Below are 72,089 nucleotides of genomic sequence, written 5' to 3' on the forward strand. Positions count from 1 at the left end.
TCTCCTAACATGAATAAGATGAGGGCTCTCGAGAGCCTCCATAAGAATGCTAATATCCGTTGCAATTGAGCCCACATAACTAAGATCCTCTGATGGACTTGTGACTGCTTACACTGCAAGAAGAGAGTCCGATGTGATTTGATGAATCTGAAAGTTGTGCTGCCTTGTGACAATCAAGCCGACCTGGATGGCAAAAAGCTCAGCCATTGTAACAGATTGGGCCTTGCCAATCAATTCTCCGAAAGCCAAAATCGGTTGACCCTCATAATCCCGAATCACACCACCAACTGCACAAATGGAAGAACCCTCTTTATAAGCTGCATCCACATCCAACCAAAATTGGTGAGCTAATGGGGTAGAGCAAGTGCTCGGAGAGCTGATCGAAGGTGACTTTGAGCCGCTCATTACTGAATCACATGCAGAGCGGTATTCCCGGAGCAGGTTTTCACACCAATCAGAATCCAAAACTCGAGCCTTGCCATGACAATCATGAAGAAAGCGAAGTCTCTCGTTCCAAGTGGCCCAAGTGCGCATGACAAATAACTCGAAATCAGGTTTACTCATCTTCTCCTTCATCCCTAGAAATATATCAAACACATCCAAGTGGAGAAGCTGCTTAAGAGACGACCAAGCTATTTGATATTAATAAAATTATAAATAAATAAAAATTATATTTTCTGTTGAATTATGTTATGAATTTTTTTTTATAAATAACACAAATTAGATTTTGTGTTGAATTACCTTTTTTTTTTTTAAAGTTCTGTTGAATTACCTTAGATTATCTTTTTAAAATTTTTGTTTTAGAGCAATATTTTTGTTTTCAATTTTAGATATTTTATGATGTGGAGTTGACATAATGCTAGTTTTTACTCTAATAAAAAATAGACTAAAATGTTCAAATATAAAAAAAACATAAAAGTAAAACTGAAATTAAACATATGAGGCCAAATTGTGACTTTCAATTCCCTTTTATGAATCTGAAGTTTGTCTTCCATTTTATCAAGTCTACGATATTGGCACTGTTATTCAAAATGTATATGCGCACAAACCGAAAGGTACACGTAAACAGACAAAATGTAGATGCACAAAAAGAAATGTGCACTAAAACAAGCGATGTAGTATCGTTAAGAAACAGTAGTACAATGAAAAAATAAAGCAAACCGAGGCCTGTATGAAATACAGTGTCCTTAAAACAGATTCGTCCCCTCCGGTGTGTGCTGCGAGGATGAACGTGGACGTCTGTTTCCCAGGATACAACGGAACAACCAGCAATACCGTAGCACAAGGCACCACGACGGCGAACTGAAAAAGTACCTGATCTATATCACGGGAATAGAGCAACGACACGGGAATAGCAGCCGATGAAGTAGCAGCAGCCGAGACAGTTGGAAGCAAAGGTACGAAAATCAGAAAGTAGTGGAGTGTGTTGGTTGTCTGAATGACTTGAGGCTGCCCCTATATATAGGCACTCATATTGACAGTTACGGCTGGCCAGCTGAAAGGCCAAAGGTCAGCAGCTGGAGCACCAAAGGTCCTTTCAGTTTCGAGTCAGCTGAAGCACCAAAGGTTTCAGTTTCCGAAAAATAGCAAAAGCCAGGTGAACCTCGGTGAGAAATTTTGCCTTGATCGGTCTGACATTCGACGCGCCCAGGTCGCGCACGTACGCCTGCACACAAGTCAAGCCTTTTTCCTCTGCAAATCGGGCCCATGATTTGCACCCCTCCCTGCGCCTGTGCGCGCGCGAGAGAGCCTCTTGACCAATCATTGTTACACCTCTACAAAGTGCAACTCAATATAAGCTCACCAATGCTATGTTTATTTTCCTATGTGGGACATTTCCCACTTGCCATTAACTAGGCCTTGCTTGCTTATCCAATTTCTCATTCAAAGATAAGCCCGATAAGCCTCAAACTCCAACAATCCCCCACATGAATGGAAATTGAAAAGATATTCAACGATTTTCCGTGATAAAGTTCAACAGTTGAATCTTGCATAGGATAGGTAGGTATTACCCTTTGAACCTTCCCTTGTGAAAGCATAATAATTCACTGGTTGACAGTAGACATGATGTCTTTGAACTGTACAGCCATTTGTGTGAGTTAAGATATACTCCACACAAGATTCTTCCGAATACTATTCAGTTCTCATGATTGTGTTCGTTTTGGCCATGAACACACTCCTGGTTCTGCAAGAGGGTCTAGAATTGAGCCCTGCAATTCTTTCGAAGCGGCCCCACTTCTCTCTCACATAGGTGATTCTATATTGCTTCTCATCAGAATCATTAAAAGCTGTAAGCTTATCCTCTACTTTCACTGTTTCATAATAGGAATGGAATAGGGATAACCCCCGCAGTGATTCTCCAAATTAATACGATTAGGTTGTCCCATTGAACCTAGTTCTTGGGATCTCCAGTCAGCGTAGGTTGGGTTTTCCTTCGCACCAATTGATTCTATAGGCTTGAGCCCCATTCCCCTTGACGATTTCGGAACTAACTCTCTGTTTAACCCTTTGGTCAGCGGATCCGCTATATTATCTTTTGACTTTACATAGTCAACAGAGATAACTCCAGTTGAGAGTAGTTGTCTAATGGTATTGTGTCTACGACGTATATGCCTAGACTTACCATTGTACATTGTATTTTGTGCCCTTCCAATTGCAGATTGGCTATCACAATGTATGCATATAGCCGGCACTGGTTTTTCCCATCCTGGAACATCTTCTAAAAAGTGACGCAGCCATTCAGCCTCTTCACCACATTTGTCAAGAGCTATAAACTCAGATTCCATCGTGGATCTGGCTATTACAGTTTGTTTAGAAGATTTCCACGCAATTGCTGCACCTCCTAAAGTGAATACAAATCCACTTGTAGATTTTGAGTCTTTCATATCAGATATCCAATTTGCATCACTGTATCCTTCGATAACAGCAGGATATCTGGTATAGTGCAGCCCATGATCACGAGTGTACCTTAAGTATCTTAGCAATCTGATAATTGCTTTCCAGTGTTCAAATCCTGGATTACTCGTGAATCTACTCAATTTGCTCACTGCATAGGCTATGTCCGGTCTTGTACAACTCATTAAGTACATCAGACTTCCAATGACTCGAGAGTATTCTAATTGAGACATACTCTCACCTCGATTCTTTGATAGATGCTGACTAGTGTCAATCGGGGTTCTAGCCAATGTAGAGTCATCATTATTGAATTTCTCAAGTATTTTGTCAACATAATGCGATTGACTTAGGACTATCCCTTCTGATGTTCTATGGATTTTAATTCCAAGGATCACATCGGCTAAGCCCAAATCTTTCATGTCAAATCTTGAGTTCAATAATTTCTTAGTGGATTTGATCATCTTATCATTACTACCAATGATAAGTATGTCATCTACGTAAAGACATAAAATGACATATCCAAATTCAGTGTTCTTTATGTATACACATTTGTCACATTCACTGAATTTAAATCCTCTTTCCATCATGGCTTTATCAAATTTTTTGTGCCATTGCTTTGGTGCTTGTTTTAAGCCATACAGATACTTCATCAGTTTACATACCTTATTTTCTTTCCCAGTCGCAGAAAATCCCTCAGGTTTTTCCATGTAAATTTCCTCTTCTAAATCCCCATTTAGAAAAGCAGTCCTTACGTCCATTTGGTGTACTTCAAGATTCCGCAAGGCGGCAATCGCAAGTATCACTCGAATAGAGGTTATTCTCGATACAGGAGAATATGTGTCAAAGTAATCAAGTCCTTCACGTTGATGGTAACCTTTAATTACCAATCTGGCTTTATACTTATCTATTGTTCCATCTGATTTCATTTTCCTTTTGAAAACCCATTTACAACCTAGTGGTTTGCTTCCCGGAGGAAGATTTACTAATTCCCATGTATGGTTTTGTAAAATTGATTCCATTTCGGAATTGATAGCCTCTTTCCATAGATGTCCCTCAGATGAACTAATTGCTTCCTTGAAGCTTTGAGGTTCATTTTCCATCATGAAAGTGATGAAATCCGGACCAAAGGATTTCTCAGTCCTAGCTCTCTTGCTACGTCTAGGTTCAATATCTTGATCAAGCTCTTGTTCTTCATCAATTGTTTCATATAATCTTTTGGATGAACTTGGTTATTCCTTAGATTTACATGGAAACATGTGTTCAAAGAACGAAGCATTTCTTGATTCCATTATCGTATTCTTGTGAATATCAGGTATTTGAGATTCATATGCAAGAAAACGATACGCACTACTGTTTTGAGCATATCCAATGAAAATGCAATCCACATTTTTTGGTCCTATCTTTTTTTTCTTTGGAGTGGGTACTGCTACCTTGGCAAGGCACCCCCACACTCGCAAATATTGATAGGAAGGACTTCTACCTTTCCATAACTCATATGGACTTTTATCTTGCTTCTTTCGGTGTACCTTATTTAAAAGGTAATTTGCTGTTAGAACAGCTTCCCCCCATATGTTCTGTGGTAAACCAGAACTTAATAACAACGCATTCATCATTTTTTTTAAAGGTCGATTCTTTCTCTCTGCAATGTCATTTTGCTGAGGAGAATAAGGTGCAGTTCTTTCGTGTTTGATACCATGTTGAGCACAAAACTCAGCAAACGGTGATTCATAGTCACCTCCACGATCACTTCTTAGCACCTTAATTTTCTTGCTAAGTTGATTTTCAACTTCACTCTTATATTGGATAAATTTGTCAATAGCTTCATCCTTACTTTTGAGGAGATACACATAACAAAATTTTGTGCTATCGTCAACAAAAGTAATGAAGTATTTATTTCCACCACGATTTTGTACACCTTTTAAATCACATACATCACTGTGAATTATATCAAGTGGTTCACTATTTCTTTCAATAGTTCGAAAAGATGATCTCGTTAGTTTTGCCTCAACACAAGTTTCACATTTGTGTTGTTTATCAATTTGGAATGCAGGAATGCTTTTCATGTTTATTAATCTACGAATTGTATCGTAATTAACGTGTCCAAGTCTACCATGCCATAAACAAGAAGACTCAAGCAAGTAAGCAAAAGTATTAACTTTATTGATCAAGGGCTTAATAGCCATTACATTTAGTTTGAACAAACCATTACAAACATAACCTTTGCCAACAAACATTCCACTCTTAGACAAAACAACCTTATCTGACTCGAAGACAATGCGGAAACCATGCTTGTTAAGAAGCGACCCGGACACCAAGTTCTTGCGGATGTCAGGCACATACAGTACATTGTTCAACGTCAGTTCTTTTCCCGATGTCATCTTTAGGACAACTTTTCCTTGACCCTTGATTTCAGAAGTGGCGGAATTTCCCATGAACAGCTTTTCCCCATTCTCAGATTCCTCAAGAGTTGCAAACATCTCCTTATCCGAGCAAACATGGCGAGTGGCACCCGTGTCGATCCACCACTCCCTTGGATTCGAACCCACCAGATTAACCTCTGATATTACAGCACAGAGATTCATGTTCGAAACCTCTTGAGATATGTTCTCTACCACATTTGCTTCTCGGTTTCTCTTCGGCTTCTTACATTCCGATGCCTTGTGACCCATGCCATCACAGTTGTAGCATTTTCCCGAGAACTTCTTCTTTGAAACGCCTCCTTTGGGTCCCATGTTCAACTTTCTGTTGGAGGAGGAGAAGGTTCTCTTTTTCGAGCTTTGTCCATGCTCGACAACATTTGCCTTAGCAGCAACAGGAGAGAACAATCTTCTTTCCGAACTCTTGTTGTCTTCCTCAATACGAAGTCGAACAATAAGCTCTTCAACATTCATCTCCTTTCGTTTGTGCTTCAAGTAATTCTTGAAATCCTTCCAAGCTGGTGGTAGCTTCTCAACAATAGCAGCCACTTGGAATGATTCGCTCAAAGTCATCCCCTCACCGTGAATCTCGTGAAGAATCACTTGGAGTTCTTGAACTTGGCTGATAACCGGCTTTGAATCCACCATTTTAAAGTCCAGAAAGCGACCAACAAGAAACTTCTTGGCCCCGGCATCCTCGGTTTTGTATTTTCTGTCGAGGGATTCCCACAGCACTTTAGCCGTTTTCTTTTCGCAAAACACGTTGTAGAGCGAATCTGCCAATCCGTTTAGTACATAGTTTCGGCACAAGAAATCAGAATGATTCCATGCCTCAACCGCACTAACAGATTCAACATCTCCCTCACCCTCGTTGAGTTTAGGAGCATCCTCATTGAGGAATCTAGCCAGGTTCAGCATCGTCAAGTAAAACAGCATCTTCTGCTGCCACCTTTTGAAGTCCACACCAGTAAACTTCTCGGGTTTTTCACCGTGACTTGCTGGAACAGCAACCGCAGCAGCACGTGGGGTACAGTTTCCCTTTGCACACTGGATTCAGTAGCCATATCTGAAACAACACGTAATGAGTAATCTGTTTTAAGATTGTTATTCAAAATGTATATACGCACAAACCGAAAAGTACACGTAAACAAACAAAATGTAGATGCACAAACAGAAATGTGCACTAAAACAAGCGATGTAGTATCGTTAAGAAACAGTAGTACAATGCAAAAATAAAGCAAACCGAGGCCTGTATGCGAGGATGAACGTGGACGTCTGTTTCCCAGGATACAACGGAACAACCAGCAGTACCGTAGCACAAGGCACCACGACGGCGAATTGAAAAAGTACCTGATCTATATAACGAGAATAGAGCAACGACACGGGAACAGCAGCCGAGACAGTTGGAAGCAAAGGTACGAAAATCAGAAAGCAGTGGAGTGTGTTGGTTGTCTGAATGACTTGAGGCTGCCCCTATATATAGGCACTCATATGGACAGTTACGGCTGGCCAGCTGAAAGGCCAAAGGTCCTTTCAGTTTCGAGTCAGCTGAAGCACCAAAGGTTTCAGTTTCCGAAAAAGAGCAAAAGCCAGGTGAACCTCGGTGGGAAATTTTGCCTTGATCGGTCCGACATTCGACGCGCCCAGGTCGCGCACGTACGCCTGCACACAAGTCAATCCTTTTTCCTCTGCAAATCGGGCCCATGATTTGCACCCCCCCTGCGCCTGTGCGCGCGAGAGAGAGCCTCTTGACCAATCATTGTTACACCTCTACAAAGTGCAACTCAATATAAGCTCACCAATGCTATGTTTATTTTTCTATGTGGGACATTTCCCACTTGCCATTAACTAGGCCTTGCTTGCTTATCCAATTTCCCATTCAAAGATAAGCCCATTAAGCCTCAAACTCCAACAGGCACCTCATGGATATACGAAAAAGGCAACGAGATTAATAAACATTATGCAGTCCAGCAATCATACAAGACAAAAAATTTTGTGAGACGATCTCATGAATCAATTTTGTGAGATATATCTTCTATTTGAGTAATACGATATGACCACAAGCATTTAATCTTGTAAAAATCTATTATAATGGGCCATAGAGGAGTACGATAATGGAGAATTGGTCTAATTTTCTTCGATTCAAAAAAGAACTCCTAGACAAATTTTTGAAACACTTCTTTATTCTTTCCGCCAACATTATGAGCTACATGTAATTTGGATGTAGCAATCACTCTTGTGATAAATAAATATCTGTTGTAAAAATATTTGGGATAATAATTTTATTTGTTCCACTAACTTATCTTATTTTACATTTTGATCCATTAACTTGTGCTAAACTTTGGTCATGATGTACTAATTTTTAAATTCTGATTATTTTGGTCAAATTACTAACATGATACATACAGTATACACCAACATTTTTCGGAAGTCAATAATTTTTGGTTTTATGTTAGCAATGTGACGAAATATGAGTAAAAGACAAAAAAAAAATCCAAGTTATTACACCAAACTAACTTTAAATATTTAGTGAATCAAAATCTAAAATGAAATGATATAGTGGACCAAAAAAATTATTTTCTCAAACCTCTGTCAATGTTGATTTTATTTTTTTTTGGTGAGAACGCATTTTCCCATTAATATATGTTCATACATCGACTAAACCTCACACCTATGTATCTATGATGTTGTTCTTGGATTGGCTGATATACGACGATAAATTTCAAATTCTTTGATTTGATTGGATGAACAAAAGTAACGATAATTTCAAATCAACTTCAAATAAAGTCATGCATTCTCAAGAGTAATTATAGTGGATTTCAAATGACAAGAATATCTCAAATCCTACTCGCCACAACAAATCTATCGATTCAAGCCCAACTTGAATGTTAGAAATCGGCTGCATTGTCTCGATTCATCTCTTTACAACTATCCTCATAGTAAAGAATACGTCTCATGTGAAACCGTCTCACACAAGTTTTTGCCCAGTAAAATTAGGAACTCTTGCAAGTTTAGCGATCGAGTTTTTTTTTTTTTTTTTTGCTAATGAATAAAACATAAAACACGTATCTTCTTATCTATTTATTTAAGGGCATAGTACATAAATATAACATTTGCAAGTTGGTTGGTTGAAACAGAAAATAACATATAAATGTGTAAAAATCACTCGTTCGTTTAATAGATTTGACATAGGTGACATCACTACGTCCACGTAAATATTTCAGAAAACATATAACATCAATCTCAGGACTCCTAAATCGATCGATTTTGGCTGGTCGAGAAATTGCGCGACGATACTTAAATTATCAGTGATGTTGAGGATCTGGTCCTTCAGGTGCCTCTCTACGTACACCTGCCATCACCCGCCGGCCGTTCATTTGCTTCGACTTTTCGAATTTAAACTTCATTTCCAGCAATATTTTCCTGCTATCGATTCGTTTTCCCATATTTTCAACCTCTCCATCGCCCACAGCCATTAGAATACCTGAATTTGAAAAGATTATGAAAACAAAAAATATCAACACAGAGATTGATCTTGCGGAGCATGAAGCAGCCATTTATGGATGATTTGCTTAAAATATTATGTAGTTTAAGTATACATTTAAGTACCACATAGGCCATGATTTATATAGTGATGAAAAATACATGCAAAATTGTTGGCGGCGTATGAGGTTCATTACATTCCATTAAATTAATTCTTGTCTGTTTATTACAAATGGAATTGCTTTATTTCATCCCTACTCTCTTTGGTTTAATTCCTACATGGTTTTGTGCTTCAATACGCATAAAATTGGGATTACGAGTTGTTGTCTAGTCATCTTTTTGTTTATTTGTAAGGGTGTATACGTATATCTAGGACAAAAATCTTAACTAGACATGGATAAAAGACTTGGTCCGACAAATCAAAAGATTTGGTGGTAATGGGGCCGACGGTTTTTAATGGGATAAGATTTAGTATATTTCGAGGTATAAAAGCTAGATCTAAAAAAAAATTAATTAAATAATATAAATTTTTTGTCGCCTTATATATCCCGTTGTGGCTATGTTCATGAGTATAAATATTGTTGACAAAAATTTGTGTGAGACGGTCTCACGGGTCGTATTTGTGAGACGAGTCTCTTATTTGGGTCATCCATGAAAAAATATTATTTTTTATGCTAAAATTTTTGTTTTTTATTGTGAATATGGGTAGGATTGACCCGTCTCACAGATTAAGATCCGTGAGACGGTCTCACATGAGACTCACTCAATGTTTTTTTGTTTCAGCGAGGAGGGGAAAAGAGTATTGCTATTTTTTTTCCCCGGAGTTCATAATCTTGATTTTACTCGCCTGTTATTTGATGTATTTGAATTCGGTATGGTTAAATTTTTTGTATTGAGTGATATGTTTATCGTAATTATGTTTCGAACTTGTGACATCGTCCTAATTAACATAAGATTTATGTCAAATAAACAATAAACTATCGACAACCAAAATGAATATCTCAAATCCTACTCACAAATTGTTTAATTTGTCGTGCTAAATTTTTAAAAACATTTGACATTATATCCAACCATGTATCATTTCAAAACCTAATGCTTCTCAAATGAGTTAAGGTCAACATTATCATATTGTTTCAAATTTATGTTATACTCATCCAAATGCAATATGTAACTTGAATATTTACATACACGCATATAATCAGTATATATTAATAATAATAATTATTATTATTATTTATAAAATAAAATAAAATAAGGCTAGTCCCCCCCGCCCATTATCGACTAAGTTCGTCCTAATCAATCACGACAAATTAAACAAAACATAAAGGGACACTTTCTGCACATTTATAATATTGGCATTGTTATTTGGTATATATAATAATTTGAGTTATTATTTATTAGGCCGTCGTTAGCATTAATTAGTCTCGAATCGCCACGTCAAATTTGACCGCCAAACAATATTTAAATCTTAGTTCAAAGAAAACGGCCTTTTGTGTTCTTGTTTGGGCACAACTGTGTCAGCACCACACAGCTGGCTCTTAACCAGATACTCATCCAACAGGTGTGTGTCTAGCTATAATTTTACACGTCATATTTTGTCATATTCATGAGACCGTTAATCTGTAAGATTAACCTATCTTACAGATAAAGATTCGTGAATCGTCTTACAACAGACCTACTTTAATTATTTTCCTTTCAATCCTAAAATTCATAATTTATTTCCTCCCAAAAAATGCCTCGTAAAAAATTTGTAAATTCTGTTACTTAACAAAGAATTCAATCAGAATCTATTTAATCTGTCTTAATATTGAAACTGTCACCGGATGAAAGAAAGGGGTAAAGCAAATCATCAGTTAGTGGAGATGGAGGCCTAATCACAATTTTGTCTGATAAAAGAAACAAAACAAATCTTAAATTTTCATATTTGTCAACGTTGTACTAACCGATTTAATTTTACACGTCATATTTTGTCACATTCATGTTGGTCTGAGCACACCAATTACTTTAATGTCTGTTCAACATTTGCTAGATATCATAACTTCAAATTTTGCGTCGAAATAAAGTTCATGAGGAAAAATACGACGAATCTTATGGGTCACTATCATTTAGCAGGTTTACTCGACCTTATCCTTAGACACTACCCAAAGTATTAATCTAGTGGTTATAATATGTTTTTTTACGTTCAATGCATATATTGCATCTTATAATTAGAAAAATGAGCCAATTTAATAGTATATTAAACCGATTATTAATTTATCTGATTCAGATAAAGTGCTATGGGAGCACTTTGACTGAATTGTAATACGAGTAGTCAAATTAAATTGTATAATAAATATGCACAAAACCTCACGAAAGACTATTTCACTGATTAATTTTGTGAGACAGATCTTCAATCTGACCGAGTCATGAAAATGTATTATATTTTATGTTAAAATTATTAATTTTCATTTTAATTATCGATCAGATTGACCATTCTCATCGAAATAAATCTCAACAATAATGTGAGGGTTAAATTCGAAGCAAGAAATAATTTTTTTGAATTATCCAGTAGATATGGGTGTAATTTTTTTTTTAATAATAATTTAGTGAAAGCCGCTACTCAGAGAATCCCGCTTTCCGACAAGCCACTAATATACTAATATGGTTTCTTATGATTTGTTTAATTAAAAGTTGAGTTCCTTTTGTAATGACATGTCAATGGGGAAATATGGGTTTATTTCATCCTACCTATGCGGGCATTGCCCCCATGATAGGATGGATGGTCAAGATTTGTCCATGCATATGTAGGACCCACTTTTTTTTTTGAAATTGTATGTTTGGCAAGATCTTGGCCATCCATCCTCTCATGGAGGCAATGCCCACATGGGTAGGATCTCATTAACCGAAATATGGAGGTATGACATGGAACTAATAATTAATTATTAATGGTGGAATTCCAATCCATTATTTTCTATCACTTTTGAACATTTTTTCTGGTTGTGGTGCTGCATGATCTGATCCATTATACGTAGTTGGAATCGAGTTAAACTTATCTAATGTTTTTAAGTATTTGTAAAAATTAATTTCTTCAATTTGAAAATTAGACATCTGATTATTTTCATCCAGAAAAGCCCAAATAATTATGTATGCTGTTGCATGGTTAATCGCGAGCATATATGTAGTAAGAGTAGAAAAAAATAATATAGAAATATATAATGTTTGGTATAAATTTTACATACAATGCAAAAACATAAGAAGTCTCAAATTTTTTCAAGGTAGAAATTAATATGAATAATCTATAAGCCTAGACAAATTAAGATATTTATTTTTAGTGCCAAAAATCCGAAATGGCAATTATAAAAACCCAACGTTTTGCATTGGATCATTTCTTGTGATCAAAATAACTTGTCATTTGATAAAATGTTTTGTTGCAAGAATCTGACACCTATTTTAAAACACAACGAAAACACCTCAAATTTCATGCTTCCAAATTGTGGTACGTGGAATATATGATATATGAGACACCGGATATGCAACTGTATTTTAGGGATGGAAAGAACGTAATTCGGAGCGTCGATTACATGTCGAAAAGTAGTACAAAAAATCTTGATATACGATGCTCCATTATGTGTCAATCGTGTTTAAAATGATGGTGTGGATCAGGTCCTCCAGGGCTCACTCTTTCGGGCCATTCGTTGTAACGATGAGGATTCTCCTTTTCCTTTCCAAACTGAACCTCCAGTGATCGTCTTGCCACAGTTATATGCTTAACGGGACGAGCTCCTACTACTGCAGATGAAATCAAGAACCAAATCATGAGGCACGTCGAAAAGCTCAGACCAGACATTGTAATTTTTCTAACGTGTCTTAAGTTAGGTTATGTAAATTACGATAGCCGGCCCTTCAATTTATACAGCTTCTTGATCTAAATAGTGATCAAAGCACACGGATTCAAAACCAAACAATTGTTTGTCTTTTATCAAAGCGTGCGTTTCTACATTTGTGAAACGACCTTATTTGCCGTTGAAAAAGAGCAAATTAATTACTCATTACCAGCCAGTGATGTTCGAGGATGAGGTGTCCGTGCATTAAGCCAGAAATGCAGTGTTATAAAGATACAATCTGGCGAAAGACAACGAAATCTAAATTAACTTTTCTTGCTGATGATAATAAGAACAAACGATATTCAAATTTACAGCAAAATGAGATCAAGTTTCGAATAGATGCTAGCTGGTGTAGAAAAGGAAGCTCGTTGGATAGATGGCGTCCGTTTATCGACTAGGTTTTACGTGTAATTACCATGCATGATCAGCAAAACAAATCGGCTTTCACCAAAAAATCCTGAAAATTTTCACAAATCAAACCAATTTTGAATTATTGGGTTTCCTTATCTGATATGCTTCCTCTGTTTTTCTTCTTGGGTTTGATTAAATCTCGAGCCTGTCCAAATTTAACCCAAGCTACTGTACTTCGCAGGGATTGGCCTATATAGACTCATTTATTTCGTATTTGCAACAGTTTGGCTTAAAGTCACCTTTATGAATCAGCCCCTTGTCATGGGCCGTAGAATGTATACAACACATTTCCCCTTTATATTTCGAATTACAAGTGTTTTCTCACCTTCATCGCTACAAAAGCTCTATCTCTCTCTTTCCTCGCATAAGCTCTTATTGCTCAACACCCAAATAGATCCAAAATTCTCCCACACAGCTTCTCTTTGCCGCATCCGTTCCCTAAGACAACACCATGGTTCAAGGCTCTTCTCCGTTGCGCCACCCTGGTTCGAATTTCACGAGTGTCTCATCCATGCAAGTCCTCGTCTCTATTTTGCCCTCGTTATCTACCAAAGTGGCCACGAGACCAACTCTCTTCTAAATAAATCCTATGTCAGGTCCCGTGACGGGGGTTAGTTGACACCGACTCAAATTTACATTCGAAAACAACAAGCCTCACAAGTACAAAATTCAGAAACCAGTCTTTTTATTCATAATACGGAATAAATCAATTGTCTATTACAATTCGAATACTAATGTTTTACAATGGAAATATAAAACCAGACATAACGTTGTCTCAACAGATGCAGCGGAATTAACATAAACATAAACTGAGAACAATAGTCTTCTTCACCAGCCCAGAACTGGATCTGCTCTTCTTCTTCTAATATTTCTTCCTCGTTCTTATCTGAGATGGGTTTGGTGGGTGAGTGATATGATTGTCACTCAGTAAGCAGTGGCGGAAATAACTCCCAAATTTCAAAAACCATTTTTTGAAAGAAACAGTAATACAATAATGTACAGAAAACTCTTATTTTCAGAACAGTAATCAGAATTCAGAAATCACAGGTTTCGGAACAGAAATCAGAATTAGTAAGCACTGAGCACGTTAGTGAATTTCATGGCTAAACTGATATCAGTCCCCTATATGTTCTCTCCTCTAAGGTGTGAGTTCAGAAATCAAAAATTCAGAATTCAGATATGTTCAGAATATATATTCCTACCATTAGTTCACTAGGGAGTTTCAGTGCTTTATAAAAATCAGATATCATAAATCAAACATACAGAAACTGTGCTTTAAAACAGAAAATTATCAAACTGATTTCAAGATATTTTACCGTAAGCCCACTTACAGTAATTTGCTAGAATTTCGGTTGAAGTCTACTGGAAATCTGGTTGCTCTCGCTACTGGATTTTACAGCTTCGAAAAATGCACTCTCTTAGTTCTAATTCCAAGTGATAACTCAAGATTTTGGTAACAACAATTTCAGAGATTGAAGGTGCTATTTATAGGCCAAAATCTGACTGTTAGTATTCCAATTAATGACCATAATCTGCCATTAACAACCTTTATTCCATGTTAAATGCTTCAGTTACAAGTCATGAGCAGAATCAGTAGCTATCTGTTGGAATTTCGCTACTAAACTCTCTTGTCTGCTGGATCATGTCTGCTGGATTTTGTCTGCTGGAAAATATCATCTTCTGAAATATGATTTGTTGTTGAAATTGTTATCTTCTGCTGGAATTTTCCATTGCTACTGAATATTGCTAGCTGCTGCTGGAAATTCGGGTTCTCACATCCCTCCCTCCTTATGAGAAGTTTCGTTATCGAAACTAGGCTACACTTGATTCTAAAAGAGGTAAGGGTATTGATCTCGCATCTTTTCTTCCAACTCCGAAGTAGCTTCTCTTTCAGTGTGATTGGACCATTGTACTTTGACATATGGAATAGTCCGTCGTCTCAGTGCTTGGTTTTTGTTATCCACAATACGAATCAGAATTTCTTCATGCTTCAATTATTCATTCAAATTGCCCTCGACCAGAAGTGGTCCGGCTTCAAGAACATGACTTGGATCGGAAATATATCTTCTTAATTGTGATACGTGGAAAACATTGTGGATCCTTGACATATCGGGTGGAAGTGCTAATCTGTAAGCAAGTGTTTCCATTTTCTCAAGAATCTCAAATGGTCCGACGTATCTGGGATTCAGTTTCCCAACCTCATTGAATCGGATTACACCCTTCATGAGTGACACTTTCACATATGCCTTCTCTCCAACTTCAAATTCCACAGGTCTTCTTTTCAGGTCAGCCCAGCTTTTCTGTCGATCTTGTGCAACTTTTAATATTTCTTTGATCAAAGCAACTTTATCCACTGTTTATTTCGATCAGGTCGGGTCCAACAATGGCTTTTTCCCCTACTTCATCCCAATATAGTGGTGATCGACATTTCCGTCTATACAGAGCTACATATGGTGCCATTCCAATACTACTGTGGTAACTATTATTATATGCGAACTCAATTAAAGGTAGATGTTCACTCCAATTATCACTGAAGTCTAGAGCACATGCTCTCAGCATATATTCTAGAGTTTGAATTGTTTTCTCAGTTTGGCCATCAGTTTGAGGGTGATATGATGTACTAAGAGTAACTTTTGTCCCCATAACTTGTTGAAAGCTCTTCCAAAAACGAGATGTAAATTTAGGATCTCTGTCGGATAGCATGCTAGCTGGAACTCCATGCAATCGTACAATCTCATTCATATACGATATGGCTAGCTTGTCCAAATTATAGTTCATGCGAACAGGTAAGAAATGCGCAGATTTCGTGAGTCTATCTACGATTACCCAGATGCCGTCATGACTTTGTCTCGACTTGGATAAACCAACTAAAAAATCCATAGAAATATGTTCCCATTTCCATTCGGGGATTTCTAATGGTTGAAGAAGTCCATCAGGTCTCTGGTGTTCTGCTTTGACTTGTTGGCACACGTGACACTTGGAGACAAATGTCACAACATCCTTTTTTATTCCATTCCACCAGAAATTCTTCTTCATGTCTCTGTACATCTTGGTACTCCCAGGATGTACTGAAAATTTTGACTTATGTGCTTCAGACATTACTTCTTGTCGAAGGTCATCAATGTCTGTTACGCACAATCATCGTTTCATCCACAAGATTCCTTTGTTATCCGTCTCGAATTCTGGTGATTTCTCTTCTTTACCTTGCTCTTTCCGCTTCACTAAAGCGGAATCTCTATCTTGACTCATTTTGATGGCCTCTCGAAGGCATGGTTGTGCTGAAAGTGACGCTAGGATTACTTTGTTCATATCCTTTCGACTCAAAGCATCGGCTACCTTGTTTGCTTTGCCTGGGTGGTAGCTTATCGTCAAGTCGTAGTTTTTCAAGAGTTCAATCTATCGTCTCTGCCTCATGTTTAACTCTTTCCGAGTGAACAAATGCTTGAGGCTTTGGTGATCAGTGAAATCTCACACTTAGCACCATATAAATAGTGTCTCCAAATCTTTAGTACGAACATTACTGCAGCTAATTCGAGGTCATGCGTTGGGTAATTATGTTCATACGGCTTCAAGTGTCTTGACGCGTATGCAATCACACTTCCCTATTGCATTAGTACACATCCTAAACCTCCTTTAGATGCATCACTATAGATTGTGAAGTCTCTGTCTTCCATCGGTAATACCAACACTGGCATATAGGTAAGCTTCTTCTTCAATGTCTCAAAGCTTTGCTCACATTTTTCACTCCATTGAAACTTGGAGTTCTTCTGTATAAGCTTGGTGATGGGTATGGCTATTGAAGAAAATCCTTCAACAAATTTTCGGTAATAACCCGCTAATCCCAAGAAACTTCTAATTTCAGTCACTGAATTTGGTCTAGGCCAATCCGAGATTGCTTCTACCTTCTTAGGGTCCACAGATACTCCTGCTGCTGATATTATGTGTCCCAAAAATGTGATGCTCTCTAGCCAAAATTCGCATTTCTTGAATTTGGCGTAAAGTTCTTTTTCTCTCAGCGTCTGGAGGGTGAGACGAAGATGTTCTTTGTGGTCTTCCTTACTTGATGAATATATCAAAATATCGTCGATGAATACCACAGCAAACTTGTCAAGAAATGGCTTGAATACTCTGTTCATGAGATCCATGAATACTGCCAGAGCGTTTTTTACCCCGAATGGCATCACTATGAACTCATAGTGTCCATACCTTGTTCGGAAGGCTGTCTTCGGATTATCATCCGTCTTGACCTTGAGTTGGTGGTAGCCTGACTTTAATTTAAACTTGGAAAAGACTGTAGCTCCCTTGAGTTGGATGCTAACATGGATCGAAGGAAACTTGCATATGTGTTCGAGATTTGTTTAGACAATTATTTAGAAGAAAACACAACGAGTTCTGATAAAAAAATTGATCAAAAATGAAAACAAAAACATGTACTTACAAATGCAAATTCACCGTTAAAATGATCAAAAATAAAAAATATATACAAGTTACTAGACTATAAATATAAATATATTTTTAACAGAATCAAAAATAAAAAGCATACAAGTTGAACGAAAATTTATCTTTTTATTTTTTAAAAGAAAAAAATATGCTCGTTTTGACCTGTTTTAAATTAAAAATAATCTTTTTTAAAAATACGGAATTTACCGATTAGGTAAAAAAATAGAATTGAGTAGAAACGGATGAATGAAAATTTAATCTACCGCATACTGTCAAACAATTGGCGGCCAAAGTTGAAGATACACTCTATATCGGTACCACTGTTCGAAACATGGCTGGGCTATTGGGAGTTTCTTCCACTGCGGCCATCTTCAACTCCAACAGGACCTCTTCTCTCTTTCTTCCCCCTGAACCAGGTGAGATAAACCTCTCTAGTTTCCGTCCAATTTCGTGCTGAGGTGTTTTAAAGTTAATTTGGTGGTGAAAATTCGTTCCGTTGTTGTACTGTACTTAAAGGTCGGGCGAGAATGAACAAACGATGTTATCAGTTATGGGTTTTGGTTGGTTGCCACAAAGTTGATTGCTTTTCTGTTAATTTGCTGCAGTCTTGAGTTCGGGGAGGAAATCTTTTGGTGGGGCTAGAGTTCCTCTCAGGAAAGGGCGTTGTAAGTTCTCTGTCACAATCTCTAATGTGGCCACTGGGATTAGTCCTGATCAAGAATAGGTATCAATTATTTTATTTGTTGCTGACAGATAATAAGGTTAATCTGGAAATAATTCGTCTGATATGTGAATGTATTGTGCAGAAGCTTGCTACTTCGAAGGAGAGGCAGAGGTCAGTTTACCCGTTTGCAGCTATAGTTGGGCAAGAAGAGAGGAAACTATGCCTTCTTCTGAATGTGATCGACCCAAAGATAGGAGGCGTGATGATAATGAGTGACACAGGGACCGGGAAATCTGTTGAAGAATTTCGAAAATAATATAAAGGATTTTGATTGACTCCAAGGCACGTTTTGTAAACGCTATCTTTTAAGAGATGTTTCTCGATCTCTTTCAGGATACAATGGAGAAAACAAGTTAATTCAAGACCTTTTTGAATCTGATGATGTACTTCTATAAATAGATAACGTGGAGATGATTCTGAACGGGTATGACTCTTAGCCAAACAACACTTCTTTTCTGAATTGACACATGCATCCGTTCATGAACCAAAGCATCCACTCGCGAATAGTCATGAGGTTTCTGAAGATTCTGGAAATATGAAAACAAATTTCTGAAGATTCTGAAAATATGAAAACAAATTTCTGAAAATATTCTAACAAAATCTACCACCGTTAGTTCGTTGGTGGATCTTCTTCCTGAAATCAGAGTCATTGCTGGCAACGAATTTAATTCGGATCCGTAGGACCCAGAAGTGTAGGGTCCCGAAGCACGCTAGAAAATTGGGTAAAGTAGACCCTAGCCCTGTGGGCAGTGCCCGCAGGGTAGATCTAACGGCTCGGAAAAATCCGAGTTAATTTTTTTTTTTTTTTAATACATGGTGGTGGGCCCGGATCACTCATGTGGAGTGATCCGGGCCGTTCCCTTCCCGTGCAGGCAGGGCAGGGTGAAATAATCCAGAAAATTGATAGAGGCGAAAAACTCACTACTGTGTCGGTTAAAATCAACATGGTTGATTTGCCATTGGGTGCCACTTGCCACGGAAGATAGAGTTTGCGGCACAATTTACATTGAAAAGGCCCTTACCGAAGGTGTAAAAGCATTTGAGCCCGACCTTCTTGCTAAAGCTAACCGAGGAATCCTGTTATGTGGATGAAGTGAATGTTTTGGATGATCACTTAGAGGACGTTCTTCTTGATTATGTTGCCTCAGGTTGGAATACGGTGGAGAGGGAAGGAATCTCGATATCGCACCCTACCAGGTTCATACTCATAGGTTCTGGAAATCCAGAAGAGGGAGAGCTTAGACCCCAGCTTCTTGATCGATTTGGAATGCATGCTCAGGTCGGAACGGTGAAGGATACGGAGCTCAGGGTAAAAATTGTCGAGGAGAGGGCCCGATTTTATAGGAATCCTAAAGAATTCCGAATATCTTACAACGCAGAGCAAGAAAAACTCCAAGAGCAGATTTCTTCTGCTTGGAATTCGCTATCTTCTGTCACCATTGATCACGAGGATAGAGTTAAAATCTCCAAGGTCTGCGATGAGCTGAATGTTGATGGATTAAGAGGTGACATTGTGACCAATAGTGCAGCAAGAGCTTTGGCTGCTCTTAAAGGAAGAGATAAAGTAACCGCAGAAGATATCGCTACCATGATCCCTAACTGATTGAGACATCGCCTTCGGAAGGACCCTTTGGAGTCAAGACTCAGGATTACTCCTGATCATGAAATTTTACGAGGTTTTTAGCTGAGATAGGTACATTTTATTTTTTTACCTGTCTCTCGGTTTTTCTAGCATAATTGTATTACTTACAGATGACCGATTAACTTTGCGGTATTGAATTCAATAGTCAAAGCTAAAGGAAATGAGTTAAGGAAGTATATGATTGTATGAGAATTTTAGATGGTGTGACAGCAGAGTGATATGTTATATGCTTCAATCTTCATTTATCTCTCACGTGGATTATGAGTCTGTTTGATAAGAATAAGTCTGCTTCTCGTGGTTTGGTTGATGTTCTCGTACCTTCTTGCTTTGAACATTTTTTTCCTCGTATGACATTATGTAATGATGTTGAACTTTCAATGAATGCTGTTTATGCTTCAAGATCTTGGAAATTTGATGCTTATAACATACAAGTATGGGTTTCCTTTCTCTCTCATTTTTATGTTTCCAGTAATTTATCAGAGATGGGTCAAATCTTATTACTTGTGCGACTGTGGGAGATGATGTATTGACTGTTCGATCGACTTATCAAAGATCGTTCGATATCTTGTAACCTCTTCCAAATAAATTATTCAGTTATTATAATAACTTTAAGATACGCGAAAGTGAGAGGTCCCGTAGCTCAGTTGGTTAGAGCGTTGGTCTTATGAGCCGAAGGTCGCGGGTTCGAGCCCCGCCGGGACCACCATTATTTGGTTTTTGCAGTTTGGCCTATTTCTCCACATTTCCGGTTTAGTTAAAATGCTGACGCGAAGGTGACCGGAGTTATGCGGATAATTACATAAACAATAAAATATATTGGAGATTCTATATTCACATATTTATTTTACCGAAATCCATTTTATAAAAATATAAATTTAAAACATCAATATATTATTTTAAAAATACATTTGAGTACACTTAAAAATTCAAAATATTAATATTCCGGATTTTTTTATATTAGATTGCTTTATTTCAAAAATTTGTTCGTTAATATTTTTTTAGAAAACAATAAAAATAAAATTTATAACCACTATTATTTTTCTATGTCCTAAATGATCAGAAATTATTAAGTAGAAGATTGATATAACGAAAGACATTGCTATGTTTGGAGAAATCAATGAGGAAACAAAGATGTTCTCAAATAAAATGGTGCAAACTAATCCTATATCTACTTACTTATATGAAAGCATGAATAAATTGTACATGGCCAGTTTAGGTACTGTGACGCCCTAAATCTCGCCACGTAATCATATAACATGTGACGTCATATGCATAAAAAATTTCTTTTCGACGACGTAATAATATAATGTATATACGACAAAATAGTGCAATCAGCATACTATCTACTTCAGTGTAGCAAAAACAGTGTAATAAATACACACATACAACTCAAATAAGAAAATAAGTTATATTGTCTATATTTACTATTATCTACAGGACTGTTTGACTAGACACACATAGTCCTTCATCACTATCATGTCTCACGGCATAGTCCTGTAACCTGTCCAACAGAAAAAAATCCCCAAAGGGTGAGCATAAACAACAATCATCATCGCAATACATAACAGTTATATTAACAACAACATAAGATATAACTGAAATGAAAACAGAAAAACCACCTTTGCCGTTTCTGGACAATCAGTCATCAACAACCTCAACAACATCACACTGCAACAATAACATCGACGATACGTCGCACCCCAACTCCGGCGACAACAATATCGTTGAATGAACAACAACATCAACGATACGTCACACCCTAACTCCGACGACAACAATATCTTTGAACGAACAACATCAACGTGACGTCTCCCAACAATGACATCCAACAACATCAACAATATTAAACAACAACAGATATAATATCAAATCACCCAATTACAGTGATTTATCATCGTTCAACGCAATAGTATTCATCAATACTAAACAATTACAACATATGCTCTTACGTCACTATAATCTTCTCTTCTTCGTTAAAATCATACACTACTCAACAATCTTCAATTTCAGTATGATTTAACAATTTATCAGATTTATTACTAATTTATTATAATTAGGGATTTTACTCGTTGAATTGAAATTGGTGAGTTGTTTTCAGTTGTAATTAATTCCGATTATATATTCGGAGTCTACGAAATATAGACTACATGCTGATATAAAGTTTTCGTAATTTGACGGATGTTGTAAAATAGCCTATTATTTGAAGTTAATTTATTAGGGTGTGTTTGATGTTAGTATTGTAAATTAAATACACCGGAACATTAATTGTTGAACGATAAGAAGTTATAATCGAGTTTTTTATATTTTCATTGAATTGATTGTTGTTGGGCTATTTGATACTATATATATTAGGACTGTTATGATTGTGTTGATACGGTGACAATGATCTGATAATTGTTGTTGGATTATTTAGATACGTCACATGCCTCGGGATCAAAGAAATAACCAGATTTTATATATACCCGATTATCAGGTACGTGTTGACGTACGAGCATATGTTGTTATTGTTTAGTATTGATGAATACTATTGCGTTGAACGATGATAAATCACTGTAATCGGGTGATTTGATATTATATATGTTGTTGTTTATTATTGTTGATTTTGTTGGCTGTCGTTGTTGGGAGACGTCACGTTGACGTTGTTCGTTCAACGATATTGTTGTCGCCGGAGTTGGGGTGCGATCGTTGATGTTGTTGTTCGTTCAACGATATTGTTGTCCCCGGAGTTGGGGTGCGAGTAGTGCGACGTATCGTGGATGTTGTTGTCGTTCGACGATATTTCTGTCGTCGGAGTTGGGGTGCGACGTATCGTCGATGTTATTGTTGCAGTGTGATGTTGTTGAGGTTATTGATGACTGATTGTCCAGAAACGGCAAATGGGTATTTCTGTTATCATTTCAGTTATATCTTATGTTGTTGTTAATATAACTCTTATGTATTACAATGATGATTTTTGTGTATGCTCACCCTTTGGGGGTTGTTTCTGTTGGACAGGTTACAGGACTATGCCGTGAGACATGATAGTGGTGAAGGACTAGGTGTGTATAGTCAAACAGTCCTGTAGATAAGAGTAGATATAGACAGTATAACTTATTGTCTTATTTGAGTTGTATGTGTGTATTTATTACACTGTTTCTGCTACGCTGACATAGATAGTGTGGTGATTGCACTATTTTGTCGTATATGTATTATATTATCACGTCGTCGAAAAGAAATTTTTTATGCATATGACGTCACATGTTGTATGATTACGTGGCGAGATTTAGGGCGTCACAAGTACGGTGGGCAAGAAAAAAATATATACGTGTAATACATTTCTTCCTCCACCGCGAAGCACCAAAGAACGTAGCAGGTTACAAAATCCTAAACATGTCATGGGCTTCTTCTTCCACCTCACCAGAAAACAGAAACGACACGTGTGATTAGCTTTTCTTTTCAACGCAACAGAGAAGCGCGTGCAACAAAGAGGGTATACTCCGTCCTTTGCTCCTCGAGTTCACTCTTCTACTGCTCTTGTTTGGGGTTTCCGCTTTCTTCCCTCCACCGCGCCAGCGAACAAAGGGCAACGAGGGTTTGCTTTGTCTTTTCTCCACTTCTATCTTATTGCAGTTTCTTCACTCTCAACCCTCGTGTGCGGCGTTCCGCCCTCTTGGTATTGGAAAGCTTCTATTGTTCTGGTTTTTCCCCTCTTGTTTTTGTTCTGTTTTTCTTTTTGTCTTCCTTACAGTATCGGGTTTGTTCTTCTCTTATTTTTGTTTGGGTTTTTTGATTTCTTTAGATTTCCACTATAAGGGCAGGGCCTTCTCCTACCGCATCGTGCTTGGAATTTTCTTTTTCCTTCTCTTTTGGTGGGATGAAAAAAGAAAAAAATAACGAGTGGGAAAAAAGGACGAAAGGTGAAGATAAAATAACGGGAATCATTGATTAGCTTTTTCTTTCGTTGTAATCAATCCGTTGGAGTTTTTCATGGTTTCTTAATTGTCACTGTTGTGTTCCTTGATTAGTTTTAACGGAAATTTTATGGGTTATGATATGGTTAGTTTGCGTTAATGTGTCTCTTGATTTTTTCAGCAGTTTTTTCAATCTCTTTTGGTCTCCATCTTGCTTCGTACGTGGGTTTTCATGCTGGTTTTCCTTTTTGCGATCTTTTTGTCTTATTTTTTGTAACAAAATCTCCAGATTTTTATCCTGTAGAGGCACAAAACCTTCAGTCATTTTTTTTATCTCTACTCTGACCTTCTGCCATTTTTTGTCTCTACTGTGAGCAAGTGCACTATTGTACCGCGCAATGGCGCGGTGACTACTGGAAAATAAACTTGTTTGAATTTTTTTTCACATAATATTGATACATGTAATGTTTTACAAGTTAGTTCATGTGTGTATATAGATTTGTGTACCTAGGTTGTGTGCACTTGTGAATTTAAATCGCTTAGTTGCGCGATGGTTACTGTAAAAGGCTTGATTTGGATTCTTTTCTTCTTCTTTTTTTCAATTAATATTTAAACATTTATTCCGTTTGCCTAAAAAAAATTCAAGAAAAATACTTAGGATCTACTATCAAATATCGAACAAATATTTTGGTAAATAACTCTAAATTTATTACTAATTTTTCATATCAAGATTAACGTATACATTTGCTTACAAGATTAGAATAATTGAATCACTTTTATCATATCAACCAACACACCTCATTAAAAAAAATACTACAGAATATCTATTGGTATACCAACCACATATGTTATAACGTAGCATCAACATTCTTATATTCAATACCTTCTTAATTAAAATTCCAACACAACTTAAATATACGTTAGTATTGTCTTTTTTTTTACGCTAATACTCGCTCTATTGACACTTAAAATAAACAAATTTTCTAAGACGCTACACTTGATGCGAATATAATGAATAATATGATGACTAAGCCTTATATTTTAAAACAATAAATTATGTCCTTACACTTGTCAACATTAAAAAAACGCCTAATTTACTTGTATTGAGATGTCCAAAAACAATCACAACATGTGTCATAAACCATATATGACTCACCCTTCTTCATATATATATATATATATATATATATATATATATATATATATATATATATATATATACATACATACTTCTTCCATCTAACCAAAAAACAGAAACTACACGTGTGATTAGCTTTTCTTTTCAACGCAACAGAGAAGCGCGGGCAACAAAGAGGGTATACTCCGTTCTTCTCGAGTTCGCTCTTCTACTGCTCTTGTTTGGGATTTCCGCTTTCTTCCCTCCACCGCGCCAGCGAACAAAGGGCAACGAGGGTTTGTTTTGTCTTTTCTCCACTTCTATCTTACTGCAGTTTCTTCGCTCTCAACCCTCGTGTGCGGCGTTCCGCCCTCTTAGTATTGGAAAGCTTCTATTGTTCTGGTTTTTCCCCTCTTGTTTTTGTTCTGTTTTTCTTTTTATCTTTTTTACATTATCGGGTTTGTTCTTCTCTTATTCTTGTTTGGGTTTTTTGATTTCTTTAGATTTCCACTATAAGGGCAGGGCCTTCTCGTACCGCATCGTGCTTGGAATTTTCTTTTTCCTTCTCTTTTGGTGGGATGAAAAAAGAAAAGAATAACATGTGGGAAAAAGAGGACGAAAGGTGAAGATAAAATAACGGGAATCATTGATTAGCCTTTTCTTTCGTTGTAATCAATCTGTTGGAGTTTTTCATGGTTTTTTAATTGTCACTGTTGTGTTCCTTGATTAGTTTTAACGGAAATTTTATGAGTTATGATATGGTTAGTTTGTGCTTACTTTGTCTCTTGATTGGTTTTTGTAAGATATTGAGTTTCTATGAATTTGATTTACAATGAAGGATCGATATATTTTTCAGCGGTTTCTTCAATCTCTTTTGGTCTCCATCTTGCTTCGTACGTGGGTTTTCATACTGGTTTTCCCTTTTGCGATCTGTTTGTCATATTTTTTTTAAAAAAAAATCTCCAGATTTTTTATCCTGTAGACACGCACAACCTTCTGCAATTTTTTTGTCTCTACTGTGAGTAGGTGCACTCTTGTACCGCGCAATGGCAGCAGTGACTACTGGAAAATAAACTTGTCTGAATTTTTTCACATAATATTGATAAATGTAATGTTTTACAAGTTAGTTCATGTGTGTATATAGATTTGTGTACCTAGGTTGTGTGCACTTGTGAATTTAAATAGCTTAGTTGCGCGAAGGTTACTGTAAAAGGCTTGATTTGGATTTTTTTCTTCTTTTTTTTCAAATAATATTTAAACATTTATTCTGTTTGCCTAAAAAAAACTCAAGGAAAATATTTAGGATCTACTATCAAATGTCGAACAAATATTTTGGTAAATAACTCAAAATTTATTACTAATTTTTCAAATCAAGATTAATGTATACATTTTCTTACAAGATCAGAATAATTGAATCACTTTTATCATATCAACCAACACACCTTATTAAAAAAAATACTACAGAATATATATTGGTATACCAACCACATATGTTATAACGTAGCATCAACATTCTTATATACGATACCTACTTAATTAAAATTCCAACACAACTTAAATATATGTTAGTATTGTCTATTTTTTTTTACGCTAATACTCACTCCATTGACACTTAAAATAAACAAATTTTCTAAGACGCTACACTTGATGCGAATATAAAGAATAATATGATGACTAAGCCTTATATTTTAAAACAATAAATTATGTCCTTACACTTGTCAACAATAAAAAACGCCTAATTTACTTGTATTGAGGTGTCCAAAAACAATCACAACATGTGTCATACACGTATATGACTCACCCTTCTTTATATATATATATATATATATATATATATATATAAATGACATGTGTGATTAGCTTTTCTTTTCAACGCAACAGAGAAACGCGGGCAACAAAGAGGGTCTACTACGTCCTCTGCTCCTCGAGTTCGCTCTTCTACTACTTCTGTTTGGGGTTTCCTCTTTCTTCCCTCCACCATGCCAGCGAAGAAAGGGCAACAAGGGTTTGCTTTTTCTTTTCTCCACTTCTATCTTACTGCAGTTTCTTCGCTCTCAACCCTCGTGTGCGGCGTTCCGCCTTCTTGGCATTGGAAAGCTTCTAATGTTCACGTTTTTCCCCTCTTTTTTTTGTCCTGCTTTTTTTTTGTCTTTCTTACAGTATCGGGTTTGTTCTACTCTTATTCTTGTTTGGGTTTTTTGATTTCTTTAGATTTCCATTATAAGGGCAGGGCCTTCTCGTATCGCATCGTGCTTGGAATTTTCTATTTCCTTCTCTTTTGGTGGGATGAAAAAAGAAAAGAATAACGAGCAGGAAAAGGAGGACGAAAGGTGAAGATAAAATAACGAGTGTGAGAGCCGAGATTTTGAGATTTTCTTCAGGCCATGTAATCAAGGAAATTTTAAGATTTGATTTTGTGTATAAAGAATAAATAAGATATTAAGTTGTGCACCTTGGAGATTAATTGTTAGATATATTTTGATGAAGTCAACAATATTTTATTGAAGGCATGCTTAAATTCGAAATTTGGGAAGAGAATGTAGGAGATTTAGATATCATATAATTATTACTAGTAAATTCGAAAATCCTCTTATATTATTTTGCCTAAATATGATGGTGCCTAGATATTTGATATCATGCAAGATTGAGCCAAAGATTGGAGATTTTATGCTAGACCTATTGCCTATTTTCGAAATTCTTACATGATTCTTGCCTAAGTATTGTAAGGCATGGTTACAAGGGAAGCATACCATGCAAGTTGGAAGGAAATCCTCAACCTTGCACCAAAACCATTAGATCTAGCAACCTAATTTTCGAATTAATCTACAGCATTGGATTAGAATATGAATCTCCTAACTTAGGTAGATAAATTTTCGAAATTGGAAGATGAATCAACACCTATGGCAAGGAAATGAGAGTCAAATATTGAGAGATTTCTGCTAATTTTGAGTATGATTGAGTGCCATAATTAACCCTTCTCCCTCCACCTATAAATAGTGCCTCAACCCTAGCCATTCTACCACCACCAATCTCGAAATTCCAGCACTCCTCCCTAGCCGAAGTACTGCACGAAAACCGTCCAAGGAACCAAGCCGAAGCGCTGCCCGAGTGAGGAGCACGAAGCGACCCACTTTTCTAAGCCAAGCAGTCACGTTTCTTTAGCAATCAAATACTGTAAGTGGGCTATTTTTTAAAACTTTAAAATTTCGAATCAGTGTATGCATGTTTTCGATTTTTTTTACAAGAAAAAAACAAGTAGTCGAGTACAATCTTCTTTCTACTCTTTTCGTCATACGATTTTAAAAGCACTGTGAGGAGTCGACTGTATACGGGAGGGAATCCCAACCACGACGTACCCTTACGCGGTGGGGGACATAACCGCTATACGGCCTCGCCCCCTTAGAGGAGTAACAATTAGGGACTGACGTCAGTAAACCGTAGAAAGTAGATGAGTCGCAGTGATGTGTCAATGTTATGCATGTTTTTGAAATAGGTATGCGAGTCATGATTTATGATTTCGAAATTTATGCATGTTGTCTCTATTGTGCTCGATTTTCCCCCATTTACTGAGTATTCCCAAGTACTCACCCCCTTACAACCCTTCCCAGATAAGCCCGAAGAACAGGTCGAGGACGAGGAGTCCGAACAATTCTGGGGATGGTGATGATTCAAGAGTCTAGATAGAGTTTAAGTTTATTATTGTTATTATGCAGTTTACGCTTCCGCATTGAATTCTGTCTTTTAAGTTATTTTGATATTGTAAAGACAATTTTATTGAGATTATGATTTATAAACTGGATTCGGTGTAAACTGTGCTATGAAAGGCTTGTTGTTTTAAATTGTGTGATTGCAAACGACGCCGGTGTCAACTCCGAGTTTCGGGGCGTGACAACGGGAACCATTGATTAGCTTTTGCTTTCGTTGTAATCAATCTGTTGGAGTTTTTCATGGTTTCTTAATTGTCAATGTTGTGTTCCTTGATTAGTTTTAACGGAAATTTTATGAGTTGTGATATGGTTAGTTTGCATTACTTTGTCTCTTGATTGGTTTTTGTAAGATATTGAGTTTCTATGAATTTGATTTACAATGAAGGATCGATATATTTTTTAGCGGTTTCTTCAATCTCTTTTGGTCTCCATCTTGCTTCGTACGTGGGTTTTCATACTGGTTTTCCCATTTGCGATCTGTTTGTCTTATTTTTTTAAAAAAAAAGTCTCCAGATTTTTTATCCTGTAGACGCGCACAACCTTCTGCCAATTTTTTGTCTCTACTGTGAGCAGGTGCACTCTTGGACCGCGCAATGGCGCGGTGACTACTTGAAAATAAACTTGTTTGAATTTTTTTTCACATAATATTGATAAATGTAATGTTTTACAAGTTAGTTCATGTGTGTGTATAGATTTGTGTACCTAGGTTTTGTGCACTTGTGAATTTAAATAGCTTAGTTGCGCAAAGGTTACTGTAAAAGGCTTGATTTGGATTCTTTTCTTCTTTCTTTTTTTCAAATAATATTTAAAAATTTATTCCGTTTGCCTAAAACAAACTCAAGGAAAATATTTAGGATCTACTATCAAATGTCGAACAAATATTTTGGTAAATAACTCAAAACTTATTACTAATTTTCCAAATCAAGATTAATGTATACATTTGCTTACGAGATCAGAATAATTGAATCACTTTTATCATATTAACCAACACACCTCATTAAAAAAAATACTACAGAATATCTATTGGTAATACCAACCACATATGTTATAACGTAACGTCAACATTCTTATATTCAATACCTTCTTAACTAAAATTCCATCACAACTTAAATATACGTTAGTATTGTCTTTTTTTTACGCTAATACTCACTCCATTGACAATTAAAATAAACAACTAATGTCTAGATTTTTTAAGACGCTACACTTGATGCGAACATAATGAATAATATGATGACTAAGCCTTATATTTTAAAACAATAAATTATGTCCTTACATTTGTCAATAATAAAAAACGCCTAATTTACTTGTATTGAGGTGTCCAAAAACAATTTTCTTTTCCATGCAACAGAGAAACGCGGGAAACAAAGAGGGTCTATGTAGTGACCCGTTCCAGAATCACCTACTAATCAAGCGTTAAGCATGCAATTAACTTAAATAATAACAATCAGAGATAATTGCGGAAAATGGTCAACAACGATAGTTATACAACCCAAATGATATCCAGAACAACTCAGAATAAAAATATGCGGTACAACCATATCGAATAGAATAGTACTGAAGAACTAAACCAACCAGCTACTCAACGTCCTCATCATCCTCCTCCTGAGCCATCCAACCTGAGACCTGCCCCGAGGGAATGGGGTGTCCAAGATAAACAAAACCGAGGACGTGAGCGATAAGAACGCCCAGTACAAAAGCATGAGTATACAGGCCTATATGAAATGCACATGCTATGATATGATACCAGGGTAGTCAAGAAATAGGAGTCACAAAAGATCTCAAATATGCTCAGTCTAGAGGCGCCAAGTGGATAGTGCCGCGCGGTACTCCTCTGGGTCACCGCATCCACTACAAGATCAGACGTGGACCTAAAATGTCCCGGATCACCGAAGCCCTCCGGACCCGTCGGCCACTGTGTACTCTCGGTGTCCATGCGTCCACAAGACAGGGCTGAGCGGCCCCACAAGATATAGCTTATCTCGAAAGAGATACAGCTCAACAATAAAGGCTATCTCGAAAGAGATACGGCTCAAGATGAAATGTAACATGCAATAATAAACGTGACATAATAGCATGCATCATATGACATATATCAATGCACCAAATAATCATGCAACACATATAAGAATGTATACTCGACCAGGATATCTCGGATAGTACTTTCGTACCTCAAACCAGCAGATCCTAACAATCAGCCCTAGACTCACGCCTGCGTCCGCAGTCAGCCCACTGATGCCGCTAGCTCCCAACTAGAGCACAGCTCCGCTACAAAACCAGTAGCTCCCCGCTAGTGCCTGAACCTCGGGAAAAGACTAGAAACCCATCAGAAACGACTAAAACGCTCTGGAACGCTCGGAATTGGCGAGTAAAAAGTGAAGCCTCGCGCCTCTATTTATAGCCAACGTTCGGACGATCCGATCCACTTCGGAAGATCCGATCCGGCACACTTCGGACGCTCCGAACCCAAATCGGACGATCCGAACCCTGCATGTCTTCTACGTGTCCAGCCACCTGTCTCGGACGATCCGAACCCTGATCGGACGATCCGAATCCTGCATGTCTTCCACGGGTCCAGCCACCTGGCTCGGATGATCCGAATCCTGTTCGGTCCTTCCGATCCCACCGAAATATAATTAATCCAATAATTACTCAAATTAGGCATCGGGATACTACATTCTCCCCCCCTAAAAAGGATTTCGTCCGCGAAATCGAGTCTGAAGAATGACAATTCTGAACAACAATACATTCAACTTAAGAATGAATTACAACCGAAAGTACAACTGAAATTACAATCATAACTGAAAATACTACAACTAGAACAACTCTGGGTGCTCTGACCGCATACGACTCTCTAGTTCCCAAGTAACTTCTTCAGTGCCTCTGCGCTGCCACTGAATTAAGACAAGAGGAATGATCTTATTCCGCAACACCTTGTCTTTGCGATCTAGAATCCGAACTGGTCGTTCCACGTAAGACAAATCCGAATCAAGTTGAACTTCAGAGGGATGCAAGATGTGAGACTCATCTGCTACATATCGTCTCAACAAAGATACGTGGAACACATCATGAATACTTGATAGGTACGGCGGCAATGCAAGTCTGTAAGCCAAATCTCCTACGCTTTCCAATATTTCAAATGGACCAATAAATCTCGGAGACAGCTTACCCTTGAGACCAAATCTCAAAATCCTGCGAAAAGGCGAAACTCGGAGAAACACTTTCTCGCCTGGCTGAAATTGAAGAGGTCGACGCTTGGTGTTCGCATAACTCGCTTGTCGATCCTGAGCAGTCTTAATCCGCTTCTTGATTACTGCAACCTTATCAATAGCCTGCTGGACTAACTTCGGTCCCTCAACATGTCGTTCCCCAACTTCGTCCCAGAATAATGGAGTACGACAACGTCGTCCATACAACGCCTCAAATGGTGCCATACCAATACTACGATGATAGCTGTTGTTGTACGCGAACTCAATCAAAGGCAAATGATCCTGCCAAACGGTTCCGAAATCCATAACACAAGCTCGCATCATATCCTCAAGTGTACGGATAGTCCTCTCTATCTGACCGTCGGTCTCTGGATGATAAGCCGTACTCAAACTTAGTGAAGTACCCAATGCTGACTGGAAACTACTCCAAAATCGTGAGGTAAAACGAGGATCTCTGTCACTAACAATACTGACTGGCACTCCATGCAAACGTAAAATCTCTTGAATATACAATCGAGCCATACGATCGAAAGTGAAATCACGGTTATATGGCAGAAAATGAGCAGACTTGGTGAGTCGATCCACTACTACCCAAATAGCATCACTGTTCCTCGAAGACAATGGCAAGTGAGTAATGAAGTCCATCGCGATATGCTCCCACTTCCATTCAGGAATAGGTAAGTTCAACAATAATCCTCCCGGTCGACGGTGCTCTGCCTTAACCTGCTGACAAACTAGACACTTGGAGACAAACTGATAAATGCTGCGCTTCATCCCTTTCCACCAAAATCGTGTCCTCAAATCTTTATACATCTTGTTGCTTCCCGGATGAACACTCAACTTGCTTCGATGAGCCTGAGACAACATCTCTTCCCTCAAAGTATCATCCTCTGGTACTACAACCCGATTAGACAAACACAGAAGACCATTAGACTGATAATGGAAATTACTATCTCCACCAACCAACCGAGCTAATCTCTGAGTCTTGAGATCAGACATCTGAGCATCTCAAATCCGAGTGAATAAAGTTGGCTCAGATAAAATGGTAGCAACACGAATGCTTTCCATACCTTTCCGATGTTTGAACTTAAACCCCAACGAACAACAATCCTGGACAGTACTAGACATAGCACTGGTCTGAAGTGCAGAGGCTCTCACCTTGCGACTAAGAGCATCGGCTGTGAGATTCGCAGAACCTGGATGGTACTTGATCACACAATCATAATCTTTAAGTAGATCCATCCAACGACGTTGTCTCATGTTCAACTCAGCCTGGGTGAACAGATACTTCAGACTCTTATGATCAGTAAAGATTTCAAACTGAACACCGTACAAATAATGACGCCAGATCTTTAGCGCAAACACAATAACAGCTAATTCTAGATCATGAATAGGGTACTTCTCCTCGTGAGATTTTAACTGTCTGGAAGCATAAGCGATCACATGACCATTCTGCGTCAACACACACCCTAAGCCTTGAAAAGAGGCATCGGTGTAAACACTGAAACCATCAGATCCTGACGGTAACGCCAAAACAGGTGCAGAAGTCAGAAGTCGACGAAGCTCTCTGAAACTATCTTCGCACTCAGATGACCACTCAAATGGAATATCCTTCCGAGTAAGTTGCGTTAATGGTCTAGTTACTTGAGAGAAATTCACGATGAAGCGACGATAATACCCTGCCAGACCTAGAAAACTACGGATCTCTGCCACTGTCGTCGGACGTGACCAATTCAGCACTGCCTCAATCTTGCTAGGATCCACAGAAACTCCTTCCTTGGAAATTACATGACCAAGGAATACTACACGATTAATCCAGAACTCGCACTTACTCAGCTTAGCATACAATTGCTTCTCGCGAAGAATCTGCAACACCATCCTCAAGTAATGGATATGCTCTTCCACACTGTGAGAATAAATCAAGATATCGTCGATGAAAACCACAACAAACTGATCTAGAAAATCCCGAAAGACTCGGTTCATCAGATCCATGAACACCGCTGGCGCATTTGTCAATCCGAATGGCATAACTAGAAACTCGTAATGCCCATATCGAGTACGAAATGCAGTCTTGGAAATATCATCATCTCTAACTCTCAACTGATGATAACCCGATCGCAAGTCAATCTTGGAGTAAACAGAGGTACCCTGAAGCTGATCGAACAAGTCATCAATACGAGGTAATGGATACTTGTTTTTGATCGTCACACGATTCAGCTGGCGATAATCAATACACAATCGCATCGATCCATCCTTTTTTCTTGACAAACAAGACTGGAGCTCCCCAAGGTGAAACACTCGGGCGAATATAACCTTTATCAAGAAGATCCTGCAATTGCTGCTTCAATTCTCTCATCTCTGACGGAGCAAGACGATAGGGGGCACGAGAAATCGGTGTAGTCCCTGGCATTAACTCGATGCCAAATTCCACCTCTCTAATCGGAGGAAAACCAGGAATCTCATCTGGGAAAACATCAGGAAATTCACAAACCACTGGAATATCATCTGTACCAACACTACTTGTGGATGAATCAATCGCATAGATGAGGTAGCCTTCCCCGCCTGACTCTAAAGCACGACAGGCTTTCAGAGCAGATACCACTGGCATCGGAGGTCGCGCTCCCTCACCATAGAAAAACCAACTAGAGCTCTCAGTCGTACGAAACTGAACAAGCTTCTGGTAACAATCCACAGTAGCTCGGTAGGTAGTCAAAAGATCTATACCCAGAATACAATCAAAATCTTCCATCTCTAGGATCATAAGATTCGCAGTCAATTCGTTACCCTCAAAATCTAAGGGACAACCCATCACTAGACGCTTTGCTAACACCGAATGACCCATCGGAGTAGAAACGGAAAGAATGACGTCTAGAGAAACATACGGTAACTTATGACGCTTAACAAATCGTGCAGAAATGAATGAATGTGATGCTCCGGTATCAATAAGAACAAAAGCAGGAATACCGCATAAACAAAATGTACCTGCTATGACTCTCATCTGCAGCCTGATCCTGGTTCAGCGCAAATACCTGACCTTGGGCACGAGGTCGAAGGTTTGAACTACCCATTGCCTGACCCTGCATCCTCTGCTGAACAGTCGTCTGAGATCCGGAACCAGATCCTGCTCCACCTCGCAACCGAGGACAATTCTTCTTAAGATTACCCATCTCTCCGCACTGAAAACAAGCTCCCGCGGCTGATCGGCACTGCTCCGATGGATGGTTCTTCCCACAATGCACACAAGAAACCTTCTTCTTACCAAAGCGAAAAACACCGCTAGACCGAGATCCAGATCCAGAAGAAGAAGAACCTGACTTCTTGAAAGACTGAGATCGAGGGCTCAAAGTATTCGGAGATCTAGAAGAAAGAATAGACCTACCACGCTGGAGACTGATCTCTGCCTGGCGACACCGGTTCACTAACCCATCATAAGAAGTAGGATTATCGCAGACAGTGACTCGATCAAAAATCTCCTGGTTAAGACCCTGAAGGAAATGGTCAACGAAAATCCCAAAACAGAATCTATATCCCAAAATCATATGCATGCTCTGATACCATAAATGTAGTGACCCGTTCCAGAATCACCTACTAATCAAGCGTTAAGCATGCAATTAACTTAAATAATAACAATCAGAGATAATTGCGGAAAATGGTCAACAACGATAGTTATACAACCCAAATGATATCCAGAACAACTCAGAATAAAAATATGCGGTACAACCATATCGAATAGAATAGTACTGAAGAACTAAACCAACCAGCTACTCAACGTCCTCATCATCCTCCTCCTGAGCCATCCAACCTGAGACCTGCCCCGAGGGAATGGGGTGTCCAAGATAAACAAAACCGAGGACGTGAGCGATAAGAACGCCCAGTACAAAAGCATGAGTATACAGGCCTATATGAAATGCACATGCTATGATATGATACCAGGGTAGTCAAGAAATAGGAGTCACAAAAGATCTCAAATATGCTCAGTCTAGAGGCGCCAAGTGGATAGTGCCGCGCGGTACTCCTCTGGGTCACCGCATCCACTACAAGATCAGACGTGGACCTAAAATGTCCCGGATCACCGAAGCCCTCCGGACCCATCGGCCACTGTGTACTCTCGGTGTCCATGCGTCCACAAGACAGGGCTGAGCGGCCCCACAAGATATAGCTTATCTCGAAAGAGATACAGCTCAACAATAAAGGCTATCTCGAAAGAGATACGGCTCAAGATGAAATGTAACATGCAATAATAAACGTGACATAATAGCATGCATCATATGACATATATCAATGCACCAAATAATCATGCAACACATATAAGAATGTATACTCGACCAGGATATCTCGGATAGTACTTTCGTACCTAAAACCAGCAGATCCTAACAATCAGCCCTAGACTCACGCCTGCGTCCGCAGTCAGCCCACTGATGCCGCTAGCTCCCAACTAGAGCACAGCTCCGCTACAAAACCAGTAGCTCCCCGCTAGTGCCTGAACCTCGGGAAAAGACTAGAAACCCATCAGAAACGACTAAAACGCTCTGGAACGCTCGGAATTGGCGAGTAAAAAGTGAAGCCTCGCGCCTCTATTTATAGCCAACGTTCGGACGATCCGATCCACTTCGGAAGATCCGATCCGGCACACTTCGGACGCTCCGAACCCAAATCGGACGATCCGAACCCTGCATGTCTTCTACGTGTCCAGCCACCTGTCTCGGACGATCCGAACCCTGATCGGACGATCCGAATCCTGCATGTCTTCCACGGGTCCAGCCACCTGGCTCGGATGATCCGAATCCTGTTCGGTCCTTCCGATCCCACCGAAATATAATTAATCCAATAATTACTCAAATTAGGCATCGGGATACTACAGTCTACTCCATCTTTTGCTCCTCGAGTTAGCTCTTCTATTGCTTCTGTTTGCGGTTTCCTCTTTCTTCCCTCCACCGTGCCAGCGAACAAAGGGCAACGAGGGTTTGCTTTTTCTTTTCTCCACTTCTATCTTACTGCAGTTTCTTCGCTCTAAACCCTCGTGTGCGGTGTTCTGCACTCTTGGCATTGGAAAGCTTCTATTGTTCTAGTAAACCTCGTGTGCGGCGTTCTGCCCTCTTGGCATTGGAAAGCTTCTATTGTTCTGGTTTTTCCCCTCTTGTTTTTGTTCTGTTTTTTTTTTTTTGTCTTTCTTACAGTATCGGGTTTGTTCTTCTCTTATTCTTGTTTGGGTTTTTTGATTTCTTTAGATTTCCACTATAAGGGCAGAGCCTTCTCGTTCCACATCGTGCTTGGAATTTTATTGTTCCTTCTTTTTTGGTGGGATGAAAAAAGAAAAGAATAAAAAGTGGGAAAAGGAGGACGAAAGGTGAAGATAAAATAACGGGAATCATTGATTAGCTTTTGCTTTCGTTGTAATCAATCCGTTGGAGTTTTTCGTGGTTTTTTAATTGTCACTGTTGCGTTCCTCGAATAGGTTTAACGGAAAATTTATGAGTTGTGATATGGTTAGTTTACGTTACTTTGTCTCTTGATTGGTTTTTGTAAGATATTGAGTTTTTATGAATTGGATGTACAATGAAGGATCAATATATTTTTTCAGTGGTTTCTTCAATCTCTTCTGGTCTCCATCTTGCTTCGTACGTGGGTTTTCCTACTGGTTTTCCCTTTTGCGATATGTTTGTCTTATTTTTTTAAAAAAAATCTCCAGATTGTTTATCCTGTAGTCACGCACAACCTTCTGCCAATTTTTTGTCTCTACTATGAGCAGGTGCACTCTTGTACCGCGCAATGGCGAGGTGACTACTAAAAAATAAACTTGTTTGAATTTTTTTTCATATAATATTAATAAATGTAATGTTTTACAAGTTAGTTCATGTGTGTATATAGATTTTTTTACCTAGGTTGTGTGCACTTGTGAATTTAAATCGCTTAGTTGCGCGATGGTTACTATAAAAGGCTTGATTTGGATTCTTTTTTCTTTTTTTTTTTCAAATAATATTTAAACGTTTATTCCGTTTGCCTAAAAAAAACAAATGTCGAACAAATATTTTGGTAAATAACTCAAAATTTATTACTAATTTTTGAAATCAAGATTAGTGTATACATTTGCTTACAAGATCAGAATAATTGAATCACTTTTATCATATTAACCAACACACCTCATTAAAAAAAATACTACAGAATATCTATTGGTATACCAACCACATATGTTATGACGTAGCATCAACATTCTTATATTCAGTACCTTCTTAATTAAAATATCATCACAACTTAAATATATATTAGTATTGTCTTTTTTTTACGCTAATACTCACTCCATCAACACTTAAAATAAACAACGAATATATATATGTATGTATATATATATATATATATATATATATATATATATATATATATATATATATATATATATATAATATATTCTTCTGCCATCTACTATTTTACAATTAATTACCTGAACGTTTGAATACTTTTCCTTCAATATCTAAACATAATGTTTCTAAACCAAATCCAGTGGAAAACAACCCTTATGATTGTATCGATTGCAGCCAATATTACTACAATTATCTATTTCAGAAAGAAGTCCTAGACCTAATAAGAAGATTTTACTCAAACCCATTATGTCCCATCATCTTATGAAGAGCCTTTAACATGGAATTAAAGCTTTCTCTTCTAATAGACTACGTACGCAGCCGATATCGAAACAGAGCTAGATATCAACATTATCCGGCAAACCTAGTATGTATATTAAACAGATAGTAAAACAACGATCTTATAGTTTAGAAATCGTTTAATTAAAAAAAATTATATCGACCTGCTAAGAATAATAGATGATAAAACCTACGTGTATAAAAATTGCCTTTATTTTATTCTTTACACCTACTCACTTTTTTTTCGTTGCAATACATAAATAAATTATTTAATTTTATTGACAGACCATTTTTTTTATTAATATAGCTATTGTCGATCATTTCAAGATGTATCTGCCTTGACATGTTATTGATGAACTATCTAATGGTTGATGTATTTAGCCGGTTTCTGATTTTAGCCAATAAATGCTATATATAACTTTTGGATCATGGATATGCTCAGTAAATAACAATATATAATGTAGCTTATGCAAATGTATTATTGTTTACGGTTGGCTACGAGCAATAGTTTGTTTTTATTATTAGAAGAAAGAAATTTAATAAATTCTAAACAGTTTGTTTTCACAAATTGTTTAGTTTCAATAAGCTAAAATGATATGATTAGATTTTCTGAATATTTTTATTTACAAGAAGTTAAATTTCTACAATTGGGTAAAGGTGAATATAATAGAATTTAACTCACCTTTTTCTGGGATTTGTTTTCTTCAGGTACAACCCCACAGGCACAAACGAGGAATAAAGTGAACTTGTAATAATGAGAACATAGCTAAGTTTTTTGTACTTTTTAAGTATGTACTGTGTGGAAATATTACATATAATATATGTAAATTATCATATTGGTATTATGTCTAGACTTTGTAAATATTTTGATAGCAAAATTGAGCCAACCAAACAAAAATGCCAATATTCACCGAAAATAGCATGTATGTATAAAACATGCCCATTACTAAAATTTTAAAAATAGTAACTATCTCCAACGTGCATATGCCTTAACTATAGCTTCACAATAACGACATTGACCGGATGTATAATATAAATAAGGTAGAATATATCATTCCTTAGTCAAAGCAACCTCTGGATTTTGATTACTAACACACACAGTTAGCAAAATATAGGAAACATATAGATGTTATTAACCACGTTTTTCCTAAAAAAACCAAAAGAAAAAAAAATTAAATATTACATCACATATTTAGCTGCTAACTTCCTGTTTATTCCTATTACTTATGGAGGGGGAGCAAAAGGAAGGATTGTAGGAAAGGAGACATTGAATGTTGAAGGACTGCCAAAGCTCCACAATGTGTTTCATGTTGAAGGATTAAATTCGAATTTGATTAGCATAAGCCAATTATGTGATGATAATTTGCTTGTCAAGTTTGATAAACATACCTGTGAAGTTTTTGATGAAACTACCATGTGCATTATGACAGGTACACGGTATTCAGACAATTGCTACCAGATAGGTGGAGAACTCTCATGCAAACATGCACAAATCACTGAACTCGACCTTTGACATCAAAAACTCGGCCATGTAAATTTCAGAACTTTGAAGAATTTAAGCAAATACGAGGCAGTGCGAGGTATGCCTAATCTTTCATCTGGAATATCATATGTGTGTGGAGATTGTCAAAAAAGAAAACAGACTCGCGTGTCACACCCAGTGTTGCCAACATCTGGGACAATACGCTGTCTGGAGTTACTACACATGGATCTTATGGGTCCTTTGGAAGTCGAAAGTTTTGGAGGTAAAAAATATTCTTTTGTATGTGTTGATGATTTCTCACGATTTTCATGGATAAGTTTCATCAGGGAGAAATCGGACTCTTTTGATGTTTTTAAACAATTGATCACAAGAATCAAAAACTTCCATAGTTTGAAGGTGAGAAAGATCAGGACAGACCATGGTAAGGAATTGAAAATTCTTCATTCTCATCATTCTGTGACAGGAAAAGAATTTCACATGAGTTTTCGGCACCAAAAACTCCACATCAGAATGGGATTGCCGAACGCAAGAATAGAACACTTCAAGAAATGGTAAGGGTGATGCTGACATCAAAGAATATTTCTAAGCATTTTTGGGCAGAGGCCCTAAATACAGCTTGTCATATTTCAAACAGAGTGTATTTGAGAGTGGTTTCTGGTATACAATGTAGGTGGTTTCTTTGTAGGTGGTTTCTGGTACACAATTGATGCAGCCTTTGTCAAAAACGTGTTTAGCTCCCGCAAAATGTTGTTCTTTGTCAAAAACGTTAAAATTTATTATATTAAAAAAAACCTAAATTTTTATCTTAAAAATCACGTGCTTAATCACGATTTTTCCCTTTTTTTCTCAAGTTTAATGTGATCAACTTTAGGCTGACCTTTTTCTACATCCTTGCCCAAATCAGAAGTTTTTTATTTACAATTCACCCTTAATCCGCACTTCTTATAACACATGACTGCTGGTGAAATCATGAAAAATATGGTTTTTAAATGTACATAATAAATATGATTGGGAGAGACTATAAATATGACACTTTTAACACTTTGGTAGATTAAATTGAAATACATGTATTTCGATATAGTTTTAGTATAAACACTGAAACAATAGATCAAATTTTAAATTCATATTTTACTTATTTACACATTAATTAATAAAGTAGAATGAATTTCAAATGACAACATTATTTGATAAATTTGAAATTCATTTTAATTAACATAAAATACTATACAAACATATTAATATGTATTTTAAGTTTAAAATTTTTATTTTTTAAAATAACAAAAAATATTTAAAATCTATTAATTTAAAATTTGTCAATTCAAATGTTGCATAGGACGAGACTGAGCCATCAAGCCAAGTCCCAAGATATATGTGGCTGAAAAATGTGGTGTTTGATTGTGACCTTTTGTGGTACTTTTGTCAACTTGCAAAGTTTATAAAAGTTAGTTTCATATGATATCGTCTCACGGATCATAATCTATGAGACGGGTCAACCCTACCCATATTCACAATAAAAGTAATACTTTTAGCATAAAAAGTAATACTTTTTTATGGGTGACCCAAATAAGAGATACGTCTCACATATACGACCCGTGAGACCGTCTCACATAAGTTTTTGTCATTTTATAAATTTATTTTTATTATATAAATCAAGAATTTTATTTTATATTTCCGATTTCTTTCAGGTTATAAAATTTTGATTTTTTGAAGATGTAAAAAGAATTTTTAAACTAAGTTAATATTTATAAATTTTAAAACAACAAAATGTGTAACTCAATCGATGCCTTAACATTATGAAAAATCGAACCGAAACAAAATAAAAATGGTCCGATGTCTGGATATATACAAAACCAAAAACCAAAAAATCAAATTGAAATATTATTAAACCGAATCGAAACGAAATCTAAAAAGTAAAAATGCAAAATGTCTAGCGATAATTTACACATCACATTAATTCTATTGAAACTTATAGATGGTATTCTTGCATTCGTTGGTACCTTCTTTTAAGATCGGAAACTACTCTTCTGCTGCGAAAATGTCCAACTTCTCCATTTCCCATTTTGTCACACGATGAATTAGAAGATATGGGCCGATTCTGACTGCAAACGAGAGAATCTGCCAACGGTTCGTTAACTAAAAAAATAACCTCAAATTCCCAAGATCCCAGCGCTAAATTGCTCTAATAATTCAAGAAAATGGAGGTCTACGATCCCGAAAGAGTGAACATGAATGATACCGCTGATGGAGGCTATTAATTATAATTCGGGTCACATGATCCCACTTCTCAGAAGAACCTCTATTTCCGCAATATCCTCTGTGAAATCTTGCCAAGCCCATTTGTTATCATCATCCCTATCATATTCTTTGACCAGGATCGCTGTCATGAATTCTCGCAATTTCGGGCCTTCTCAAAGGCTTTTGTCCTTGGCCCAGCAGTTGCGCTTGTACAGACCGCCGCCGGAGGATGAGGAGGAGGAGGAGCAGAGGATTGAGGACAGTGCAGGGAAAGTTGTTTCCCAAGTGGGTTTTGCGGAATCGGTTACTTCGATGGCACAACAGCCTGCAGAGAGGTTCACGCCTAAAAGAGCGGCTGTGCTCGTCTGTCTTTTTGAAGGGGATGATGGGGAATTTCGAGTAATTCTTACAAAAAGATCCTCGAAGCTGTCCACTCACTCTGGTAAATTTGATTGCATTTTCTTGAAATGGTTTTGCGGTTTCATGTAATTACTTTTCTATTTCTGGTTCATTATTTAATTTTTGACTTATTGATTTTTTGGATCAAGACTCAAAACTGTTTTTGTTATTTGCTAATGCGAGTGTTGATAGAGATAGATTTGGATTCTGTTGATGATTGATCAAACCTTTTCTATTAACTGATGAAGGTGAAACTCGATTCCTTGCTGGTGTGTCAGATTAAATTAGGGACATTTTGAGGAGGGGATGTAGAAGGGGCTTGCTGTTTTTTGTGGTGATGGACAACCATTTAATTCTTGTGCGGATGTTCATTCACCGTTTGGCTAATTTACTAATGGCTTTCCAAAATATGTTATTTTGCTCTGATGATTCAAGTATAGGAATCCAAATCTTGATGTTAAAATTCAATGTTTCCCCGCTTCAGAAATCTTGATAAATAAATTGTATTTCTAAAGAAATGCCAGTAGTCTGTGACTCCGTTAGAGTTTGGTATGCTGACTGCAGGTAACTGAGGTTGCTTTGTGCATGTTGGTCACTTGGTGGTTGACTCTTACCAGGTTTTTGTGAGTTATTTTCAGTATTTTAACTTGTAAATTATGCAAATTATAGGTGAAGTTTCATTGCCTGGAGGTAAGGCTGAGGAGACAGACGCCAATGATGCTGAGACAGCAACAAGGGAGGCAAAGGAGGAGATAGGGTTGGATCCTTCACTAGTAAATGTTGTCACTTGCCTTGAACCATTCTTATCCAAGGTATGTCAACCTAGTTCATCGATCTTCTCGGCTTTTATCTGTTCAGAAATTTTTTGATTCATTAAGGATGTTCCTTTGCATGAATTTGTTTACCAAAGTTACTATTCAAATGTGTTCTTAGGTTGTGAACACTTGCTTCATTGGGGAGTTGTGCTCTCTACTCTTGGAATAAGTATACTACTAGGAAAAAAATTAACCGTAAATAATATTATAGTAAGCCATTATGTTTGGTTAAACTCTCTATTTGCACAAATCTTTGAGCTTATTCTGCTTCGCACATTAACTAACTTTAGTAGTATCTATGCAGCACCTCCTCAGAGTGATCCCTGTTATCGGCATTCTTTCCAACAAGAAAGACTTCACTCCCTCTCCTAATGCTGCTGAAGTGGAAGCCATATTTGACGCTCCGTTGGAAATGTTTCTCAAGGTATTTTCACAATTATCTACTTTTCCTTTACTCACGCCGTTCTCACCATTGAATGTATTATTCAGGATGAGAACAGAAAATGGGAAAAAAGGGAGTGGATGGGCGTCGAGTATTTGCTGCATTTTTTCAACTACGAAATGAATGGAAACAAGTACTTGATATGGGGTTTGACTGCCGGAATCTTGATTAGGGCTGCATCAGTTGTGTATCAGAAGCCTCCTGGTTTTGTAGAACAAAGCCCCAAGTACAAAATTCCTGGAGTTGTGCTCAAGGATACTACTATGACTTGAGATAGACCATTTTATCTCCCTCTTTCTTTTGGTTGTGCTGTGATCCATGTCTCAGTTCGTTTGCAAACTATAATTGTTGTGTGTTTATGGAAATATACAGCTAGTCACGGAAAGGGTAAAATATTTGTACCATAAAATATAAATTGGTCGATGAGGAGACTGGTTTTATCTATACGCGTGGGATCCATATTATATCCGAGTGAAAAATTGGAGCTATATTTGGATGCAGTCGAATGGAGATCAATTCCTAAAATTTTACCTTTGAACTCGAATTCAAACTTGTTTTAATAGCGGATATTGATTTCCGAGTTCGAGTTTTTTGGGCTCGAACGAAACTATATTTTGGTTATTGAATATGGAGGCACCTTCTCTGGAGGTTATTTTTGCTTTAGCAACAATCGAGTTCGAATTCGAAAGTTAGATAATTAAGTAACTAAGAAAAGCACATTTTAAAAAAAAAACAAATAAATAATAGTTCATTGGTAAATGGTACTCCAACCAACCAAGTACAAACTTTACCTATATTGAGGTCATTGAAAACCAGATCTGTTATGTGCTTTACAAGCAACCATCAATCGCCATGGATTCCAAAAGTTTCCGGAAATCAGAAACCCTCGTCCTATTAGCCCAAAGGCTCCGCCTTCTCAATCCGAACGCACAGGATTCGAATACTGAGAATTCTGCTAGTGAATTGGTTCCCAAGAAGTCAACCCCAATACAGCTGCGGTTTTGATCTGTTTGTTTGAAGGTGAAAAGGGTGATCTTCGAGTGATTCTTACCAGAAGATCTTCAACGATGTCCTCTCATTCCGGTAGTGGCATCCTGTTGTTGTAACAAAGTATGTATAGGGATCGTAAATTTTGTGGGCTAATTTTTATTTATGTTCAGGTGAAGTCGCCTTGCCGGGAGGGAAGAGGGATGCATGTGATTTGAATAATGCTGATACTGCTTTGAGAGAAGCTAAGGAGGAAATTGGACTGGACCCCTCCATTGTAGAAGTTGTTACTATTCTTGAACCTTTCCACACAAAGGTACAAGGTTCTTGGTTTGGTAAAACTATTTGCGGGAATGTTATACTTAATCCCCTATTTCTTGTTTAACTTGTGGATCTTTCTGCCGACGATTTGAATTCCCCCAGTCTTAATGGTTGCAGAAAAAAATTACTGTGTTTCCAGTAATTGGAATATTGTGGGACAAGAATGCCTTCAAACCAGTCCCAAATGCCGATGAAGTGGAATCTATATTTGATGCTCCTCTAGAAATGTTTTTAAAGGTGATCAGTTTCTTGGAATTAATTCATTTCGAGTCTCAATCTCGCAAGTTTAGAATAATGATGATGATTATTTGATAGGATGAAAATCGAAGAGAAGAGGAGAGGGAGTGGATGGGTTATAAATATTTGCTGCATTTCTTTAATCACCCGTGGGAGAAGGAATCTTACGTGATATGGGCACTGACTGCTGGAATCTTAATCAAGGCTGCATCAATTGTGTACCAGAAACCACCTGCTTTTGAAGAACGTAGGCCTACGTTCTGGAAAGGAGGGAGAACCAATGAAGATGATGTTCTTGCATGACAAGTCCAGCTTTCTTATTACAACCTTAGACTTAATTGGTTCCTTTCATTACTTTGTATTGGTTTTGAAACTTGATACTTGCGACTGAAAGTGGATTTTCAGCAATTGTTATCTATATATTATTTAACAGAACTTGAGTCGAGCCCTTTTAATAAATGGTTAGTTTGGTCCAAGTTTAGTTTGGTTACATTACCAAGTTTACATCTATATCTATACTATTTATCAAGGTTGAGCACTTTATAGAAACTGTCAAGGAGGACACCATTTTTTTTTTTCCAGTTTTACCTTTACAGTTATAGTAATATTACACTTTCTCTTTTTTGTTTTTTTTTTTAATTTCAACACACACTTTTATTTTTATTTCAATCATTCAAATATCAATTTAGTCCCTCCATAATTTGTCAATTTTCACTTTAGTCCATCGATAATGATAAAAAAAGATTGTACACACACGCAACGCGTGTGCAGAGTAACTAGTAACTAATAATGTCCATTGACCTAAAACAAAAAAAGTTAAGGGTAAAAACTTGTGTGAGACGTCTCATGGGTAGTATTTTGTGAGATCGATTTCTTGTTTGGTTATCCATGAAAAAATATTATTTTTTATGACAAGAATATTACTTTTTATTGTGAATATCGGTAGAGTTGACCCGGATAAAGATTCGTAGTACCGTCTTACAATAGACATATTCAAAATTTAAATAGAACTCTCAATGGTTTATCCAACCTATAACATGATGTATTATTTGATAGTAAAAGAAAGTTTTAATCCGTTGGAAGAGGACGCAGTGGAGATCAATTTTCTAATCACTCGGGAAAAAGTTTGAACGGAGTAAAAAAATAATAAAATTCCGTTGCCGGGACTTGAACCCGGGTCTCTCGGGTGAGAGCCGAGTATCCTAACCAACTAGACTACAACGGATTTGTGACTTCTACTTCGTATTTAACATATTTAGTTATAATGTATATTTCCTGACGATTGAGAATTATCTATAGAGCATTAAATTATTTCAACTTGTACACGTACAAAGAAATTAATAGTCACTGCACTAATAATCAATGTCATCGCTATATTGCTGTATGGAGTTAGTTGGCCAACCCACTGATGCATATCATGAATGCAATTGATTGCTTCAGCACGTAAAACACACACAAAAATTAAAAAGAAAAAGAAAAAAAGCAACCTCCTGGTCCTGGCCCTCAATTATCCAAAGAAGGGGTTTGTGCCTTGATTCCATATAATAAAGTTTATTAAATGTGAACTTAATTAATACATATCTTGGTCTACATGATAATTAATGAAGATGATACTGTAAATCCTTAATTCAAAAAAGAATCTATTACATGGCGCACGCACAGGAAAATAGAGTAGTATGCTGCTTCAGTTGGGTGTATGGCATCCCAAAACACATATTTTGAGTCATCCATGCAAACGACCGACCCTGGATTGCAAGCGAATGATGCCTCCAACAGTCCAGTTCCACAGCATCCCACGTTTACTTTCTCAAACCCTGAAATACATACATACCGCGTATAGATATAAAATAAATATAATATAATTATTAAAAAATGATTATTTTTTTTAAAAATTAATTCCAAATAATATATATATCCTTACCGAACTGACGAGGGTTCTTGACAATGTCGTCCAAGGGCTTGTAGATGTCAATATAGGCCACCCGGGCACCTGCATGACTCATCTGCCGCATATCTGCGAGCGTGGTCTGGAGCATGCGGTTGTAATCCTGTGCTACGGTGCACAGTGACTCGATACACCCACGATTCGTTAAAGCGTTGTTGGAATTCAGCGTTATGACCGCTGGCACGCATCCTATTGGCGGCAGCCCCGCTATCACAATTTTCCTCGCCCCCAACTCCACTAAACCCTACATGTTGTAACCGCGTTATTGATTAAAAAATTATAGAGAAAATAGATCATTAGTACAGCTGTCCCTCAACTATTTGTCCCAACAATTATTAAGCTTTGAAGTTACTCTTATTGCATATATTATATATATATATATATATATATATATATATATGATGATGATGATGATGATGATGATGGACCTGGAACAGGTATGCCCTGCCCTGCATGCTGTCTCATTTGAATTTGCTTATCACGATGTATCGAATAAAAATATTCATTCTAAAGTGTCTGGCCTAAACGCATTTGATTTCTTGCGTCAAATTAATAATATTTATAGTGTTTGTAAGATCGAGTGTTTTCTCGTTTCATAAAGTTATAATTATGGTAAGTGTACAATTTCAATTTTAAATCGTACAGCAGTTCAAAATTCCCAGTTCGACGACTCTCCTAACACGACACTACTAGGTGGTGACATTTAAAACTTGATAAAATTTACTATCAATAGTTAGAAACCAATATTTGACCAATTGAGAACTCACATAACTATTGTTATCAAAGAATATCATTAATTTTTTTTCTATTTTTATTATTGTTGTCCAGATTCGGCAGCATACCAAAAGCAATATATATATGCCCCGAAGCTACCTCGTAAATGTGACTAATCTCTATATTACTATATAGGAAGTAGGGACCATATATTTGTGTACCAACACACACATACACACATATCACCTTGGATCCTTCGTCCATAATTTGAACAATTTCGAATCATCAAAATTAATGTGCTTTTCGAAATTATATCATTAATTCAAATCAAGGGTAACTCATAAAAATTTCATAAATTTATTTATTTTGATGTTTATATACAGTATCCTTACTTTATTATAAATTGAGTATCATGTAAAATAACCATTTTAATTTGATTTCTCGTGTGTTCTTTTTTTTATTTTTAAATGATTTTTTTATATCAAACATTCTTTACATTTGCTGTCTATCCTAATCCAAAATTATCAATGATACGGAAGTTTCCAAAATTTGAAAAATCATATTGTAGTACGTACCTGTATGAATAGCTGTACGCTATGTAAAATGAACTTCTGGTAGGCGGAGATAGCGTAGGTTAGTCTTCGGAACGGCAGGCCATAGTAATTGACCATGAAATCATTTGTTCCCGCACTACAAAGAAATATAGCTTTATTTATCAGCTTTCTGGTTCCCTCTTTCCCAATGGAATACTCCATTCGCCTTATATACTCTTTAAAATTGTCCACTTGCATTTGCATTGTAAGCACACCCTGTCAAAATCATTATTGTATATATATATATATATGCACACGGAGGGACTTGATTCAAATTAAGTTCAATAATTTTGGAGATGAAAGATAAGGAGTGGGAAAGATACATCTAATTTAGCTGTAAGCGGATCGAAGCCGGAGCCAGCAGAAGCAAAGGAAACTCCGGTCTTGAGTTCGTTGAGGCTAAGCGTTGAGTCCAAATACGGTGGTATATAATCTTTGATCCCCAAGTAGCGAGCTGTCATATATACATAGTAAATATGTGATATGAATAATTCTAAAATTGTAAATATGATATCAACAATAATGAATTCGTTTTTATTTCATTTTTCATATGATTGGGCGAGCTGTAACATGTTAATTATTTTTAAAATTTTACAAAAGGAATAAAAAAATCTAAATTAATCAAGGATTCATGTTTGAACTGTAAAAATTCCTTGGATGTAAGCATATCCTTCCCCGTGAAAAAGAGCATGTGATCCAACCAACTCATATCTTTGAATGTTTTATTACCGTAACATTCAATTATAACATTATATATATGAAATGTGTACATGGAACAAGATATTCATGTACGTACCCACAAAATCCGTAGCAAGAAGGCCATTGGTAAACCTTCCGGTGGCGATATGGTTGGGAAATCTCCGACCGTAAGGCGGGAAGTTGCTTTTGAAACTGGTTTTCAAGAAATTATTGTTGCCGGGATCAACAGTGGAGTCGCCGAACACGAAAATGGCGGAAACTGAAACATTCTTCAGTGGAGAGACTTGCTCTTTTAAGCTTCGAGACTTAGCAGTGTACAATATAAGCAGATAATGAACAAGGAAAATTTTGGCAACCCAGTGATATGAACAGCAGAGAGACATCATGATCCGAAATGACCCGCAACACCGAGTTAAAGAAAATAATGTCTGTGTGCCGATATATATATATATATATATATATATATATATATATATATATATATATATATATATATATATATATAGTAATGCATTATAGGGATTAAAATATTGACAGTGAGGAGCTAGCGAGCCCATTATCGAAGCATGGAGAGTGACGCAGTAAGTGTATAAAACATTGAAAATAATACATCATTTTATTTTTTATTAATATTAATGCAAACCAGGTAGCGATGATATATAGATCAACATATTAAATTTTTTTGAGAAAAAAAAAAAGATAAAGAAATCATAAAATTGTGTGAAATAATTGGTGATTAAAAACATTCGGCAGCATAAGAAGTTCGCGGGAGTAGAAGATATATACTATCAGAACTTTCGACATGCACAAACACGTAGCTGTGGTAGCCTAAATATTTTAAAATAAGTAATTGCCATTGAATAAACGAATATTAAATATTCAATGGCAATAATACACGTCGATTCACAACCACTCCAGATTTGGTATCTGGGGCCAGAATTGAAACCATTTGAAAAGGCAAACAGATATTAATAGAGAACAGACCGATCCACGTATATACTTTGTTGGACTGTGTACTTTAGTGTATGAGTTTTTTCATTTTGAATGAAAATTGGATAAGTATCTTTTGAGCTTTTTAAGTAAATGCTAAGTCTGGAATGAAGAATGTCTCATATTGAAAATTAATTTTAATATTGATGAGCTTATATTGAGTTATATCTTGTGTGTATGAATGAATAGTTAAGAGGCTCTCTCTCATACAAGTCTACGTATGAGGGTGCAAATCAAGAGTCCAATTTGCACCGCAAAATGCTTGACTTGTGTGCAAACATACGAGCATGACCTGAGTACGTCAAATGTCGGACCGATCATGGTAAAATTTCTCACAAAAGTTCAATTAGCTTTTGCTATTTTCCTGAAATTTTTATTTTTGAAAAATTCATTCCAAATCTTTCTGGATGTGACCTTCCACCAGCCTGACTATTGGTGCTCTATATGGGTACCGTTGGTGCTCCAACTGAGCAATCTTTTGCCTTTCGGATGGCCAGTCTGAGACTGTTCGTATGGAATCCAAGTGCTTGTGTATAGAAGTAGCTTCGAGTCCTTCAAGAATAATTCACACTCACGCCATTTTCAACCCTTTTTCTTGTCTATGCTTCCTGTTGCTCTGCTCCAACTCATGATAAATTTTATGTACTTGTTCAGTTCATCATCATATATAGTACATTTGTGCTAGGTTACTGTTGTATGTTCCATTGTATCCTGAGAAACAATCATGCAACTTGATCCTCGAAATACACACAGGAAGGAACGAATTTGTTTTAAGGACATTGTACTCCGTACATGTCTCGGTTTGCTTTACTGTTTTAGTATTTGTCTGCTGTATTTTCTCATGACAATGTTAATTGGTTTTCGTAACTTTTTAAAAAGTTTACAGTACTTTATTTCTCTTTCGAAAACTAAGAATATTGTTTAACAAGCTTAAAACACGATGCACGTACTATGATGGTAGCTAGTGCTTATAAGACTGTATCATATTCTTCTATAATTCTATTAATGTTTCAAGCCAACTCGAGTTCAAATAGACCGAAGCTTGTCCGAATTGAGCTGAAATATATATTACAGAAACTCTTCACTACAAAAATATTTTACTTGAGTACTCTAACCTGTAAATTTACAAGCTTAATTAATTCCCCCAACTAGTAGTACGTGCGTTACCCATATTCAACATCTGATCACGAGAGAAGAATTGAGTATGAAGTCGAGAAGTACAATAAGATAAGAATCTGAAGCCACAGTTGGATCGATATATAGATTTTGAGCCAATCAATAATCATGCACCCACGTTATATTATTGTAAGACGAGGGATGATACACATGCAAGGGCTGAGAATTTTGTTTTATTGGCTTGATTATAAAGGATGAGTTGCTGTGGGTTGCTGCTTGGCTATATAAAGCAAGTGGAGACAACACTTATCTAAATTACGTAACAGTAATCAGGGATGAAGTTAGACCGTTTCTGAGTTCATTTGGGATAATAAGTTTGCTGGGGCTCAAACTTTACTAGCCAAGCCATAGGATATTTAGTATACTTTAGTGAATATACTTTTAGTGAAAAAATTTCGCTTGGCTCAACTACTCCGGGGTAAGTGGATAGGGGTGATCACAGTGTGATTTTACAGTTTTTTCAAAAAAATTCAAACCGAATTGTCATATGCGGTCGGTTAGTATTTTGAAAAATTAATCGCGGTTTTACATGAAAAATTGGCCTTACGGTTTTGAGCGGTTTCAATCGGTTACTGTCGGTTTACGGTTTTTTTAATAAAAATAATTAGAACATATATTCTAATATATTTGAAAACAATAACAATATATAGTTCAAATGTGGGGACCCGGACGCTAATTCATGTCTTAATCATTATTAATGTCAAATATAACAATTAAGAAAAGTGGGGCTAAATTTTTTTATTTTTAAATATGAATGCGAAAGCGTAATAGTAATCTATCTAATATACATGTGAATATAAAAATACAGGTCATGTACTACATGTCTATATCTCAACTAGGTTCAACATCTATACATCCAGTGCTAAATCATATTCTGCTTCTGGGCCCGGATCTCCACGCTAACTATAATCTCTCATCTTCTTCCTGATCCTGATCCTGTCCCACCTGTTGTCAAACACACATACAAACAAGACAACAGCCGGATAACTCCGGTGAGAATTATATTCCCAGTATAAATCATGTATACATGCATTTCATATAAACAAATATAAAAGCATGAAATCGATATTCATAACATGAATCAAATCAGAAACATAAATACATACAAACTCTGAATCACACTCCGTGACTCACAGACTCTGACTCGACTCATCCTAATCTAGGGATCCCGATCTGAATAAGAACATACACCCACCTACACTCCCGATCGGGGTGGTGGTACGTTCTTATTCACGGACTTTGGCCCTTTCCATATCGAATATCAGTAATAGAATAAACTCCAATTCTATCCACTTCGATATGACCAAACATCCGGTGTCTTGACCTATCTGTCACAGACTTTGGCACTTTCTCCAATTCACTAACCTGTGACAATGTGCAATGTGCCCGTGACGATTCCATCACTATCAGGCACTCCTGTCACGAGATCAATTGTCTACGATTAGGCATATCCGCCTATAACTCAATACATAAATCAATAAATCGAAGATATCAATTTCATTCAATTGCAAATATCAATGCAATAAAGTAAAGTATGTGATTTTGGGAAACTCAAGTCAAGTCAACCCGAGCTGTGCAATTCCGCATCAACATCAATTTATGCCTTTCTCTTCTCGTCTGACGAAGTCGAAGAAGTCAAATCTGTCCATATCCAATCTAAAATGACAATATCGAATAGACTGCGTCAATATACAACTCAATTCAAGGCCTGTTCTGATCAATACGCAAATCAAGACATCATCTGATCACTGTCAACAATATCACGATACAATCTCAATCAACGAATCTGACTAATATCAATCTACTGATGTTTCGACGGTATAACAATACAGTCTTGATAACATCGTCAATAACAACATCACAGATATGCGCGAGGTCTTCTGCCACTGACGCGCATATGCGCTACTCCTTGTCGCGCATATGCGCGAGGTGTTCTGCCCTCGCACATACTCTGTGTTTTCTTCCGTCTTTTCGGTCTAATCATGTGACCTCCCGAAATTTGAGATCCACATGAACCACGTGCGTGCAAGTTATTAAATTCCTTATGTATTTTATTAAATGGTTTTAATGCATGATTAATTCATTGATTTGGGTTTTAATTCACGATTTAAGAATTTACATTATTTTAATATTTATGTTTAATTGATGCACGTTAAAATACTTTTCGAGTTTCATGTTTCAGGCGATTATTCGAGGCGGGATCGAGGAAAAGACCGATGACGATTTTTAGCAATTTAAAGTGTGTTATTTTATTTTAAGTTAAGAGTGGGGCATTTTAAATAATTTATTAAGTTTTTAGTATTTTAAAATCCTTATTTATGTATTTAGTAATTTAAGAGTTTAGAACTTTTAAAATTAGTATGTAATTATTTTAATAGAAGAGTTTGATTAAATTAGTGTGTGTCAATCTTTAATTAGTATTTTAATTAGTTAATTTAGCACTAAATTCTCCTAATTAAAAACCCACACACACGTTACACACACTCACACACACTTACAAGTTTTTACACACACTAAAACACACAACACACCCTACACATCTTATTTTCAGATTTTTTAAAAGGAGAGAAACCTAGGGTTCCATAGCATTCAGCAGCCGCCCCACCCCCTTCACCATTCCATCAATTTTCGAGAGTTTTCATCGCAAGATTTTAACGCCACGTTCGTCCCGGATCGAGCCTCGCACCATCTCCGCTTCGGTATCGTCGTATCGGTATTTTTATACACCAAAAGGCACGTATATTCTGTTCTTGATGCATCGATCATGTCATATTATGCGTGCGTTGTTATTTATGCGTAAAACCATGTGTGCGATGTGTAGAAGTTTGAGCAATCATGTTTAAATCGCTTTTGAAGCCCTTTTTAGATCTGAAATTTACGTTTTTACTGTTCTGGTTGAAACTGTGAATTTTCAGTCGAGATTTTGAGAAAACTTTCAACTAGAAAATTGTAGAACATTTTGATGCCTTCGATTTGATATAAAATTCGAGATTTTTGGACAAAAATCGAGTGAGTTATGACGTTTTTCGTGGGCCTGCTCAAGCTGCGACTTTTATGTAAAGTGTGTTCTTGAAGTTATTTGTTGCAGGCTTTGTTGGACATCGCCGGGCTTGTGCTACTGCATTTATGTATGTTACGAGATGTATTTAGGTGTTATTTGGTGGTTCGTTTGGGTCGGGTTTGGCTTAGGATGTAATAGAAGTCGTAGGAAGCGAAACTATGCCTAATTACGAGTTATTGTTGTGTTGGAATTAATTGTTGATGCTTAGGGACGTTTGGGGCGTTTTTACGGGTTTGAATCAATGTAATACCATTCTAGAATGAGTCTAGAGTTGTTGGTTCATGGTCCTTAGGCTTGGATTGAATGGGTGAAAGATTAAGTTAGTGAATTTTCGTGAATTTGCAAAGACAGAGGGTACCCGGACCCCTTCCCGGACCCCGGCACGGAGTCCGTGTCCTTTTTCCTTCAAGAATACGAATTTCAAGAGTCTACCCGGACCCGTACACGGACCCCTACACGGGGTCCATGTACACCTTTTTAAAAAAAAAAATTAAATTTTTTTTTTTGTTTTTTTTAGGATTTGCTTCGGAGTTCTATATCATGGTATAGCACCATGGTTAAAATTTATTTATGTATTTTTTTGTGGTTTTACGTCATGGTTTAGTACGATGATTAAACGAGGTCAAGCCAGGAGCGAACTAGAATGTCCTAAGCTACTTATTCACTTTGGTGATGAGCTCGAGTACCTACGTCTAAGACATGCAAGTTAAGTATTTAAAATTTATGTTAGTATGTGCAGTAGCGGCCCCAAGTGAGATCCAACGAATCCCTCAACGCCAAGTAAGTATGATGACGTGCAAAGAAAATATTTTAAGTTTTTGGAGGTATGCTAAATGTCTTGTGACCAAATTATGTTTAGGATTGGAAAGCGTTAAATTATGAACGGGGACCAATCCGCCCGTTAAATTATGAACGAGTTAGATCGTGGTTGGAAAGCGTTAAATTATGAACGAGGACCAACCAGTCCGTTAAATTATGAACGGGGATCTCATGTATGTGGCAGTGGATACGTCCCTGTCAGCCCAGTTTTATTGTTTGTCTGATCAAGCGTTTATTATGTTATGGGTCACTTGCTTTGAAACATCGTCTACGCAAATTGCTGAAGTTATGTATGTTCAAGTATGCAGTATGTTTATGAAAGTTTATGTTGATAGCACGTCTAGTTATGTACGTACGTATGTTCAAGTTTATTATGCAAGTTCAAGTTTCAAGTTATGTATGTTCTATTTTTAAGATGCATGCGATTTTATTAAGTAGTACTCGTTATTCCAGTTTACACGTGTTGAATCTTTAGACTCACTAGACTTGATCGATGCAGGTGACTATGTTGAGGAGACAGGAGGTGGCGACCAAGGGGCAGGCTTGGACTGAGTGGAAGGCTAGACCCGAGGACCGCAATGCTTACGTTTTATGCAAAGTTTCAAAATACTCTGATTTTTAAATATCTGGATGCGAAATATTTTGAGACAGTTTCTTTTAGCAAAATTTTATTGGTGACAGATGATTTTGAGATCTATTTTTATGAATGTTGAGTGACGACCGTATGGATGTTTACATTTAAGAAAATTTTTAATTCTTCCGCATTTTTTTAAGTATGAAAATACGGTACGTTACAAATCATTTCCGTCTATAATCACATCAATTACCACCAAATCATTTCATATCACGGTAATCAAAATCTCGGGCCTTACATCAAAGCATATAAAGATCAAAATAGATAAAATAATAATCAAAAATTCAAAAATAAGTTAATAATTTAACAACACAACATATTCACCACAAAAATGATATTTACACTATTTTATCTTCTTTTTTTTACTTTCAAATTTCAAATAAAATATTGTAGCAAAATAAATAAATATTTTAATAAAAGACTAATATGAAAAATAAATAAGAAAAAGATAAGTTTTATTTGTAATAATAATAATTTTGAAGAGAATTGAGATATAATGAATGAGGACTTCTTTATTTGAATATGTTGTTTACAAATTATTATAATTTTAGGTCCAATATTATGGCAAGCGGTTTAGGCGGTGCGATTCTTGGAAAAAAAAACAACTGAACCGCGTATGCGGTGCGGTGCGGTTTATGATTAATATTTTTAATCGCAGTTTTTATAAAATATTATGAAAAACGGTGTGGTGCAATTCTGTTCGGGCGGTTAATAAAAAAATCCGATCACCCCTATAAGTGGACGTAGAACTTGTTGTAAATCTCAACGAACTTACTTCAAAATCCTTTCTTTGATCTTCGAATCAGGTCCACGACTAGAACAAAGGTTCTTCTTCTAGATTGCACTAGAAATTTAGAAGAAGTTTTTGCGTTGGAGATCAAAAATCAAGAGGCAGCTCAAACCCTTAAAATTATTCAAGGTGGACGAAATTTTGAGCTTGAAGGGACGAGAGAATTTTCGAAATGGAGGCTTCGATGTTAGGATTATCTGGCCTTTCTACCATCTTATCAAGCCATGACCTAATTTCCATAAAATAGATTTAGGTTCCTTAATTAAACTTAATGGGATTTGAAAATTAATTGGATTAGTCTAACTAGTTTAATTAATTATATTAAAGTCCATTAAGAACTTTAATTATTTAGCATTTTGGACTTGTACTCCTACAAGCCCAATAAACATACTTCCCACTACATTTAATTTAATATTGAATATAAACTCAACTTTCGAGTTTAATAATTTAAATTCTCAAATTTTATAAATATATCTCCTAGAATTAATTCTCTCCAAATTTTAAATATCATAAATTCAACTTCTTGAATTCAACATCTCATAAATTCAACTATTTGAATTTATTCTCTCAAAATTTAATTATCAATAAATTCAACTCTTGAATTTATGCTCTCAAAATTTAATTATCATAAATTCAAATTCTTGAATTTATTATCTCATAAATTAAACCGTTGATCCATAAAAGACATCGATTTTTAAAAAACTGTTGTATTTGAATTTCTTGTAGTGTCTCAAGCTCAAGCGGCATTTATCCTTATTTTAGGCGGGTGAATCGACTAGAAACGAATTTAGAATATACATTATTTACAAATGAATTTCAATATCGAATTATGATTCATTTGTATTAAACTATAATCAAGGACTTTATATATGCTGATTGCATGGGTATAAAGATAAAATAAAATGAAACCATAAAAAGTTAAATTATATTTAAATAAAGATTGTTTATTTCATTTGAGTCAATAAATTCCATAGCCAACCGTTGGCTTGGTGGACATTTATTCTAACACGCCCATATTTGGAATGGAGAGAAAAAAAAACTCGTCGTTCCTCTTTATTCTGTTATATAGATTTTAATATGTATAACAAATGTTTTATTTTTGTTATATGAGTAATGTACGAAAATATCAGTTTCAAATAAGCAATATATAATAGATTATTGGATTTACGTGAAAAAAGAAAAAAAAAATCGAAGTTAGTGGATGTAAACTAAACACTGACAGGTTACATGACTAAAAAAAAAACAGGCTAAGTTATAAGACTAAAATTTCTATCCCACCTCTTATATCTTATATGCTTCCTTTCTTATGTTTCAATTGCTTTTTCCCACTGAACAAAAGGAGAAATCCGCCTTTAAGCTTCTTTGTGTTCTGTTTATGTTATTGGACTTGAGATATACTGCAATTTTTATAGAATGGTGTTTTAATTTGTTGTTAATAAATATGGTTAAGTTTCTATTACAACGCATTTATTACGCATGTGGAAAACATGCATTAATGCGTGTGCCAAGATGACTCGTACTAATCAGCGGAAGGTTGCCTTTTATTATTTTCTAATTTATTAGTGATGTTTAAACAGTATCATAATTGTTTTTTTTAATTATATTCATCTACTTTAAAACTTAGTGTTTTCAAACGTTTTAGCATATTCTTGGATATTATGAACGAATGTTTTGGTTTTACCTAATTATGATCCGTCTCATATCAAATATTTTGAACGTACTGTAAATTTTATAATTTTTTATTTATAAATGATAGATAAAAATTAAGAGTCATTACGTCCGAAATTAAAGTAGAGTGATGGCAAACTCAGCATACATGCAGGGCCGTACCTCTTGCGAGGCGAGATAGGCCATCGCCTCAGGGCCCAGACATTACAGGGACAAAAAAAAATCATTGATCTCATGTTGTTGAGGCACACACCTAAATAGTATGTATATTGTACATTTTAAAAAAAAAAATGGGGCATTGACCCATTGAGAAAATGATTAAATATAATGATTGTGTTCATTGGAGATTTTAATCCAATTGTGTAGAGCACCTACACGGCTCATTAATTAAATTTTTAAAAATTATGTATGCATAAAATGATAATGATTGTACAATATATTTATTATTTTATCTTGTGTCAACTCGTGTATTAAAATTTTATACTTTACTTGTTGATTATTTGACATCTTTTCTTGAATTTATGTATAGTTGGACTCATTTCAAAAAATAAAAAACACAAAAAAATTGTGATACTTAAATATTTTATGTATCTTTATTTTCTATTTTCTTGAATAAAATATTATATATATTATTTAAAACAAATCATATATTTTTACAAGAGTAGGTCTCATGTGAGACCGTCTCACGGATCTTAATCTGTGAGACGGGTCAACCCTACCCATATTCACAATATAAAGTAATACTCTTAGCATAAAAAGTCATATTTTTTCATTGATGACCCAAATAAGATATCCGTCTCACAAATACGACCCGTGAGATCGTCTCACACAAGTTTTTGACTTTTTACAATAGTGGTTCAATATATTTATCATTTTGTTATTTTGATATTTTATATTGATAAATTTCAATTTTAGCAACGTACACTACAATTTTTGGCAATTTCAATCTTTTTTCAATATAATTGTTCATATGACAGTGAATTACGTTAGAGCCATGTAGATGTTGTGGCGCACGAAGAAAAAAATTGCAAAGAGATAAATATATAACTCGTAAAGTATATTTTTCTTATATCTATTGTTTGGTTATTTTTAATTTGCAAACTGAGCTTTACGGTTATTTATTAAAACAAGATTTTTTTAACATATCGCCTCAGGCCCTCTGAACTACAGGTACGGCTCTGCCTACATGACCAGACATATAGAAACAGTGACTCTAACTGATGCATGAACTACCTGATTCGTTGATCAATTTGCAAAATCAAAACTACAGTTCGAAAAATTCTGAGCTAGACCTTTGCAATCTTCAATTATCAATCCAAATCTATTCAAGTCTAAAGTATAATCGTTGAGAGCTGCAACAACCATTTTGGCATTAGTTTCGGTCATCACTTTTAGGTATTCCAATCTATGTCTATTATTTTTATATAATTTGAAACCTCATTACTGTCAATTGTCGAAACCTCATTCAATTTATGTCTCTCTAATCAAAAATATTTTTGACCGTCAAATAGATAACTATTTATGTGTTACCAAATAACAAAATTATTATTCTATTATGCAGCAGAAATTGATTATTTAACACCCACTTAAATTTTTAATGAATAAACACAAGTTTTAAATTATGCAAAAGTAATACTTGTGCAACGCCTCATGACTAAAATTCACTAGAAAAGGATGTAAATTGTTTACAAATATACTAGTGAAAATAACAAAATCAAATTCCTTGACATTTCAAAGAATTAAAATACATCAAAATAAACCAAACTGTAAACTAGATGCATAAACTGAAGTTGATTAAAACAAATAATAGAAGAACATTCTTCGATCAATACTCTATGTCGGTGTTTTATTCACGTGTCTTCAACACCAATCAGCAACACGGTATAAACGTGATTCGATCACTAATATTCATCAACATGAAAATCTTCAATACTGAACTTGTGAATGTTTAGAAAAGCTCCAGCAACTGTGTAAAAGCCCTCCAGTTCTCTTCTCAAAATTCTATATATATAGATCTTCATATCGTAATCTAATTATGTAGTATCCCGATACCTAATTTGAGTTAATTATTGGATTAATTATATTTTCGGTGGGATCGGAAGGACCGAACCAGGTTCGGATCGTCCGAAGAGGGTTCGGATCATCCGACGTGGGTTCGGACCGTCCGAGACAGGTGGCTGGACACGTGGAAGGGTTCTGGACACGTGGAAGAGTTCGGATCGTCCGATCAGGGTTCGGATCGTCCGAGACAGGTGGCTGTACTCGTGGAAGTCATGCAAGGTTCGGATCGTCCGATCAGGGTTCGGACCATCCGAAGTGTACCGGATCGGATCGTACGAAGTGGCTCGGAGCGTCCGAACATTGGCTATAAATAGAGGCGCGAGGCTTCATTTGTGACTCGCCATTTCAGAGTGTTCCAGAGCATTTCAGTCGTTTCTGACAGGTTCTAGTCTTTTTCCGAGGTTCGGGCACTAGCGGGGAGCTACTAGTGTTGTAGCGGAGCTGTGCTCTAGTTTGGAGCTAGCGGCACCAGTGGGCTGACTGCGGACGCAGGCGTGAGTCTAGGACTGATTGTTAGGATCTGCTGGTTTGAGGTACGAAAGTACTATCCGAGATATCCTGGTTGAGTATACATCCTTATATGTGTTGCATGATTATGTGGTGCATTGATATATGTCATATGATGCATGCTATTATGTCACGTTTTATGATGCATGTTGCATTTCATGTTGAGCCGTATCTCCTTCGAGACAGCCTTTACTGTTGAGCTGTATCTCTTTCGAGATAAGCTATATCTTGTGGGGCCGCTCAGCCCTGTCTTGTCTTGTGGACGCATGGACACTGAGAGTACACAGTGGCCGACGGGTCCGGAGGGCTTCGGTGATCCGGGACATTTTAGGTCCACGTCTGTTCTTGTAGTGGATGCAGTGACCCAGAGGAGTACCGCGCGGCACTATCCACTTGGCGCCTCTAAACTGAGCATTTTGAGATCCTTTGTGACTCCTATTTCTTGACTACCCTGGTATCATATCATAGCATGTGCATTTCATATAGGTTTGTATACTCATGCTTTTGTACTGGGCGTTCTTATCGCTCACGTCCTCGGTTTTGTTTATCTTGGACACCCCATTCCCACGAGGCAGGCCTCAGGTTGGATGGCTCAGGAGGAGGAGGAGGAGGACGTTGAGTAGCCGGTGGAGTTATTTATTCAGTACTCTTTGATTCGATATGGTTGTACCGTATACTTTCTTTTCATTCTGATTTGTTATGGATTTTCGATTGGGTTGTATAACTATCATTTGGTGTCAGTTTTCCGCTGTTATCTCTGATTATTATTAATTAAGTTAATTGCATGCTTAGTTCTTGATTAGTAGGTGATTCTGGAACGGGTCACTACATTTATGGTATCAGAGCATGCTTACGATTTTGGGATATAGATTCTGTTTTAGGATTTTCGTTGACCATTTTACCATTTTTCCCCATTCTATCTTGTAGCGATGGCTGATCACTTTGGTGATGAGAGTAGTCAGGGAAGTGTAGGTCGTTGGGGTGACCAGGACGATCGTAGGCGTCATCGTGGACATCGTCATCGTCGGGATGGTCCTTGGCGTTTTGATTTGCACCGTTTCATTCAGATGGGGCCTAAGCCTTTAGTCGGCGGTGAGACTCCCGATGATGCTGAGGATTGGTTAGAGCGCATGGAGAGTTGTTTCCGTGCATTCCAGTGCACCGAGGAGCAGCAGATGGAGACCCTTGGTTTTCTTCTCGAGGGCCGTGCGCGCAAGTGGTGGCGATCGACTTCTGCGCCGATAGTCCAGTCCCAGGGTAGGGTGACTTGGGCCGACTTCCGTGCAGCTTTCATGCAGCTGTATTTTCCTCCAGCCCTTCGCCAGGCAAAGACGATTGAGCTCCTGAATCTTAAGCAGGGTAGTATGTCTGTTGATGAATATCAGCAGAAGTTCTTTGAGTTGTTACCTTTTGCCCCTCATATCAGTGGCAGTTCTGAGGCCAAGTATGACCATTTCCTCCAGGGTCTTAACCAGGAGATTTTTGATCGAGTCACTGTCTGTGATAATCCTACTTCGTATGATGGGTTAGTGAACCGGTGTCGCCAGGCAGAGATCAGTCTCCAGCGTGGTAGGGCTATTCTTTCTTCTAGACCTCCGAGTACTTTGAGCCCTCGATCTCAGTCTTTCAAGAAATCTGGTTCTTCTTCTTCTGGATCTGGATCACGGTCTAGCGGTGTTTTCCGCTTTGGTAAGAAGAAGGTTTCTTGTGTGCATTGTGGGAAGAACCATCCATGGGAGCAATGCCGATCAGCCGCGGGAGCTTGTTTTCAGTGCGGAGAGATGGGTCATCTCAAGAAGAATTGCCCTCAGTTGCGAGGTGGAGCAGGATCTGGTTCCGGATCTCAGACGACTGTTCAGCAGAGGAGGCAGGGTCAGGCAGTGGGTAGTTCAAATCTTCGACCTCGTGCCCAAGGTCAGGTTTTTGCGCTGAACCAGGATCAGGCTGCAGATGAGACAGAGAGAGTCATAGCAGGTACTTTTCATTTATGCGGTATTCCTGCTTTTGTTCTTATTGATACCGGAGCATCGCATTCATTCATTTCTGCACGATTTGTTAAGCGTCATAAGTTACCATATGTTGCTCTAGACGTCATTCTTTCCGTTTCTACCCCGATGGGTCATTCGGTGTTAGCAAAGCGTCTAGTGATGGGTTGTCCCTTAGATTTTGAGGGTAACGAATTGATTGCGAATCTTATGATCCTGGAGATGGAAGATTTTGATTGTATTCTAGGTATAGACCTATTGACTACCTACCGAGCTACCGTGGATTGTTACCAGAAGCTTGTTCAGTTTCGTACGACTGAGAGCTCTAGTTGGTTTTTCTATGGTGAGGGAGCGCGACCTCCGATGCCAGTGGTATCTGCTCTGAAAGCCTGTCGTGCTTTAGAGTCGGACGGGGAAGGCTACCTCATCTATGCGATTGATTCATCCACAAGTAGTGTTGGTATAGAGGATATTCCAGTGGTTTGTGAATTTCCTGATGTTTTTCCAGATGAGATTCCTGGTTTTCCTCCGGTTAGAGAGGTGGAATTTGGCATTGAGTTAATGCCAGGGACTGCACCGATTTCTCGTGCCCCCTATCGTCTTGCTCCGTCAGAGATGAGAGAATTGAAGCAGCAATTGCAGGATCTTCTTGATAAAGGTTATATTCGCCCGAGTGTTTCACCTTGGGGAGCTCCAGTCTTGTTTGTCAAGAAGAAAGATGGATCTATGCGATTGTGCATTGATTATCGCCAGCTGAATCGTGTGACGATCAAAAACAAGTATCCATTACCTCGTATCGATGATTTGTTCGATCAGCTTCAGGGTACCTCTGTTTACTCCAAGATTGACTTGCGATCGGGTTATCATCAGATGAGAGTTAGAGATGATGATATTTCCAAGACTGCATTTCGTACTCGATATGGGCATTACGAGTTTCTAGTTATGCCATTTGGATTGACGAATGCGCCAGCAGTGTTCATGGATTTGATGAATCGAGTCTTTCGGGATTTTCTAGATCAGTTTGTTGTGGTTTTCATCGACGATATCTTGATTTATTCTCACAGTGTGGAAGAGCATATCCAGCACTTGAGGATTGTGTTGCAGATTCTTCGCGAGAAGCAATTGTATGCTAAGCTGAGTAAGTGTGAGTTCTGGATTGATCGTGTAGTATTCCTTGGTCATGTGATTTCCAAGGAAGGAATTTCTGTGGATCCCAGCAAGATCGAAGCAGTGCTGAATTGGTCACGTCCTACGACGGTGGCTGAGATCCGTAGTTTTCTAGGTCTGGCAGGGTATTATCGTCGCTTCATCGTGAATTTCTCTCAGGTAGCTAGACCATTGTCGCAGCTTACTCGGAAGGATGTTCCATTTGAGTGGTCATCTGAGTGCGAAGATAGTTTCAGAGAGCTTCGTCGACTTCTGACTTCTGCACCTGTTTTGGCGTTACCGTCAGGATCTGATGGTTTCAGTGTTTACACCGATGCTTCTTTTCAAGGCTTAGGGTGTGTGTTGACGCAGAATGATCATGTGATCGCTTACGCATCCAGACAGTTGAAACCTCACGAGGAAAAGTACCCTATTCATGATCTAGAATTAGCTGCTATTGTGTTTGCGCTAAAGATCTGGCGTCATTATTTGTACGGGGTTAAGTTTGAAATTTTTACTGATCATAAGAGTCTGAAGTATCTGTTCACTCAGGCTGAGTTGAACATGAGACAACGTCGTTGGATGGATCTACTTAAAGATTATGATTGCGAGATCAAATACCATCCAGGTTCTGCGAATCTCACAGCCGATGCTCTTAGTCGCAAGGTGAGAGCCTCTGCACTTCAGACCAGTGCTATGATTAGTACTATCCAGGATTGTTGTTCATTGGGATTTAATTTCAAACATCGGAAAGGTATGGAGAGCATTCGTGTTGCTACCATTCTATCTGAGCCAGCTTTGTTCGCTTGGATTCGAGATGCTCGGATGTCTGATCTCAAGACTCAGAGATTAGCTCGGTTGGCTGGTGGAGATAGCAATTTCCATTATCAGTCTAATGGTCTTCTGTGTTTGTCTAATCGGGTTGTGGTACCAGAGGATGATACTTTGAGGGAAGAGATCTTGGCTCAGGCTCATCGAAGCAAGTTGAGTGTCCATCCAGGAAGCAACAAGATGTATAGAGATTTGAGGACACGATTTTGGTGGAAAGGGATGAAGCGCAGCGTTTATCAGTTTGTTTCCAATTGTCTTGTTTGTCAGCATGTTAAGGCAGAGCACCGTCGACCGGGAGGATTATTGTTGAACTTACCTATTCCCGAATGGAAGTGGGAGCATATCGCGATGGACTTCATTACTCACTTACCATTGTCTTCGAGGAATAGTGATGCTATTTGGGTAGTGGTGGATCGACTCACCAAATCTGCTCATTTTCTGCCATATAACCGTGATTTCACTTTCGATCGTATGGCTCGATTGTACATTCAAGAGATTGTACGTTTGCATGGGGTGCCAGTTAGTATTGTCAGTGACAGAGATCCTCGTTTTACCTCACGATTTTGGGGTAGTTTCCAGGCGGTATTGGGTACGTCCCTAAGTTTAAGTACAGCTTATCATCCAGAGACCGACGGTCAGACGGAGAGGACTATCCGTACACTTGAGGATATGATGCGAGCTTGTGTGATGGATTTCGGAACCGCTTGGCAGGATCATTTGCCTTTGATTGAGTTCGCGTACAACAACAGCTACCATCGTAGTATTGGTATGGCACCATTTGAGGCGTTGTATGGGCGACGTTGTCGTACTCCATTATTTTGGGATGAAGTTGGGGAACGACATGTTGAGGGACCGGAGTTAGTCCAGCAGGCTATTGATAAGGTTGCAGTAATCAAGAAACAGATTAAGATCGCTCAGGATCGACAGGCTAGTTATGCGAACACCAAGCGGCGACCTCTTTATTTTCAGCCAGGTGAGAAAGTGTTTCTCCGAGTTTCGCCTTTTCGCAGGATTTTGAGATTTGGTCTCAAGGGTAAGCTGTCTCCGAGATTTATTGGTCCATTTGAAATATTGGAAAGCGTGGGAGATTTGGCTTACAGACTTGCGTTGCCGCCGTACCTATCAAGTATTCATGATGTGTTCCACGTATCTTTGTTGAGACGATACGTAGCAGATGAGTCTCACATTTTGCATCCCTCTGAAGTTCAACTAAATTCGGATTTGTCTTACGTGGAACGACCAGTGCGGATCCTCGATCGCAAAGACAAGGTGTTGCGGAATAAGATCATTCCTCTTGTCTTAGTTCAGTGGCAGCGCAGAGGCACTGAAGAAGCCACTTGGGAGCTAGAGAGTCGTATGCGTTCGGAGCATCCAGAGCTCTTTTGAGTTATGCTTTGTATATGTTTGTGTTTTCAGTTGTAATCGAATTATCAGTTGTATTCAACAACCATTGAGATGTAATAACAATGTTGTTATTCCGTTTTGTTCATCCTATAAACCTGATTTCGAGGACGAAATCTTTTTAAGGGGGGGAGAATGTAGTATCCCGATACCTAATTTGAGTTAATTATTGGATTAATTATATTTTCGGTGGGATCGGAAGGACCGAACCAGGTTCGGATCGTCCGAAGAGGGTTCGGATCATCCGACGTGGGTTCGGACCGTCCGAGACAGGTGGCTGGACACGTGGAAGGGTTCTGGACACGTGGAAGAGTTCGGATCGTCCGATCAGGGTTCGGATCGTCCGAGACAGGTGGCTGTACTCGTGGAAGTCATGCAAGGTTCGGATCGTCCGATCAGGGTTCGGAGCGTCCGAAGTGTACCGGATCGGATCGTACGAAGTGGTTCGGAGCGTCCGAACATTGGCTATAAATAGAGGCGCGAGGCTTCATTTGTGACTCGCCATTTCAGAGTGTTCCAGAGCATTTCAGTCGTTTCTGACAGGTTCTAGTCTTTTTCCGAGGTTCGGGCACTAGCGGGGAGCTACTAGTGTTGTAGCGGAGCTGTGCTCTAGTTTGGAGCTAGCGGCACCAGTGGGCTGACTGCGGACGCAGGCGTGAGTCTAGGACTGATTGTTAGGATCTGCTGGTTTGAGGTACGAAAGTACTATCCGAGATATCCTGGTTGAGTATACATCCTTATATGTGTTGCATGATTATGTGGTGCATTGATATATGTCATATGATGCATGCTATTATGTCACGTTTTATGATGCATGTTGCATTTCATGTTGAGCCGTATCTCCTTCGAGATAGCCTTTACTGTTGAGCTGTATCTCTTTCGAGATAAGCTATATCTTGTGGGGCCGCTCAGCCCTGTCTTGTCTTGTGGACGCATGGACACCGAGAGTACACAGTGGCCGACGGGTCCGGAGGGCTTCGGTGATCCGGGACATTTTAGGTCCACGTCTGTTCTTGTAGTGGATGCAGTGACCCAGAGGAGTACCGCGCGGCACTATCCGCTTGGCGCCTCTAAACTGAGCATTTTGAGATCCTTTGTGACTCCTATTTCTTGACTACCCTGGTATCATATCATAGCATGTGCATTTCATATAGGTTTGTATACTCATGCTTTTGTACTGGGCGTTCTTATCGCTCACGTCCTCGGTTTTGTTTATCTTGGACACCCCATTCCCACGGGGCAGGCCTCAGGTTGGATGGCTCAGGAGGAGGAGGAGGAGGACGTTGAGTAGCCGGTGGAGTTATTTATTCAGTACTCTTTGATTCGATATGGTTGTACCGTATACTTTCTTTTCATTCTGATTTGTTATGGATTTTCGATTGGGTTGTATAACTATCGTTTGGTGTCAGTTTTCCGCTGTTATCTCTGATTATTATTAATTAAGTTAATTGCATGCTTAGTTCTTGATTAGTAGGTGATTCTGGAACGGGTCACTACAAATTATCTTTCCATGAGAACAAGATCCTACAAGCATGGAAACAAGAGTTTATTATGAATAAAACTTTTAAATCTAAGATATTATATCTTAGAGATAAATACCAAAAACAAATCATAAAGGATAAATATCAAGATTATATTAGGTCAAAAAAGTTTAGGAATATGCAAAACACTTTTATTCCAATTTAAATAAAGGACAAGTATTAATTAGGAATAAAATATTTCTTTCATAACCAAAAAGATCAAATTTTCAGTTTGTTTTAGTTAATTCCTAAACATGAATTTATTTAAAAAAGACAAAAACTTGTGTGAGACGGTCTCACAGGTCGTATTTGTGAGACAAATATCTTATTTGGGTCACCCATGAAAAAATATTACTTTTTATGCTAAAAGTATTACTTTTTATTGTGAATATGGGTAGGGTTGACCCGTCTCACGGATTATGACCCGTCAGACGGTCTCACATGAGACTAACTCGAGAAAGAAATCAAAATTAATAAGCGTGAAATCGTTCTCTACTTCAAGAGATGCAACAGTGCTTTCTTTCGATTTTAGTGAAGCGGCTCATCAATTAGCTTGATTGTTATGCAACTGCTCGGCAAATTATGTTGTTGATCCTCCAAAAAATTTTAATCGTGACTGCTTGCATCTCTTGAAATAATTTCAATCGTGGCTAAAAAAACGACGATTTATAGTAAACCGTGGCTAAAAAAACGACGGTTTGTATTAAACCGTGGCTAAAAAAGCGACGGTTTGTATTAAACCGTCGCTTTTTTTATTTGGCGACGGTTGTTTATAAAACCGTCGCTTTATAGAAAACCGTCGCGAAATTTGTGACGGTTTCTGTAAAAATCGTCGCTAAGCCTTCCGTTTTTTTGTAGGTACACGAACATCGCCGATTACAATAAACTCATTCTTGTTAACCAAATTATGTATTTAATTTTACTTTTTTTTTGTTCTCAAAACAATATTCTTGCCAAGTTTTTTCTTATCCTACTTCTCAAATAAAAATATTACATGGTGCACGCCGGAAATTCTTCGAAAAAATATCGATAGTAAGGTGCTGGTGTTGTATAAAATTTATGGAAAATCAAGCGAACAATGAAATTTTGTATATAGGTTAGGCACATCAAATTTGATGCTTTCTTTAAAAGTATTAATTCATCCCACAAGGTGCAAATGGTTCATAAAGAGTTAACTTTCCAAGATACAAAATATATAACACCGCAATTCATAGTTTACATACCTTCGAATTTTCAGAGCAAGAAATTACAAGCTTTTATTAAAGTAGAATAACAAAAAATTAAACACATATCGAAGAACGTTAGTTATATATATGTAATGAAGATAATTTAACATATTAGTTATGATAGGTTGTCATTGATTCACAAACACAGCCAAAAGACACCTTCAATTGAGGAAGATACACCCTCTCGAAAGAATGCATCTCTTCCACCTAATTTTAAATTTTAAACCGTTTCATTATTAATTTATTTGTTTAAATTTCTTATTTATTATTTTCATTTACTTCTTATATTATTATATTTACATATAATAATATATAACATCAGGGTGGTCTTATTTTATTTTAATAAATTTAATTTAGTATATATGAATGAACATAAATGAGTAGGGATGTCAATAGGTCCGGGTTTTGCCCAGACTCGCAATGGACCCGCATGTATGAGACACGTTTGGGCATACTAAATGGGTCATGGGACGGGTCTGGGTCCAATTTTTCAGACCCGTCCGGATATGGGGCGGGTCATGGGTCCTATAAAACTCGCCTCATACTCACCTCATATATGTGGATATAAATACTTTAGGGTTTTAGTTTTATTAATTTTCATTTTTTTTAGTAGCTCCATCAACCATAACAGTCTGACTTATTGTGAGAACCCAAATTTTTGGGCATGTAATTAATTAAACATAGACATATATAAGAATTTATTTTCGAGTTATAATAAATTCGAAAATATTAAATAATACATGGTATTGAAATTCCAAACTAATAAATACATGAAATTCAAAATTCAGTACAAATCATGTATTAATTTCGAAATAAGACTAGATATCAATCAAATTTGGAAAGAAATATTACATATAAGGTATTTTTTTTTCAACAAAGAAGCATATCAATAATTATGGAAGAAGTATCTCGATATTTATGGAAGGAGTATATCCCAATTTTGGAAAGAATATCAATCAAATTATGTTAAGATTTTCATCTCATTCCTATAAATATGAGGACCCTCCCATTCAAATTTCACACAATTTTACAGAATTTTCGAAAATCCTCTCTAATCTCAACAAAGAATTTTCGAAATTTTCTTCCAAAAAAATTCTGTACGAATCATCAAAATTCTATTCATGTTCAGAAATTTGTTTCTCGCTCGGGTGCTCAGAATCCGATCTCCATCGTTCATAATTTATTTGACGTATTTAGTAACGTACTGTAAAAGTTTGAGCTCGATCCAACGGTTCAATAAGGTGAAAGAAATTTTACAAGACGGCTGATTTTTCGGTAGAGGTGCTGTTGCGTTTTCGAAGCATAATTCATCTATGGTTTCTGAGTTCTTTACGTTCTCTTCCAGTATAAGGTAAGTGAGCTTGTTTTAAAATATGTTGCGTATGAATTATCTCGTTTTCGAAAGTTTCGGTTGAGCACCTTCATTCTGTTTCTACGTTCTTTTTTGTGCGACTTTGGCGCGTTTACATGTTGGCACTGTGAGGATTCACTGAAAATGGGTGTAAATCCCAACATATGTCCCTTCATGGTGGGATAGAACTGTTTTATGGCATCGTCCTCTTAGAAGATTTAAAATTAGGGACTGATATCAATAAACCATAGAAAGTAGAAAAATCGCAGTGCTGTTATGATATGAATATGATGATATATTATGAAAAGTATGGTATGTCTATGTGTCAAAATTGTGTAAATATTTTTGTGTTGTGCTCGAACGGCCCCCACTTACTGAGTGACGACCATATCACTCACCCCTTACTCTACTCTCCCCAGATAAATGAGAAAAGAAAATCAAGGAAGATGAACAAGACCAGTTTTGGGGCTGATAAAAAGTTAATTCAAGAAGTATATTTTAGCTTTGACTTAGTAAGTTGTAAACGCTTCCGCATATTTTTTTTATCATTTTAAGAATCTACGTTGTAAAGACAATCTTTTGATTGATTATGAGTAATAAACTGGTTTTTGGTTTATATTGTACTACGAGACTTGTTGTTTTCAATTGTGTGGTTATAAAACAATGCCGGTGTCGACTAACCCCGGTCACGGGGCGTGACAGTTATTCCTATGTCAACTGTTGCATTTGAATCTGATTTTAACAATAGTGGAAGAATATTTGGTCCTCATCTTAGTAGACTTAATCCAATGACTTTGGAGGCATTGATGTGCTCGCGAAGATGGTTTTGGGGTGAGGTTAAAGATAAATAAATCACAGTTTTATTTTGTTATTGTACTTTCATTTTAATTTTTTTTACTATACTTTCTCTTTTAAATTACATTTTTATTTTTCAATGTACTTTATCTATTTAATTTTGTAGTGAATTCTTCAAGTAGTTTACCAACTTATCTCACTATTCTTGATGAAGAGGAAAATGACCCCGAAGAATGTGTCTGAAAAATTGCCTACTCGCTGATTTTATATTGTTATGTTTAAATTATGTTATGACTTTGTTGTAGGGATATCAAGATTTTTTTGGAGAGCTAGTGACTCTTTTTTTTTATGTAATTCTTTATGTCGTGAAAATACTTTGTTTGTTATTATTAAGTGTGGTCGAAGACATGAATTAATTTTCCACAATGTCGTTTTTAGAGGCTTGTCTGTTTCATAAGAAGAAAGATTACTTTTTTATTTTAAAAAAATGTGGGTATAATGGGTCTCACGGGTCTACCCGATCCCGTTTCGTATTCGAGATAGGGTGGGTCCGAAGAATATTTAATCGGAGTGGGGTGGGTAGTGGGTCAAAATTTTTTTTCATGGAGAAGGTCTTGGGTTTAGTCATGTCCGTTTAATTGACATCTCTATAAATGAGCTGTTAGCATGAGATGAAAAATAATTGTTTAATTATAATATATAATGCAAAGTCCTCAATTCCCCAACAAAATACCATCGGTGTCTAATAAAGGATGTATCCGTGTTTTGCGGATTATGACACATTTTCATTTCTTCTTATTTTTTATATATTAGTTGATTGATTGATTT

At 37.2% G+C, this 72,089-nt stretch overlaps 3 protein-coding genes, 2 non-coding genes and 1 pseudogene across 5 annotated transcripts; 4 read left to right on the forward strand and 2 right to left on the reverse strand.

Annotated features, from left to right (window-relative positions):
* Positions 1-17,737: 17,737 nt before the first annotated feature.
* LOC140838763 (magnesium-chelatase subunit ChlI, chloroplastic-like) lies at positions 17,738-20,182 on the forward strand (annotated as a pseudogene).
* A 322-nt stretch (positions 20,183-20,504) lies between these two features.
* Positions 20,505-20,578, forward strand: TRNAI-UAU (transfer RNA isoleucine (anticodon UAU)). The gene has a single exon. It is a non-coding gene; the product is annotated as a tRNA-Ile (tRNA).
* A 21,311-nt stretch (positions 20,579-41,889) lies between these two features.
* On the forward strand, positions 41,890-45,107 carry LOC140838764 (nudix hydrolase 15, mitochondrial-like). Its single transcript, XM_073205297.1, has 5 exons — positions 41,890-42,590; positions 43,217-43,359; positions 43,667-43,786; positions 43,852-44,887; positions 44,965-45,107. Exons 1-4 carry the CDS (start codon positions 42,143-42,145, stop codon positions 44,074-44,076), a joined length of 936 nt encoding a protein of 311 aa, XP_073061398.1. The 5' UTR covers positions 41,890-42,142; the 3' UTR covers positions 44,077-44,887; positions 44,965-45,107.
* LOC140838765 (nudix hydrolase 15, mitochondrial-like) lies at positions 44,657-45,784 on the forward strand. Its single transcript, XM_073205298.1, is given in 5 exon segments — positions 44,657-44,777; positions 44,780-44,887; positions 44,965-45,107; positions 45,230-45,349; positions 45,428-45,784. Coding segments are annotated over 5 exon segments (717 nt in total). The 3' UTR covers positions 45,653-45,784.
* A 717-nt stretch (positions 45,785-46,501) lies between these two features.
* On the reverse strand, positions 46,502-46,574 carry TRNAE-CUC (transfer RNA glutamic acid (anticodon CUC)). The gene has a single exon. It is a non-coding gene; the product is annotated as a tRNA-Glu (tRNA).
* Positions 46,575-46,857: 283 nt separating this feature from the next.
* Positions 46,858-49,725, reverse strand: LOC140837750 (GDSL esterase/lipase At5g45960-like). Its single transcript, XM_073203858.1, has 5 exons — positions 49,398-49,725; positions 48,925-49,055; positions 48,584-48,817; positions 47,271-47,538; positions 46,858-47,163 (listed from the first exon to the last, which is right to left on the reverse strand). Exons 1-5 carry the CDS (start codon positions 49,684-49,686, stop codon positions 46,973-46,975), a joined length of 1,113 nt encoding a protein of 370 aa, XP_073059959.1. The 5' UTR covers positions 49,687-49,725; the 3' UTR covers positions 46,858-46,972.
* Between the last annotated feature and the right edge of the window lie 22,364 nt (positions 49,726-72,089).

Source organism: Primulina eburnea, chromosome 8 (assembly GCF_022965805.1).
Source record: "Primulina eburnea isolate SZY01 chromosome 8, ASM2296580v1, whole genome shotgun sequence".
Classification (NCBI taxonomy): domain Eukaryota; kingdom Viridiplantae; phylum Streptophyta; class Magnoliopsida; order Lamiales; family Gesneriaceae; genus Primulina; species Primulina eburnea.

What these genes read in the sequence shown, in the direction of transcription:
- LOC140838764 (XM_073205297.1), top strand. Translation starts at nt 42,143, where the DNA reads ATGATACCGCTGATGGAGGCTATTAATTATAATTCGGGTCACATGATC. An exon ending in GAAGCTGTCCACTCACTCTG is followed by an intron (nt 42,591 to 43,216) that starts GTAAATTTGATT and finishes TGCAAATTATAG; the next exon opens with GTGAAGTTTCATTGCCTGGA. An exon ending in TTGAACCATTCTTATCCAAG is followed by an intron (nt 43,360 to 43,666) that starts GTATGTCAACCT and finishes GTATCTATGCAG; the next exon opens with CACCTCCTCAGAGTGATCCC.
- LOC140837750 (XM_073203858.1), bottom strand. Translation starts at nt 49,686, where the DNA reads ATGATGTCTCTCTGCTGTTCATATCACTGGGTTGCCAAAATTTTCCTT. An exon ending in TCTTGCTACGGATTTTGTGG is followed by an intron (nt 49,056 to 49,397) that starts GTACGTACATGA and finishes TATATATGACAG; the next exon opens with CTCGCTACTTGGGGATCAAA. An exon ending in CGCTTACAGCTAAATTAGAT is followed by an intron (nt 48,818 to 48,924) that starts GTATCTTTCCCA and finishes TGATTTTGACAG; the next exon opens with GGTGTGCTTACAATGCAAAT.